Source organism: Loxodonta africana, chromosome 8 (genome assembly GCF_030014295.1).
Source record: "Loxodonta africana isolate mLoxAfr1 chromosome 8, mLoxAfr1.hap2, whole genome shotgun sequence".
Classification (NCBI taxonomy): Eukaryota; Metazoa; Chordata; class Mammalia; order Proboscidea; family Elephantidae; genus Loxodonta; species Loxodonta africana.
The window spans coordinates 117,637,074-117,709,162 of NC_087349.1; positions in this window are offsets into that span (position 1 = coordinate 117,637,074).

A 72,089-nucleotide genomic window follows, 5' to 3' on the forward strand; every position below is an offset into this window, starting at 1 on the left:
CAACTGCTTCCACCCCAGGCTGCTTGGATTCACCCCACCCACACTGGCCGGGTCCCTGAGCTGGTATTGCTTCTTTCCCTCTCTTTTGATTTCTTCCGTGCCTCACAACACCTCCCTTCCCTTTCTCTGGAACACCTGGCTCCGTGTGATATGTTTGCTTCTTCTTGAAAGGCTGTGAAGCCCCACTTGACTGAGGAACCACTCCCACACCCCATGACACCAACCCGGTGGGATCCCTGAGTTTTTTTCTTTTTGTTTGTTTTGTTTTGCTTTGTTCTGTTTGTTTTCTTTCTCTATTCACACTTGAGAGCCCTTTCTAGTGGGGTTGCACAACTTAGGAGCAACTCCCCCAATCTGCACAGCTACATAGGCAGGATCCCTGGAGGCATTTCTTTCTTTTTTCTTCTCGCTTTTTCCCTTTTTGTCTTTCATTTCTCAGTTCTCATCTGTCTATATTTACCCTCTTTTCCTGTCTCCTGAATACTTGGTGCTGTGTGACATCTCTACCCCCTCTAGCCAGGCTATACTGCACAGCCTCGGAGACTTCTCCAATCTTCACAGTGGCACCAGTGAGACCATGGGGGCTTTTTTTTTTTTCTTTTCCAAATTTTTATCTAGTTATTTTTTTTCCCTTTTCATTTTCTTCATTTCTCAGTTTCTCATTTCTCCACTCCAATGGCAAGCTCCTTTTTTTTTTTTTCTTTGTTTGCTTATTTGTTTTTGGGTCCTGTTTTTCTCTCCTCTTTCACATAACCATATTAACTCTATGCATCACAACCTCCCCCCTCTTTCCTGCCTACCTGCACCTTGAGCTGAATATCACACTTCCGAGCAGCACAGACATGGCCTACCAGAGCCTGCCTGGCACAGATTCCTGGCCAGCCCTGTCAGCCCTAGTACATGCCACAAACAACCCACCCCAGCCCCTCCAATTCAGCTGGACCTACCCTACAGCACCATAGCTGAGTGATTGGCCTCACCCATTGTACAAGGAGGTGAAAAGTATTGTGCCTACAGATGAGCAAACAACAAAGAACACACAGCCCGCATTCTCATGTATAACCAAATAAAACAAAAAAAACAGGATGAGACAAACAAATCTACAACCAAGAAATGAAGAAAATAACTACCGAATGTCCCAAAGACAGCAGACAATATCAAAACATATGAAAAACAGGACAGGATGGTTCCAGTAAGCTTCCAAAACAACACACCAGGTGACATTCCAGTAGAAGAAAAGGCACTAGAACTACCTGACAGGGAATTCAAATCTCTAATATTCAGAGCTATCCAAGAGCTGAAGCAAAAACAGACAAAAATGAAGAAAAAGTAGGCAAATTTATGGAATAGGCAGACAAATTCGTGGAAAATACAGACAAAAAAAAAAGAAAGTATTCAGGAAAATAATACAGGAACAAAATGCCAAAATAAATTCACAACTAGAAATCATACAGAAACAACAATTAGAAATCCAAAAGATAAACAATAAAGTTTCAGAAATGGAAAGTGTCACAGAAGGGCTGAGGAGCAGGTTTGAAATGATGGAAGACAGAATCAGTGAAATTGAAGACAAACACTTGGATACAACTCTGAGGAAAAATCAGAAAAACGAATGAAGAAAAATGAGAAAACCCTGAGAACTATGTGGGATACAATTAAAAGCAAAAATTCATATGAGATCAGAGTTCCAGATCAGGGAGAGAAAACGGGACACACAGAGAGGATCATTGAAGAATTGCTGACAGAAAACTTCCCTAATATCATGAATGATGAAAAGCTGACTACCCAAGAAGCTCCGTGAACCCCATATGGGATAGATCCCAAAGAAAAACACCAAGGCATATCATAATCACACTTGCTAAAACCAAAGACAAAAAATCCTGAAAGCTGCTTGAGTAAAACAAAAAGTCACATACAGAGGAAAAGCAATAAGACTAAGCTCTGATTATTTGGCAGAAACTGTGCAGGCAAGAAGGCAAAGGGATGGCATATATTAAACCTTGAAGAAAAAAATTGCCAACCAAGAATAATATATTCTCCAAAAGGTTCATTTAAACATGAAAGTAAAATTAGGACATTTCCAGACAAACAGAAATTAAGTGAATATGTAAAAACCACACCAAACCTACAAGAATTTTTAAAGGGAGCCCTTCAGTGTGAGAACAAACAACATCAGACTGCATCCTGAATCTAGGATGCAAGATTGTACCACCCAGATGCCAACGTAGGAAAGGAACTCTCAAGGACTATCCAAAACCGAAAGAATTGCAACAGGGATCCAGAGGGGTTAATCTGTAAATGACAACAACGTCAGAACAGTAAAAGAGAGAATAAACAGTGTAGGTGTAGAACTTTCTAAAGGAGAGGAAGGCAAGGTGATAAAAAGTAATAATAAACTGATTCAAACCTAGGAAGATAAGAGTAAATTTCAAGGCAACCACAAAGAAAGTTAACAAACCTACTCATCAAAATAAAGAAAAAAACAAAATCTCAATAAAAACAAAATCTGCAAAAGCAAAAGAAATGAAAAAGAAATCCACAAACAAAAGAAACTCAGCACAAGAGAATAAGAGGAACAAAGAAAATGTTAGCACCAGTTTGTCTGGCTAAGGTATAAAGCATACTTTCCTCTCCCCCCTCCTCTCCCTGGTAACCACCAATGAACATTGGTCTCTCTATGTTTATCTATTCTTGTCTTCTTATATATGCAGGATCATACAATATTTATCTTTATATATGCTTGACTTATTTCACTTAGCATTATGCTTTCCAGGTCCCTCCACGTTATGTTTTGTGGACTCATCATTGTTTTTCATGATTGCATCGTACTCCATTGTATGTATGTACCACAATTTGTTTATCCATTCGTCTGTTGATGGGCACTTTGGCTGTTTCCATTTATTTGCCATGAACATAGATGTGGAAAAAAAAATTGCTTCTACATGAGACCACTGCTTTAAGAACTCAAGAAAAGTTTTTAACACATAAAACATTCTTTGATGGTTATGAAGGTGGGGAGGGAAAGAAGAGGGGAATTCACTAATTAGATAGAATTAGATAGTAGACAAAAATTATCCTAGGTAAAGGAAGGACAACACACAATACAAGGGAAGCCAGAACAACTGGACTAAACCAAAAGCTAAGAAGTTTCCTGAACACAACCAAACACTTCGAGAGACAGAGTAGCAGGGATTGGGGTTTGAGGGCCATGGTTTTAGGGACATCTAGGTCAAATGGCATAGCAAAGTTTATCAAAAAAAAGTTCTGCATCCCACTTTGGTGAGTGCACTTGGGTCTTAAATGCTTGTGAGCAGCCATCTAAGAGGCATCAATTTGTCCTAACCCACCTGGAGCAAAGAAGAATGAAGAACATCAAAAAAAAAAAAAACCCAAACCCAGTGCTGTCGAGTCAATTCTGACTCATAGCAACCCTATAGGACAGAGTAGAACTGCCCCCCAGAGTTTCCAAGGAGCTTCTGGTGGGTATGAATTGCCGACCCTTTGGATAGCAGCCATAGCACTTAACCACTATGCCACCAGGGTTTCTGAAGAACATCAAAGACGCAAGGAAAATATTAGTCCAAAAGACAAAAGGGCCACATAAACCAAAGACTACATCGGCCTGAGACCATAAGAACTAGATGGTGCCTGGCTACCACCAGTGACCGCCCTGACAGGGGACAAAACAGAGGGTCCCTGACAGAGCAGGAGAACAATGTGGTGCAGAGCTCAAATTCATTAAAAAGACCAAACTTAATGGTCTGAGACTGGAGGGACCCTGAAGCCATGGCCCCCGGATGCTCTGTTAACCTAGAACTAAAATCATTCCCAAAGCCAACTCTTCAAAGATTAGACTAGACTATAAAATGTAAAATAATACTCTTGGAGAGTGTGTTTCTTGTTCAAGCAGATACATGAGACAAAATGGGCAGCTCCTGCTGCAGGCAGGATGAGAAGGCAGAAAGGGACAGGAGCCAGTTGGATGTACATAAGGCGGCAAGCAGGATTGTGCTGTCGTATTATAGGGATTGCAACTAGTGTCACATAACAATACATGCATAAATTTTTGTATGAGAAATTAATGTGAGCTGTAAACACTCACCTAAGGCACAATAAGAAAAAGTTAAAGAAAAAAAATTGTTTCTCTGTAATAATACCTTTCCTAAACATCCCCACGATCCTTTAGAAAATGCTGTTTTCTTTCAGAGTACTGGTGCCTTTCATAATTACCTTTTCGAAACTAACTCCACTAAATTGTGTGTTTTTCAAGAAAAGCGTTATTTCTCATTCCCCTGCCTATGTCAACCCCTCCGCTCCAATCGTCACACAAACCACAGCATACACTACCATTTGTGGAATAACTGAAGGGGGATGATTAACTTAGATTACCGTTGACATTACCTTCAACTCTTAGGACCAAATATTCTATGAAGGAGGTACAAAAGTCTATAATGATTAAGATATGGAAATTGACAAAAAGAAAATAGAAAAATGCAAAAATCATGGTCATCTATAATCTGATCACCCTGAAAGGGGAAAAATGTAGTTATCCATTACAATATATATAGGTAAACCCTAACCAAATGCATTGCTGCCAAGTTGTTGCAACTCATAGTAACTCTATAGGTTTTCCAAGGCTGTAAATCTTTATGGAACCAGACTGCCACATCTTTCTCCTGCAGAGCTGCTTGTGGTTTCAAACTGCTGACCTTTCAATTTGAAGTCAGGTCTTCTAACCACTGCACCAGCAGGGCTCCTATTTATATAGGTTGTTGTTGTTGTTAGGTGCCGTCCAATTGGTTCTGACTCATAGTGGCCGTATGAACAACAGAATGAAACACTGCCCAGTTCTTGTATAGGTAGATAGATAATATTTTGAAATAGTAATTAAGGTTGCCACTCTTCCCTGTGTTTCCTTCTGTTTAGCATCTTTTCTCTATGGTTCAGGCAGCAGGAAAAGATGTTATATACTATCAAAGAAGGCTAAAAGCATCTGTGTGCAATGAGTCAAATTATTGACTTGGATTTCCAAAATAGATTCTTATATCATAGCTTTGAAAGCCACAACTTTTAAGTGCAAACAGGTGAGATTTTTTAAGAGTTTTTTTTTTTTTTTCCACCCTTTGTCATCTCAAAGTTCACAGCTTAATGAGATGTGTCTGTATAAAACTGGTATATCAGGAATGAGAGAAAGAACATAGTAAGATGCAACTGAAGATTTTTTTTCCTTTTACCTGTTCTACTGTCATATTTGCAATGTTCAGAACCTGCATATGAATGAGATATATGCAAGGTAAAGAGTTTAATAATATAATGAACACTAATAAACACTCTTTCAACCCAAGACATAGAACATCAGATATTTTGCCTGTACAAAGATGCACACCTCACCTTGATCCTCTGCTTCCCTTCATAGTTAGCCACTCTCCACTTCCATTCTCTTACTTAAGAAAAAAACGTTATCAAAAGTATGTATCCCTAAGCAATTTAATGTTTAGTTTTGCCTGTTTTTTGAACTTTCAAAAATATCAAAATACCTATAGTTTTCTAGGTTTGGCTTTCTTTTCTTTTTTTACTCAATATTATTATTATTATTTTATTTGCAGGATTCATCCACTTTATTTCTTAAAGTACTTTTGCATAGAATTCCATCATGTGAATATCATAATTTACTTAATCATTCTATCAAAGACATTTGAGTTACTTTTGAGATTACAAAAAGTGCCACCATGATCATTCGTGTAATATCTACTAGTGCTTCCATTGAGCAGGTTCCCACTCAGTCCTCTCCCCCGAGACTTCCTGGCAGGTGAATCATAGAACCACTAGCTTCTGCCAGAGAGGAAAGAAGAAAGATCAGCCCACCAACACCACCCAGAGGTATAATTGGAGTGCCCTACCTACTTCCATGGAGTAGAGTAGTGGGGAGTGGAAGATTAACTACCTACTTTGCCCTACTACAACTGAGCATTAAGTGAAAGAAGGAAGTCTGTGATTTTCTTATTGGTATTTGGCTGAGTAGGACAGATATTGTCAAAAAAGTTTTCTTTTGGTTAAGCTACCTTTTAGTAATGCTTTGGCTAAGAAAAAAACAGAATTTTTGTAACCTTTTTTGCCTGTGCCTCTTGACAGTTCTGAGTTACCGACTTTCCAGTTTTCTGTCTGGGATGTATGGGAGGCAATAAAGATACCGTCAACCGAGCCCGCTCAAAGCCAGTTTCTATCACGTACTTTGTTGCTGTGTATGAATCATATTTAATTGATTCTTTATGTCTCATACTCTTTGTTGTTGATGATGTTAAATTTGGGACATTGTGGAAAATATATTAATTTTCCCTCCCTCATCCAGGGCTTGTTGTTGTTTCTGCACATTTGCTTGTTTTTTGGCTTGACTGAACCAGCTCAGTGTAATCCACTTCCTCTGCATTGTGAAGCCTGTAATGTTGCCTTTGGAGGGCAAAGTTTTTTTTCATGGACATAGTCTCCCTGACTACCAGGAATGACTGTGGTTTTAGTTGGACTCTTTGACTGTCTGTTTCCATGACTCACCATTAAGGTTCTAGTTGGTACCCCTCTACTGGGAACTCAGCCAGCTGTTGTTGTTGTTGTCGTTAGGTGTCATCAAGTCTGTTCCAACTCATAGTGACCCTATGCACAACGGAGCGAAACACTGCCTGGTCCTGTGCCATCCTCACAATTGTTGCTATGCTTGAACACATTTTTGCAGCCATTGTGTCAATCCTTCTCATTGAGGGTCTTCTTCTTTTTCACTGACCATCTACCTAGCATGGCATTCTTCTCCAGGGACTGATCCCTCCTGATAACTTGCCCAAAATATGTGAAATGTAGTCTCATCATCCTCGCTTCCAAGAAGCATTCTGGTTGTACTTCTTCCAAGAGAGATTAAATGTTCTTCCCAAGACCACAATTCAAAGGCATCAATTCTTCTTCGGTCTTCCTTTTTTATTGTCCAGCTTTTGCATGCATATGAGGTAATTGAAAACACCATGTCAGGTGCACCTTAGTCCTCAGGGTGACATGTTTGCTTCTCAACACTTTAAAGAGATCTTTTACAGCTGATCTGCCCAATGCAGTGCATTTTTTTGTTTCTTGACTGCCGCTTCCATGGGTATTGATTGTGGATCCAAGTAAAATGAAATCTCCTACAACCTCAGTCTCCTCTCTGTTTATCATGATGCTGCTTATTGGCCCAGTTGTAAGATTTTTTTTTTTTTTTCATGTTGAGGTGTAATCCATGCTGAAGGCTGTGGTCCTTGATGTTCATCAGTAAGTGCTTCAAGTCCTCTTCACTTTCAACAAGCAAGGTTGTGCCATCTGCGTAACGCAGGTTGTTTATGAGTATTCCTCCAGAGCTGATGCCCTGTCGTTTTTCATATAGTCCAGCTTCTTGGATTATTTGCTCAGCATACAGATTGAATAGGTATGGTGAAAGGATACAACCCTGATGCATACCTTTCCTGACTTTAAACCATGCAGTATCCCCTCATACTTTTCAAACAACTGCCTCTCGATCCATATACAGATTCCTTATGAGCACAATTAAGTGTTTTGGAATTCCCATTCTTGACAATGTTATCCATAATTTGTTATGACCCACACAGTTGAATGCCTTAGCATAGTCAATAAAACACAAGTAAACATCTTTCTGATATTCTCTTCTTTCAGCCAGGATCCGTCTGATATCAGCAATGATATCCCTGGTTCCATGTCCTCTTCTAAATCTGGCTTGAATTCTGGCAGTTCCCTATCCATATACTGCTGCAGCCATATATGGTATACCCAGCTGTTGGCCTCCACTAATTGCTAGCTGATTATTGTATTCAACAACCTCCTGGGGTATATATTTTTCCCCATTCTGATCCAAGTAAAGTGGGGCTTATTTGCAGGGGCAAGGTATTGAGAGTCTTAGAAGCTTGTTTTTATCCTTGGGTATCTCTTTCCCTTATTCTCTTTGTTAAACTAGCTCATGTACCATTTCACTTATTGCTACTAGTATCATGAAGCTACTGGCCCCCTCTTAATTGCTCACCTCCAAGATTTATGAACTTCCCCACATTTTATTTTAAGTAAAATCATTTCCCTTAGGGTATTCTGAAGAGCTTTCTCTTTTTACAGCCTGTTTTTTTTTCTCTCAATGGCTCAAACCTCTGCACCAGTGTACCAGAGCTGGGGCCAGAAAGAGTGGCCTACTTCTCCAGGATTAATATCCCTGTGCTACGAGTGGTGTGTTCAGCAGAGATGGTAGTCTCTGATCTGCTTTGCTTGCCCATCCTGGTGTGGAAATTTTGTCTTCAAGAAAGCTGAGCTGATGATTATATACACAGAAAACCCTAAGGAATCCTCCAGAAAACTACTGAAACTAATAGAAGAGTTTGGCAGAGTCTCAGGTTATAAAATAAACATACAAAAATCACTTGGATTCCTCTACATCAACAAAAAGGACACCGAAGAGGAAATAACCAAATCAATACCATTCACAGTAGCCCCCAAGAAGATAAGATACTTAGGAATAAATCTTACCAAGGATGTAAAAGACCTATACAAAGAAAACTACAAAGCTCTACTACAAGAAATTCAAAAGGACATACTTAAGTGGAAAAACATACCTTGCTCATGGATAGGAAGACTTAACATAGTAAAAATGTCTATTCTACCAAAAGCCATCTATACATTTAACGCACTTCCGATCCAAATTCCAATGTCATATTTTAAGGGGATAGAGAAACAAATCACCAATTTCATATGGAAGGGAAAGAAGCCCCGGATAAGCAAAGCACTACTGAAAAAGAAGAAGAAAGTGGGAGGCCTCACCTTACCTGACTTCAGAACCTATTATACAGCCACAGTAGTCAAAACAGCCTGGTATTGGTACAACAACAGACACATAGACCAATGGAACAGAATTGAGAACCCAGACATAGATCCATCCACGTATGAGCAGCTGATATTTGACAAAGGACCAGTGTCAATTAACTGGGGAAAAGACAGCCTTTTTAACAAATGGTGCTGGCATAACTGGATATCCATTTGCAAAAAAATGAAACAGGACCCATACCTCACACCATGCACAAAAACTAACTCCAAGTGGATCAAAGACCTAAACATAAAGACTAAAACGATAAAGATCATGGAAGAAAAAATTGGGACAACCCTAGGAGCCCTAATACAAGGTATAAACAGAATACAAAACATTACCAAAAATGACGAAGAGAAACCCGATAACTGGGAGCTCCTAAAAATCAAACACCTATGCTCATCTAAAGACTTCACCAAAAGAGTAAAAAGACCACCTACAGATTGGGAAAGAATTTTCAGCTATGACATCTCCGACCAGCGCCTGATCTCTAAAATCTACATGATTCTGTCAAAACTCAACCACAAAAAGACAAACAACCCAATCAAGAAGTGGGCAAAGGATATGAACACACATTTCTCTAAAGAAGATATTCAGGCAGCCAACAGATACATGAGAAAATGCTCTCGATCATTAGCCATTAGAGAAATGCAAATTAAAACTACGATGAGATTCCATCTCACACCAGCAAGGCTGGCATTAATCCAAAAAACACAAAATAATAAATGTTGGAGAGGCTGTGGAGAGATTGGAACTCTCATACACTGCTGGTGGGAATGTAAAATGGTACAACCACTTTGGAAATCTATCTGGCATTTTCTTAAAAAGTTAGAAATAGAACTACCATACAACCCAGAAATCCCACTCCTCGGAATATACCCTAGAGATACAAGAGCCTTCATACAAACAGATATATGCACACCCATGTTTATTGCAGCTCTGTTTACAATAGCAAAAAGTTGGAAGCAACCAAGGTGTCCATCAACGGATGAATGGTTAAATAAATTGTGGTATATTCACACAATGGAATACTACGCATCGTTAAAGAACAGTGACGAATCTCTGAAACATTTCATAACATGGAGGAACCTGGAAGGCATTATGCTGAGCGAAATTAGTCAGAGGCAAAAGGACAAATATTGTATAAGACCACTATTATAAGATCTTGAGAAACAGTAAACCTGAGAAGAACACATACTTTTGTGGTTACGAGGGGGGGAGGGAGGGAGGGTGGGAGAGGGTTTTTTATTGATTAATCAGTAGATAAGAACTGCTTTAGGTGAAGGGAAAGACAACACTCAATACATGGAAGGTCAGCTCAATTGGACTGGACCAAAAGCAAAGAAGTTTCCGGGATAAAATGAATGCTTCAAAGGTCAGCGGAGCAAGCGCGGGGGTCTGGGGAGCATGGTTTGAGGGGACTTCTAAGTCAATTGGCAAAATAATTCTATTATGAAATCATTCTGCATCCCACTTTGAAATGTGGCGTCTGGGGTCTTAAATGCTAACAAGCAGCCATCTAAGATGCAGCAATTGGTCTCAACCCACCTGGAGCAAAGGAAAATGAAGAACACCAAGCCCACATGACAACTAAGAGCCCAAGAGACAGAAAGGGCCACATGAACCAGAGACCTACATCATCCTGAGACCAGAAGAACTAGTTGGTGCCCAGCCACAATTGATGACTGCCCTGACAGGGAGCTCAGCAGAGGACCCCTGAGGGAGCAGGAGATCAGTGGGATGCAGACCCCAAATTCTCATAAGAAGACCAAACTTAATGGTCTGACTGAGACTGGAGGAATCCCGGCGGCCATGCTCCCCAGACCTTCAGTTGACACAGGACAGGAACCATCCCCGAAGACAACTCATCAGAAATGAAAGGGACTGGTCAGCGGGTGGGAGAGAGATGCTGATGAAGAGTGAGCTAATTATATCAGGTGGACACTTGAGAGTGTGTTGGCAACTCTTGTCTGGAGGGGGGATGGGAGGATAGAGAGAGAGGGAAGCCGGCAAATTGTCAAGAAAGGAGAGACTGAAAGGGCTGACTCAAGACGGGGAGAGTAAGTGGGAGTAGGGAGTGAGATGTATCTGAACTTATATGTGACAGACTGATTGGATTTGTAAACGTTCACTTGAAGCTTAATAAAAGTTATTATAAAAAAAAAAAAAAGAAAGCTGAGCTGAAGAAGATTGAGGCTTAGTATTTTCAGCCTGTTGCACCTGGGATATAGCTGAAAATATATGTTTGGAGACTGCATGAAGAAAGGGAGTTCTGGTCCTCTGCCATATCTGCCTAGACTAGAGCTTCTGTAACAAAGATCCTCGGGGAGAATGAAAGATACCAGCAGCCTCCTCCTCCCAAGGTGAAACAATATCCCTAGACATACAGAGGGAGCCCTGTATTCTTGGTTGTACTCCACCTAGGGTAGAACTTCCATCACATGAGCTTCAAAGTATGGAAGTAAGTGGATAGTGGCTCAAACTCTTTGCTACAGACTCTTGGTGTTCTTACTAAGATTTAGTAGCTTGGTAATACTTCTCCATTTGTTACATGTTTTGAGGACATGTTCTGAAGAGTTTAAATGGTTTGAATTTTTTTTTTTAAGTAATTTACACCAATGAAATAGATGTTTGACTGGAGAAAATATCTGAAGAGCTCCTTACACAACAATTCTAGACGTCTCATCTTTTTATAATGCTTTTGATAATTTGCTGGATTTATCTTACAAATATTTTGTTAACTATATATTTGCTTTTTTAATCAATGCTTAAAACCCTATTGGCCTGGAGTTTTCTTACTAATCTTTGCCAGGTGTGGTACAAAGAATTTTCTTTGACTTGGTAGGCCCCCTTTAAGTCCCTTGTCTGTGATATAAAATGAGGTATGAATAGAAGAGTTGTCCCTCTGCCCTGACAGCCTTTTCGAGTCATAGGGGGACTGACTCAAAAATGGATTAACATTTGGTCTGGTGTGCTATCTGCTTCTTTTTGTAAGTAATAAAATTTAATTTCTGTGTGCAAATGCTCTAGGAGCATCTTCTGTGTTCAGGCTCCGATTAGAAGGACATGATATTCATGGAAGAATCACTATTCATGATTGGTGCCCTTTTTCCAATTACCTCATGGCTATTTAGAAACTTGTGAGTGCATCACATATGGTGTGTTATTTTGCCGTATACATAATAAATTACCATTGATTTAATGGACTGAAATAACGGAAAGTATTTCTCTCACAACTCTAGGGGCCTAAGGTATATCACTGTCATAGGCTCAGTTCTTTAGAGAAGAGAAACCAGTGAAGTGTATATATATATAGAGAGAGAGAGAGAGAGAGATACAAAGAGTGAGACAGAAAGACAGAAGTTTATATCAAGGAAATGGCTCGTGCATTTGTAGAGGCTAGAAAATCCCAAGTCTGTGGGTCACAATTCAGGCTGGAGGCTTCTCCAGACTCATATAGCTGCAGGGGCTGAAAAGCCTGAGATCAGTAGGTCAGACAGGCTGCCCACACACGGGCTGTGGAGGCTGATAAATCAAAGATTGGTAGGCAAGAGTTCAGGCTGCTGGCTCAAGTCCCAGGAACCAAAGTTCAGATGATGACTAGATAAATGCAAGATACAGAGCAGAACAAAAGCCAGTGAGCTTTGCCAGAAAGCCCATATATATTGGATGTAGGCCATATCCCCAAGAAAACTCCCTTCTGACTGATTAACTACTCATATCAGATCACATCATGGAGGTGATTACATTATTACATAATTGTCAAAGCACATCACAACTGCCAAACCACTGAGAATCATGGCTCAGTCAAGTTGACACACATCCTAAACCATCAGAGTCCAACATTTGTCAACTTAGCACGTGTACACGTCTCCTTAAACCATATATAATCTCTAAATAAAGACAATTATAAAATGATACTTGTGCCTAACATGATACAACTGAAAACACTCTAACCCTGTTTACATCTCATATTTTATAAGTGAATAAAATGAAAATATTTGGTGCACACATTCAAGAAAGGAATACTCATAACAATTGCAGTCCTTGTTTCTGCAACTGGTCCCTTGGTCATAGCTTATGTTTAGAATTACCATTTTACACCACCCATTCCATGTTCCATTTACCTTCAGCAAACACCTCAGCTTGTCGTGGTCTTTTGCCTGGTGGGGTGACCCAAACCTTCATTCCCGAAGGGCCTGGGCTATTAGTAGTCATGTCGGAATTGGACTGCTGCAGGTTTCCATTGACTTTAATCACAAGGTGATAGTACTAAGAGATGCCCTAAGGGATCTCCTGCATTCCAGGCATACTCTTCTTTGCCTCCATTATGTAATATCAATCCTATTTCTTTTTGGTAATCAGGATCAATCACACCAGCTAATATGGTAACTCTTTTTTTTGCCTGTTGATCCGGAGGTATAAGAAGCTAAAAGGGGCTGGGCAGCATTCTTAGTTTACAGTTCAATGGAATCAGTGATGTGTCTCCAGGTGGCCGCATTCCTCCTGATGGAACTAAGACGTCTAGGCCTGCAGAGCTTTAGGTCGCAGGTACAGGAAGCAAAAATCTTACAAGTTGGTCACTGGAAGTAATAGTGAGTGGTGTCATTCCAATTTCTACCCCTTGATTCCTTAATTCATGAATCCTGGCTATGGAAGAAAGATATCCATATATTAGATACTGTTTTAGAGCATACACAGCCTCCTGGAGAACATCGCCCCACCCTGCAAGGTATTGCCATCAAAACTAAGAAAACCAAACCCGTTGCTGTCAAGTCAATTCTGACCCATACTGACCCTAGAGAACAAATTAAAACAGCCCTATAGGGTTTCCAAGGAGCAGCTGGTGGATTTGGACTGCCGACCTTTTGGTTACCAGCCAAATCACCAAACCATGGTGTTTTTAGAAGGCCATTTTTGCTGTGATGTGAGTTCCTTGAATTGTGGCAATAATGTGTAAGCTACCATGAAGTGGATGAGACATGGAGTAAGTCCACAGATGGTATTTTTGGCAGAAACATTGTGTGCTGTACAAGGAAGGAAAATCTATACCCAGAGTAAGTGTCTATTCCAGTAAGAGCAAAATGTTGCCCTTTCCATGATGGAAATGGTCCAATGCAATCAACCTGCCACCAGGTCACTGGCTGATCACCTTGAGCATTGGTATCATGTCAGGAACTCAGTGTTGAACTCTGCTGCTGGTAGATTAGGCATAGAGCAGTGGCTGTAGCCAAGTTAGTCTTGGTGAGTGGAAGTCCATGTTGCGGGGCCCATGCATAATCTGCATCCCTACCACTATGACCATCATGTTAATGATCCCATTGGGTAATGATAGCAGTGGCTGGGGAAAGAAGATGACAGAACATATCAAATTTATTGTTAAAATCTACCTCTGCCAAGGTCACCTTTTTTTGAACATTCACATGAGACACAAATATCTTCACGTCTTTGGCCCATTTAGATAAGTCTATCCACATACCTCTTCCCCATACCTTCTCGTCTCCAATTTTCCTATCATGTTCCTTCCAAGTTCCTGAACCTCCAGCCAAATCATTGACCACAGTCCATGAATCAGTATACAGTTGCACATCTGGCCATTTCTCCTTCCAAGCAAAGTGAACAACCAGGTGCACTGCTCGAAGTTTTACCCGTAGGGACGATTATCCTTCATTATTGTCCTTCAGGAAGGTCCAAGAAAGGGGCTATAGTGCTGCTACTGGCCACTTTCTAGTGATGCCTGCATACTGCACAGAACCATCTATAAACCAGGCTGAGTTTTCTCTTCCTCAGTCAACTGATCATAAAACATTCCCCATGAGGCCATAGATGAAGACTGGGGTATGGAAGGTAATGTGACAGGAATGTAGACTGTAGGCATTTGGGCCACTTCCTTATGCAACTTACTTATGCCTTTAGATTCTGGTAGGGCCCTAGCTTGTATGTACCATTTCTATTTAATGATGGAGTGTTGTGGTACACATCTGAATTTATGGCTCTGTGGATCAGACAATACCCAGTTCATGATGGGCAACTTAGGTGGCATGGTGCCTTGGTGACCCATGTTTAAGCATTTAGTCTCTACCCAGGCCCAGTAAGAAGGCAAAACCTGTTTCTCAAAAGGAGAGTAGTATTCTGCAGAGGAATTGCAGGGCTTTGCTCAAAAATCCTGAGTCTGTGCTGTGATTCACCAATAAGATCCCACCACTCTAAACAGCCCATCTCTCTCTGTCACTGACACTTCAAGAACCATTGAATCAGCTGGATCATAGGGCCCAAGTGGCAAAGTGGCTTGCATGGCAGACTGAACCTGCCGCAGAACCTTCTATTGTTCTGGGCCCCACTCAAAACTAGCAGCTTTTTGAGTCACTTAATAAATAGGCCAGAGTAGCACACCCAAATGAGGGATATGTTGCCTATAAAATCCAAATAGACATAACAGGCATTGGGCCTCCATTCTAATTGTGGCAGGTGACAGATACAATAACTTATTCTACACTTTAGAGGAAATACCTTGACATACCCCATGCCGCCAGATCCTGAGAAATTTCACTGAGGTGGTAGGCAGCTGAATTTTTGTGGGATAAATATCCTACCATCTAGCACACAAATATTTTACCAATAAGTAAATTTCTTCTTTACTAGGTCCAATCAGCATAATGTCTTCAGCATAATGGACCAGTGTGATATCTTATGGAAGGGGAAGGAAATCAAGTTCCCTGCAGACTAGATTATGATATAGGGCTGAAGAGTTGATATATCTCTGAGGTAAACAGTGAAGGTGTATGACTGGCCTTGCCAGCTAAAGGCAAAATACTTCTGATGGTCCTTCTAAACAGGTATGGAAAAAAAGACATTGCTGTTGTTGTTAGGTGCTGTCGAGTCAGTGCTGACTCATAGCAACTCTATAGGATAGAACAGAACTGCCCCATAGGGTTTCCAAGGAGTGGCTGGTAGATTTAAACTGCTCACCTTTTGTTTAGTAGCCAAGCTCTTAACCAGTATGCAACTAGTGCTCTGAAAAAGGCCTTAGCCAGATTAATAGCTGCATACCAGGTACCAGGAGATATATTAATTTGTTCAAGCAATAAAAGCTGCAACTGGAACAGCAGAGGCAATTGAAGCCACCACCTGGTTAAGTTTTCAATAACACACAGTTATTGTCCAAGATCCATGTGTTTTTTGCACAGGCCAAATAGACAAGTCGAATGGGAATGTGCTGGAAATCACCACCCCTGCATCCCTCAAGTCCTTGATGGTGGCAGTAATCTCTGCAATCCCTGCAAGCATACAGTATTGCTTTTGTTTTACTATTTCCCTAGGTAGGGGCATTTTTTAATGGCTTCCAGTTGGCCTTTCCTACCATAATAGCCTTTACTCCACCTGGCAGGGATCCAATATGTGGGTTTTGCCAGTTGTTGGGTATATCTATTCCAGTTACGCATTCTGAAACTGGGGAAATCACTACAGGATGGGTTTAAGGACCCACCAGACCCACTGCAAGATGAACATAAGCTAACACTTCATTAATAACCTGACCTCCATATGACCCGACTCTGATTGTTGGGTCACAGTGATGTTTCGGGTCTCCTGCAATTAGTGTCAATTCAGAGCCAATATTCAGTAATCTCCAAAAAGTTTCATTATTTCCCTTTCAGCAATTAACAGTCACTCTCGTAAAGGGCTATAGATCCCTTTGGGGAAGGCTGTGAGAAAGATTAACAGTATAAGTTTTTGGCACAGTAGTGGGATCCTTCCTCAAGGGGACCCTGCCTCCCCTTCATTCATGGGGTGTTGGGTCTGTAAATTTACTCAAGGCTGGAAATTGATTGAGGGGCTGTGACTCTCTATGCTGGCTATTCAAGTTAGACTGCTATTCACTTGACCTAGAATTCCTCTGCTTTTACAGATTACGTAAATACTTAGTAGACTTTCTATCTATATCATTCCTAGGGACACCATGACTAAGTGTTGCTGTTGTTAGGTGCCGTCAAGTCAGTTCAGACTCATAGTGACCCTATGCACAACAGAATGAAACACTGCCCGGTCCTGAGCCATCCTTACAATCATTGTTATGCTTGAGCTCATTTTTTCAGCCACTGTGTCAATCCACCTCATAGAGGGTCTTCCTCTTTTCCGCCGATCCTGTACTTTGCCAAGCATGATGTCCTTCTCCAGAAGCTGATCCTTCCTGACAACGTGTCCAAAGTATGTAAGACGCAGTCTCACCATCCTTGCTTCTAAGGAGCATTCTGATTGTACTTCTTCCAAGACAGATTTATTCGTTCTCTTGGCAGTCCATGATATATTCTTCGCCAACACCACAATTCAAAGGCATCAACTCTTCTTCGGTCTTCCTTATTCATTGTCCAGCCTTCACATGCATATGATGCGAATGAAAATATCATGGCCTGGGTCAGGCACACCTTAGTCTTCAAGGTGACATCTTTGTTCTTCAACACTTTAAAGGGGTCCTTTGCAGCAGATTTGCCCAATGCAATGCGTCTTTTGATTTCTTGACTGTTGCTTCCATGGCTGTTGATTGTGGATCCAAGTAAAATGAAATCCTTGACAACTTCAGTCTTTTTCTCTGTGTATCATGATGTTGCTCATTGGTCCAGTTGTGAGGACTTTCGTTTTCTTTATGTTGAGGTTCAATCCGTATTGAAGGCTGTGGTCTTTGATCTTCATTAGTAAGTGCTTCAAGTCCTCTTCACTTTCAGCAAGCAAGGTTGTGTCATCTGCATAACGCAGGTTGTTAATGAGTCTTCCTCCAATCCTGATGCCCCATTCTTCTTCATATAGTGCAGCTTTTCGGATTATTTGCTCAGCATACAGATTGAATAGGTATGGTGAAAGAATACAACCGTGACGCACACCTTTCCTGACTTTAAACCAGTTAGTATCCCCTTATTCTGTCCCAACAACTACCTCTTGATCTATGAAAAGATTCCTCATGGGCTCACTTCAGTGTTCTGGAATTCTCATTCTTCGCAGTGTTATCCATAGTTTGTTATGATCCATACAGTCAAATGCCTTTGCATAGTCAATAAAACACAGGTAAACATCCTTCTGGTATTCTCTGCTTTCAGCCAGGATCCATCTGACATCAGCAATGATATCCCTGGTTCCACATCCTCTTCTCAAACTGGCCTGAATTTATGGCAGTTCCCTGTCGATACATAGTGCTGCAGCCGTTTTTGAATGATCTTCAGCAATATTTTGCTTGCCTGTGATATTAATGATATTGTTCTACAATTTCCACATTCGATTGGATCACCTTTCTTGGGAATAGGCATATATATGGGTCTCTTCCAGTCAGTTGGCCAGGAAGCTGTCTTCCATATTTCTTGGCATAGATGAGTGAGCATCTCCAGTGCTGCATGTGTTTGTTGAAACATCTAAATTGATATCCCATCAATTCCTGGAGCCTTGTTTTTCCCCAATCTCTTCATTTTTTTTTTTTTCTTCAGAGCAGCTTGGACTTCTTCCTTCAGTACCATCAGTTCCTGATCATATGCTACCTCTTGAAATGGTTGAACATTGACTAATTCTTTTTGGTATAATGACTCTATGTATTCCTTCCATCTTCCTTTTTTTTTTTTTAAATAATTTTTGTTGTGCTTTAAGTGAAAGTTTACAAATCAAGTCAGTCTCTCATATAAAAACGTATATACACCTTGCTTCATACTCCCAGTTACTCTCCCCCAATGAGGCAGCCCAGTCTCTCTCTCTATTCTCTCTTTTCGTGTCCATTTTGTCAGTTTCTAACCCCCCGTACCCTCTCATCTCCCTTCCCGGCAGGAGATTCCAATATAGTCTCAAGTGTCCACCTGATCCAAGAAGCTCACTCTTTACCAGCATCCCTCTCCAACCCATTGTCCAGTCCAACACATGTCTGAAGAGTTGGCTTTGGGAATGTTTCCTGTTCCAGGCCAACAGAAGGTCTCGGGGCCATGACCACTGGGGTCCTTCCAGTCTCAGTCAGACCATTAAGTCTGGTCTTTTTATGAGAATTTGGGGCCTGTATCCCACTGCTCTCCTGCTCCCTCAGGGGTTCTCTGTTGTGTTTCCAGTCAGGGCAGTCATTCCTTCCGTCTTCTTTTGATGCTTCCTGCGTCATTTAATATTTTCCCCCATAGAATCCTTCACTATTGCAACTAGAGGCTTGAATTTTTTCATCAGTTGTTTCAGCTTGAGAAACAGTGACCATGTTCTTCCCTTTTGGTTTTCCATTTCCAGCTTTTTGCACATGTCATTAGAATACATTACTTTGTCTTCTAGAGCTGCTCTTTGAAATCTTCTGTTCAGTTCTTTTACTTCATCAATTCTTCCTTTTGCTTTAGCTGCTCGACGTTCGAGATCACGTTTCAGAGTCTCCTCTGACATCCATCGTGGTCTTTTCTTTCTTTCCTGTCTTTTCAATGACCTCTTGCTTTCTTCATGGATGATGTCCTTGATGTAATTCCACAACTTGTCCAGTCTTCGGTCACCAGCGTTCAATGCATCAAATCTATTCTTCAGATGGTCTCTAAATTCAGGCGGGATATACTCAAGGTCATATTTTGGCCCTTGTGGACTTGCTCTGATTTTCTTCAGTTTCAGCTTGGACTTGCACATGAGCAATTGATGGTCTATTCCACAGTTGGCCCCTGGCCTTGTTCTGACTGAAGATATTGAGCTTTTGCATTGTCTCTTTCCACAGATGTAGTCAATTTGATTTCTGTGTGTTCCATCTGGCTAGGTCCAGTGTGTAGCCACCGTTTATGTTGGTGAAAGAAGGTATTTGCAATGAAGAAGTCGTTGGTCTTGCAAAATTCTATCATTTGATCTGTGGCATTGTTTCTATCACCAAGGCCATATTTTCCAACTACTGATCCTTCTTCTTTGTTCCCAACTTTCGCGTTCCAATTACCAGTAATTATCAATGCATCTTGATTGCATGTTCGATCAATTTCAGACTACAGCAGCTGATAAAAATCTTCTATTTCTTCATCTTTGGCCTTAGTGGTTGGTGTGTATATTTGAATAATAGTCATATTAACTGGTCTTCCTTGTAGGCGTATGGATATTATCCTATCACTGACAGCGTTGTACTTCAGGATAGATCTTGAAATGTTCTTTTTGACAATGAACACAAAACCATTCCTCTTTAAGTTGTCATTCCCAGCGTAGTAGACTATATGATTGTCCGATTCGAACTGGTCAATACCAGTCCATTTCAACTCACTAATGTCCAGGATATCGGAGTTTATGTGCTCCATTTCATTTTTGACAATTTCCAATTTTCCAAGATTCATACTTTGTACATTCCAGGTTCTGATTATTAATGGATGTTTGCAGCTGTTTCTTTTCATTTTGAGTCATGCCATATCAGCAAATGAAGGTCCTGAAAGCTTTACTTCATCCATGTCATTTAGGTCATCTCTACTTTGAGGAGGCAGCTCTTCCCCAGTCATCTTTTGAGTGCCTTCCAACCTGGGGGGTTCATCTTCCAGCACTATATCAGACACTGTTCCACTGTTATTCATAAGGTTTTCACTGGCTAATACTTTTCAGAAATAGACTGCTGGCTCCTTCTTCCTAGTTTGTTTTAGTCTGGAAGCTCAGCTGAAACCTGTCCTCCATGGGTGACCCTGCTGGTGTGTGAATACCAGTGGCATAGCTTCCAGCATCACAGCAACACACAAGTCCCCACAGTAAGACAAACTGACAGGCATGTGGAGGCCATGACTAAGTAGCTAATGTTATAAGTTCATATGAGTCAGGCTATTCTGATTACTGCTTGACTCCACTGTCCGTTAAGATAACCATGCCCACCATGTCTTTGTCAATTGAGTGTTGCCATTTGGACCGTACTACCACATGGTCCAATCAGCCCCATTGTAGTTAGGTGTCTTAATTCAGTTACAGCAGCTCTCATTGTCAAAGCTGATTTACATAAAATAGCAATCACAGTAAGCTTCAAAGGTGCAGGGGCTCCATTCACAAATTTGTGCCTCAACACTGTCATCTGGTATATCCATGTGCCGGTCTGTGGGTCTAACCTGATAAATCCACACTAACATGCCAATTTCCCTAAGCCTTTGCATATGTTCTTCCACAGTGTATACCCAGGCAGATCTGGCACTTCAAGTTGATTTAGTGTAGGTCACTGTATAATTCACACATCCGTGAACCAACCAAATAAACTATTAGATGCTTTCTTAACCTCTCATGCTGAAACATTGAAGAATCTATGCTTAGTGGGCTCATATCAATAAACTCAGACTGATCTAACTTTATGTTCCTTGCGCCATTATCCCACATATTTTCCAGGTTTCTATTTGTACATATTGGAAAAGTCAAACAGTTCTTCTGGAGTGTAGCATAACTCCTCCTGGTTCACAGCTTGTACTTCAAATTTTAGGGCTTCCTTGGACTGAAGTATAGTTCTAGAGAGATAGAGAATGAGAAAGAAAGAGAGATTTATATCAAGTAGCTCAAGCATTTGTAGAGGCTGGAAAGTCCCATGGATCAGGAATCAGGATGGAGGCTTCTACTGACACAAGATGTTGCAGGGGCTGAGGAAACCAAGATTGGCAGGTCAGACAGCAGGCTGCTGGCTCAGGGGCTGCAGAGGCTGATGAATCCAAGGTCATCAGGTAAGATGGCAGGTTGCTGGCTCAACTTCCAAGAACTGGTGTTCAGATGATGATGAGCTGAATGCAGGATACAGAACAGTGCAAAAGCCATCAAATTTTGCAAGAAAGTCCATATATATTGGATTCAGGCCATACCTCCAAGGAGACTCCCTTTCAGCTGATTGGCTGTTCATATCAAATCTCATCATGGAGGAGATTACATTATATCAGATCTCATGGTGGAGGAGATTATATCATTATATAACTTCCAAATTACATCATAATACCAAACCACTGAGAATCATGGCTCAGCCAAGTTGACACACAGCCTAAACCATCACAATCACTTCCATTGGATTGAAATCAAGGTGTCAAGATGGCTGCATACTTTCTGAAGGCTCTAGAGGGTAATCTTTTTTTTTTTTTTTTTTGCCTCTTCCAGCTTTTGGTGGCTTTTATCATTCCTTTGCTCATGGCCACATCATTCCAATCTCTTCTTCAATGGCCACATTGCCTCATCCTCTTCTGTGTGTGTAATCTCCCTCTGCCTCTCTAAGGATATGAGTTGTTGGAGTTATGGCACACCTACATAATCCAGGATAGTTTCCCCATGTCAAGATCCTTTACTTAATCATATATGCAAAAATCCTTTCTTCTTGTGGGCTAATATTTAGGGATTCCAGGAATTAGGGTCTTTGGTGAGCCATTATTCAGCCTACTACATGTGGCATATTTCTTTCCATCCTTATGCTTTCAACTTGTTTTGTATCCTTCAAATGAAAGCCTATCTCTTGTACATGGCATACACTAGTTTTTTTATTTTTTTAACATGAATCTGAAAATCTGTTTTTTTTCTTTCAATTCTCTAGATTATTCTAATTAAATTTTAGTATTTATATGGTTGTATTTATATTTGCCATTTTACTATTTTTTCAGTAAGTCTTTCTTTCCCTCTGTTTCTTCTTTTACCTTATTTTGTGTAAAATAATTTTTAGTGTAATACTTTTATTTCTCTGTATTTTTATTGCTTTTAATATTTTCACTTGTATATTTCAGTGAGACCAATTACATCAGTCATGTTGTGCAACTATCACCAATATCCATGGTCCAATTTTCATCATTATAAACAGAAACTCACCACTTCCTGAACAAAGATTTTCCCCTCTCCCCCCATCTGCACTCCACTTCTGCCCCACTGGTAACCACTATTAAACTCTGATCTATACACATTTTCATATTCCAGATACTTCATATTAGTGAGATCTTACAATATATGTCCTTTTTGTGATTGATTTATTTCAATCAGTATAATGTTTTTGAGGCTCATTCATGTTATGACATGTACCAGGACTTCATTTGTTTTTAATGCTGGGTAATTTTCCATTGTATGTATATGCCACATTTTGTTTATCCATTCGTTTGTTGGTGGGCATTTGAGTTGTTTCCATCTTTTGGAGATTATGCATAGTGGTGCAATGAACACTGGTATACTTATGTCTGTTTGTGTCACTGCTTTTTAGTCTCTTGGGTATATACCAAAAAGTAGAATCAGTGGGTCATATGGAAGCTCTTTGTTCAAATTTTTGAGAAATTTGAGAATTCCCCCCAGCAGATGATGAGGGTTCCAATTTCTCCACATTCTCATCAACATTTGTTAGTTTCCTTTTTTTTTTTTTTAACTAATGTTTTTATCTTAGCCATCCTAGTGGAGGTGAAGTGATATCTCATTGTGGTTTTTATTTGAATCCCTAATGCTAATGTGAGTCTCTAGGTAGTGTAAATGATTAAATGCTTGACTACTAGTCTAGAAGTTGGCAGTTCAATTCACCCTGAGGTTCCTGGGAAGACAGGCCAGGTGATCAGCTTCTGAAAGCTTATAACCTTTAAAACCCTATGGAGCACAGTTTTAGTCTGACAGACTTGGAGTCACCCAAAAAACCCAGTGCCGTCGAGTCGATTCCGACTCATAGCCACCCTATAGAACAGAGTAGAACTGCCCTGTAGCATAAGCCCGAATTTACTCAACAACAACCAACAACTATAACCATGCCTAAGGACAATGAGAATCTTTTCGTTCATATGCTTGCTGACCATTTGTATATCTTCTTTGTTGAAATGCCTTTGCCGGTCTTGGTCCATTTTTTTTTTTTTGGATTGTTTGTCTTTTTGTTGTTAAGTTATAGTTCTTTATACATTCTAGACGTCAGGCCCGTATCTGATATGTGGTTCCAGAACATTTTCTCACAGACTGTTGGCTGTCTCTTCACTTGGTTGATTAAGTCCTCTGATGAACATAAAGTTTAATTTTGATGAGATACCATTTATTTATTTTATCTTTTGTTGCTTGCGGTTTTGTTGTCATATCTAAGAATCTGTTTTTGAACACTGGATCCTGTAGCATTACGCCTATGTTTCCTTCCAGGAGTTCTATAGGTTTTCTGTCATACTTGCAGGTCTCTGCTCCATTTTGCTAGTTGTTACAGATGGTGTAAGCTATGGGTTTGACTTCATTCTTTTGCGTGTATAAATCCAGTTGCCCCACTATCATTTACTAAAGAGACTATTCTCTCCCAACTTGATAGATTTAGCACACTTGATTAGATAATCCTTAAATTTGATTGATAGCACACTTGGTTGAGATTACTTAGGAATCTTAGGAAGAAGTAAATTTATGTTAATGGTGGAGGAATAATTCAGAAAAGGAGGGTGAGAATGGTTGCACAACTCAAAGAAGGTAATTGACATCTCTAAATTGTACATATAGAAAATTTTGAATTGGTGTATTTTTTGTTCTGTATATTCTCAACAACAACAAAAAATAAATTTTTTTAAAGCGATAGTTTTACTTCTTCCTTCCCAATTTGGAAGCCATTTATCTATATCACCTATTATCTATCTATCTATCATCTATCTATCTATCTATCATCTATCTATCTATCTATCATCTATCTATCTTTCATGTATCTATCTATCATCTATCTATCTATTATCTATCATCTATCTATCATCATCTCTCTCTCTCTATCATCTATCTATCTATCATCTATCTGTCTGTCTATCTATGTCTCTGTCTGTCTCTGTCTGTCTATCTATCTAATCTACCTATCTCTATGACTTTAAACCATATGGTATCTCCTTGTTTCTGTTTGAAAGACTGCCTCTTGATCTATGTACAGATTCCTCATGAGTATGACTAAGTGTTCCAGAATTCCCAGTCTCCTCAATGTTATCCATAATTTGGCATGAGCCACACAGTAGAGTGCTTTAGCATAGTCAATAAAAGACAGGGAAATATCTTTCTGGTATTCTCTGCTTTCAGGCATGATCCATCTGACATCAGCAGTGACATCCCTGGTTCCATATGCTCTTATAAATCCAGTTTGAATTTTGGCAGTTCCCAGTCAACATACTGCTACTGCTGCTTTTGAATGATCTTCAGCAAAATTTTCTTGCATGTGATATTAATGATACTGTTTGATAATTTCCACATAGGTTGTATCACCTTTCTTGGGAATAGGCATATATATCGATCTCTTCCAGTCGGTTGGCCAGGTAGCTGTCTTCCAAATTTCTTGGAATAGATGAGTGAGCACTTCCAGTGCTGCATCCATCTGTTGAAACATCTCAATTGGTATTCTGTCAATTCCTGGAGCCTTGTTTTTCACTAATGCCTTCAGTGCTACTTGGACTTCTTCCTTCAGTACCATCGGTTCCCAGTTATATGTTACCTCCTGAAATGATTGAACATCAGCCAATTCTTTTCAGTACAGTGACTCTGTATTACTTCCATCTTCTTTTGATGCTTCTTGTGTCATTTAATATTTTCCCCATGTAATTCAGTATTGCAACTCGAGGCTTGAATTTTTTCTTCAGTCCTTCCAGCTTGAGAAATGCTGAGCATGTTCTTTCCTTTTGGTTTTCTATCCCCAGGTCTTTGCACATGTCATCATAATAATTTACTTTGTCTTCTCGAGGTGCCTTTGAAATCTGTTCATCTCTTTTGCTTCATCATTTTTTCCTTTTTCTTTATCTATTTGATGTTCAAGAGCAAGTTTCAAAGTCTCTTCTGATGTCCATTTAGGTCTTTTCTTTCTCTCCTGTCTTTTTAATGACCTCTTGATTTCTTCTTGTATGATGTCCTTGATGTCATTCCACAACTCAACTCCTCTGGTCTTCAGTCATTGCTGTTCAATGTGTCAAATCTATTCTTGAGATGGTGTCTAAATTCAGTGGGATATAGTCAAGGTTGTACTTTGGCTCTCATGGACTTGTTCTAAATTTCAATTTCAACTTGAACTTGCATGGTTTAAATTCAGGAAAGGTGTGCATCAGTGTTGTATCCTTTCACCATATCTATTCAGTCTGTATGTTGAGCAAATAATCTGAGAAGCTAGACTACATTAAGAAGAATAGGGCATCAGGATTGGAGGAAGACTCATTAACAACCTGCATTAAGCAGGTCCTCTTTACTTGCTGAAAGTAAAGAGGACTTGAAGCACTTACTGATTAAGATCAAAGATTACAGCTTTTGGTATGTATTACACCTCAACATAAAGAAAACAAAAATCCTCACAACTGGACCAGTAAGCAATGTCATGATAAATGGAGAAAAGATTGAAGTTGTCAAGGATTTCATTTTACTTGGATCCACATCAACACCCACGGAAGTGGCAGTCAAGAAACTAAAAGATGCCTTGCATTTGGCAAATTGGCTGCAAAAGACATCTTTAAAGTGTTGAAAAGCAAAGATGTCACCTTGAGGACTAGTGTGTGCTTGACCCAAGCCATGGTGCATGCAAAACCTGGACAATGAATAAGGAAGAAGAATTGATGTCTTGTTGGAGAGGAATATTGAATACACAATGGACTGCCAAAAGAATGAACAAGTCTGTCTTGGAAGAAGTACAACCAGAATGCTCCTTAGAGCAAGGATGGTGAGACTACACCTCACATACTTTGGACATGTTATCAGGAGGGATCAGTTCCTGGAGAAGGACATCATGCTTGGTAAAATAGAGGGTCAGCAAAAAAGAAGAAGACCCTTAACGAGATGGACTGACATGACATAGTGGCTGCAACAATGGGCTCAAGCATAGGAACAATTGTGAGGATGATGCAGGACCCGGCAGTGTTTTGTTCTATTGTGCAGAGGGTCACTATAAGTTGGAACAGAATGGACAGCACCTAACAGCAACAACAGCAACACATCTATCATCTGTCTATCTGTCTCTGTCTATCTATCTATTATCTATTTGTGTATCTATTATCTATCTATCTATCTATCTATCTATCATCATCTATCTAATCTAATCTATTTATACATCATCTATCTGTCTACTATCTATCATGTATCTATCTATGCCTAATTGCTAGGTGGTTATAGAATTCTTGGTTTACATTTTCCCCAGTACATTGAATATGTTATTCCACTGTCTTCTCACCTTCGCTGTTTCTGATAAAACATCTGCCAAAAGTCATATTGATGTTGCCTTTTATGTGATGAATTGTTTTACTCTTGGGGATTTCAAATTTTTCTTTTTCAATACTTTGTTATTTGTCTAGTTGTCATTCTCTTTGTATTTACTTATTTAGGTTTCAATAAAATGCTTATATGCCTAGATATTTCATCAGATTTTGTAGGTAATTTGCCATTACTTCTCCAAGAATTTTTACGGCTTTTCTCTCTCTCCTTCATTCTGTAACTCTTAACTTCATGTTGTCTCACAACATCACTGAGTCTCTGTTAATCTTCAGTTTTTTTCACTCTTCTTTAGACTGAATAATTTCTCTTGACCTGTCTATAACTTCTATGACTCTAGCCTCTGCCATTTTGAATCTGCTCTTAAGCCCCTCCAGTGAGTTTTTACATTTCATTTATCGTGGACTTCAAACCCAAATTCTAATTTTTTTAAAATAATTTCAATATACTTTTAAGTTTATTTGTGGACTTATTACTGTCGTGTTTCTTGTTAAGTGTTTAAAGATAGTTTCCTTTGGTTCTTTGAAAATTTTACAACATCTACTTTGCAGTCTTTGTCTGCTTAATCCAATATCTGGGGAAACTCAGAGGTAGTTTCTATTGACTGTTTTTTTCTTTGTGTATGATCATAATTTGCTGTGTCTAATACTTTGTTTCTTTTCATGTCTCATATTTTGTTGCTGATGTGGAAAATTCAAGGCTTTAGATAATATTTTGTCACAAATATGGATACTGATATTTTTCCTTGGAAGCTATTATTATTGTTTGTTTATTAATTTGCATGATGTAAGTCTGATATCTGTCCCCCCTAAGCTGCGAGGTCACTGATGTCTCTGTGTGTGTGTGTGTGTGCATGTTTGTGCATTCCTGTTTTCATGTTTAAGCCTTGCTTTCTGGGTATTTCCCGTATCTGTTAATTTAATGGTCAATGATTGGACAGCAGATATACTTGAAGCTTTTGAATCATTAGGGCCTCTGTCATCTACCAATGAATCTGTGTGTGGGTTTTTTTTTGTTGTTGTTAGGTGCCATTGAGTCAGTTTCAACTCATACTGACCCTATGAACAATAGAATGCAACACTACCAGGTCCTGTGCCATCCTCACAATCACTTCTATGTTTGAGTTCATTATTGCAGCCACTGAATTAATCCATCTCATCAAAGGTCTTCTTTTTTGTTGACCTTCTACCTTACCAAACATGATATCCTTCTCCAAGGACTGGTCCCTCCTGATAACATGTTCAAAGCATGTGAAACTAAGTCTCACCATCCTTGCTTCCAAGGAGCACTTTGTCTGTATTTCTTCCAAGGCAAACTTGTTTATTCTTCTGGTAGTCCATGGTATATTCAATATTCTTCTCCAATACCATAAGTCAAAGACATCAATTCTTCTTCGGTCTTCCTTAGTCATTGTCCAGCTATCACATCCATACGAGGCGACTGAAAATATCATAGCTTGGGTGAGGTGCACCTTAATCCTTGAAGTGACATCTTTTTTTTCCCAGCATTTTAAACAGTTCTTTTGAAGCAAATTTGCCCAATGCAATATGTCATTTGATTTCTTCACTGTTGCTTCCATGGGCGTTGGTTGTGGATCCAAATAAAATGAAATCTTTGACAACTTCAATCTTTTCTCCATTTATCACTATGTTGCTTATTGATCCAGTTGTGAGGATTTTTGTTTTCTTTATGTTGAGGTGTAATTCATACTGAAGGTTGTAGCCTTTGATCTTCATCAGTAAGTGCTTTAAGTCCTCTTGACTTTCACCAAGCAAAGTTGTGTCATCTGCATATCCCAGGTTGTGAATGAATAATCCACCAATCCTGATACTGCATTCTTCTTCATATAATTCAAATTCTTGGATAATTTACTCAACATACAGATTGAATAAGTGTGGTAATAGGATACAACTCTGGCGCAGACCTTTCTTGATTTGAAACCATGCAGTATCCCCCTGTACTGTTTGAATGACATGTAAGTACTTCTAGTATTGCATTCATTTGTTGAAACATCTCAATTGGTATTATGTCCATTCCCAGAACCTTGTTTTTCTCCAATGCTTTCAGTGCATTTTGGACTTCTCCTTCCATACCACCAGTTCTTCATCATATGCTACTTCCTGAAATGTTTGAATGTCTACCAATGCTTTTTGGGAAAGTGGCTCTGGTTATTCCTTCCATCTGCTTTTGATGGTTCATCCAACATTATCCTTCAATATTGAAATTCAAGGTTTGACTTTTTCCTTCAATTATTTCAGTTTGAGAAATACTGAATATGTTCTTCCCTTTTGGTTTTCTAACTCCAGGTCTTAGCACATTTCATTATAAAACTTTATCTTCTCAAGTCGTCCTTCAAAATCTTCTGTTCAGCTCTTTTACTTCATCATTTCCTCCATTTGCTTTATCTACTCAACTTTGACGAGAAGGTTTCAGAGTCTCTTTTGACATTTATTTTGGTCTTTTCTTTCTCTCCTGACTTTTTAATGACCTTTTGCTTTTTCACGTATGACATCCTTGGTGTCATCCCGCAACTCTTCTGGTCTTGAGTCATTTATGTTCAATGCCTTAAATCTGTTCTTGAGATGGTCTCTAAATTCAGGTGGAATATACTCAAGATTGTACTTTGGCTTTCATGGACTTGTTTTAATTTTCTCCAGTTTCAATTTGAACTTGCATATGAACAGTTGATGATCTATTTCACCTTCAGCCCCTGGCCTTGTTCTGACTGATGATATTGAGCGTCTCCATTGTGCCTTTCCACATAATGTAGTCTGTTTGATTTCTGAGGTCCATGTGAATAGTCACTGTGTATGTTGTTAAAAAATGATATTTCCAATGAATAGGTCCTTGGTCTTGCAAAATTCTGTCATGCAATCTCCAGCATTGTTTCTATCACCAAGACCATATTTTTCAGCTCTGATCCTTCTTCTTTGTTCCTCATTTTCACACTCCAATAACCAATGATTATCAATGCATTTTAATTGAGTGATCAATTTCAGACTGCAGAAGTAGGTAAAAACTTCAATTTCTTCATCTTTGGGATTAGTGGTCAGTGTGTAAATCTGAATAATAGTCACATTAACTAGTTTTCCTTGTGGGCATATACATATTAACCTATCACTAACAGTGGTGTACTTCTGGATAAATATTAAAATGTTCTTTTTGACAGTAAATATGACTCTGTTCCTCTTCACTGTGTAATTCCCGGCATAGTAAAATTTATTATTATTTGATTCAAAGTGGCCAGTGCTAGTCCATTTCTGCTCACTAATGCCTAGGATAACAACCTTCAAGCATTTCTATTCATTTTTGACAATTTCTTATTTTCCTAGATTCATACTTCATACATTTCACATTCCAGTTACCAATGAATGTTTGGAGCTGTTTCTTCTCATTTTGAGTCATGCCATATCAGCAAATGAAGGCCCTGAAAGCTTGCCTTCATCCACGTCATTAAGATCAACTCTACTTTGAGGAGGCAGCTCTTCCCCATTCATATTTTGAGTGCCTTCCAACCTGAGGAGAACATCTTCTGGCACTATATCAGACAATGTTTCACTGCTATTTGTAATGTTTTCCCTGACTATTTTTTTAGAAGTAGATTACCAGGTCTCTTTACCTAGTCTGTCTTAGTCTGAAAGCTCTGGTGAAAACTGTCCACCACTTGGTGACCCTGCGGGTATTTGAAATACTGCCGGCATAGCTTCCAGCATCACAGCAACACACAAGCTACCACAGTATGACAAAATGACTGACTGATGGTGGTGGTCATTATTAACGGCAATTATTTGTTGTTTTATGCAAACACCTACTTTCTATTCTTTTGGTTACATCAACCAGGTTTTGCTTTGGAAGAACCACCATTTAACTCCTCATTCTAAATTTTATAGCCTGATTAAGACTAACATTATTCCCAGCTCCATGGTGAGATTAATTGGCTTGGATCAGTTTATCCCATGCTTCTGGCCATTATAAAAGTTCTGGGATGGGCACAAAACCTGGTCACCATCAGTGAGGTGAAATGAGATGTTTATTGGCAGTTCCAGGTAGGAGGAACTTTCTGTATCAACCCCGATATGCCTGTCTAAGATTGCAGCATGAAGAAAGGGTGTAGAGAAATTGAGTGCTGGTTCAATGCTCAGTCGAATGAATCCTAGGTTGTTTTATCCTCTGAGTTAATGATTCCTCTGGTTTGTTTAAGCAGCTTTGAGTTCAGATTTCCGTCCTTTGTAGTTGGAATATCCTAAGACCCCTGATAAGGTATCCCACTGGAGCAATTGCTAAAAAAAAATTGCTAATGCAAAGGCTGGTGGTTCGAACCCAGCAGTCACTCTGTTCTGCAGAAGAAAAAAACCTGTTGATCTGCTTCCTTAAAGATTATAGCCTAGGAAATCCTATAGGGCAATTCTACTCTGCCCTATAGGATCACTACAACACTATGAGTCAGAATTGACTTGACAGCACACAGAAAACCCGTGGTAAGTGGAAATATAGTATTTGCCTTGCTTTTCTTTAGTTGTTGGAAACAAATGTAATATCACTCCTTTAGAGAACGATTATCTTTCTTACAATAAATTAATACTTTAAAATACAAATTTATTTAAAGGCTTTTTTTTTTAGAGACAATCTATAGCACATAATCACTTAAACTTAATCTATAATCTGCAATCACTTAAACTTAGATGTGTTATTTCTCCCATTTCTAAAATATAAGAGTGATATTAACCCACTCATAGGGTTTCAAGGGGAATAAAAAGGATATATGGATATATTGGAGACCCTCAGTGGTGTAAACAGTTAATGGGCTTAGCTGCTAACTGAAAGTTTGGAGGTTCGATTCTACCCAGCAGTGCCTCAGAATAAAGGCCTGGTGATCTACTTCTGAAAAATCAACCATTAAAAAGTCTATGGAGGCGGGGCCAAGATGGCGGACTAGGTGGACGCTACCTCGGATCCGTCTTGCAACAAAGACTCGGAAAAACAAGTGAATCGATCACATACATAACAATCTACGAACTCTGAACAACAAGCACAGACTTAGAGACGGAAAACAAACAAATACGGGCAGACAGCGACCATTTTCAGAACTAGGAGCCAGCGTACCAGGCAGGTGACCTTCGGAGCCCGATCTGGGGCAGAGCTCAGGGGGGCAGACGGCACAGACAAGGGGCCCAGCCCTACCCCCCCCGAACCCATCCTGGGAGGGAGTCTAGCTGGTTGGCATGGGCAGCGTAGCGGCGCAGCCGGAGGGAGAAGCACCCGGGAGGCAGTGACTGATCTTGGAGCGGGGAGAGCAGCATCCCAGCCGGGGAGCCGTCCCGCCGGGAGTTTGGCGGGAAGGGGGCGGGGCGCGAGCGGGGGGGGGTCAGCTATATTTCCTTAAAGCGACCCCGGGGGGAGGCCCAGACGTTCGTGAGGGGGGACGCCCACCCAGTTTGCGCGTGTGGCTCGACGCACCGGAGGGAGAAGTCCCTGGGAGGAAGTGACTGGTCTTGGAGTGGGGAGAGCAGAGTCCCAGCTGGGGAGCCGTCCCACTGGGATTTTGGCAAAAGCGGGCGGGGCGTGAGCACGGGGTCCAATTATATTCTCCTGAATAGACCCTGGGGGCGGGCCCACCCATTCATGTGGGAGACGCCCACCCAGTTCGCGCGAGCAGTGCCGCGCACCGGAGGGAGAAGTCCCCGGGAGGAAGTGACTGGTCTCAGAGCGGGGAGAGTAGCGTCCCAACCGGGGAGCCGTCCCGCCCAGATTTTGGTGGACGGGGGCGGAGCGTGAACGTGGCGTTCAGCTCTATATTCTGTGGTGCTGCACTCTTAGCTCTCTGATCCCTCCCCCACCCTCCCCAGGCGGCTCCATTAACATCCGAATACCCGGAGCCAGAGGGAGAATTCAGATAGGGATCTGACTGCATTTTTTTATAGCTGATTACCGGGAAAATCTAGTTTCCCAGTGATGGCTCGGAGACAGCAGTCCATATCAAACCACATAAAGAAACAGACCATGACAGCTTCTCCAACCCCCCAAACAAAAGAATCAAAATCTTTCCCAAATGAAGATACAATCCTGGAATTATCGGATACAGAATATAAAAAACTAATTTACAGAATGCTTAAAGATATCACAAATGAAATTAGGATAAATGCAGAAAAAGCCAAGGAACACACTGATAAAACTGTTGAAGAACTCAAAAAGATTATTCAAGAACATAGTGGAAAAATTAATAAGTTGCAAGAATCCATAGAGAGACAGCATGTAGAAATCCAAAAGATTAACAATAAAATTACAGAATTAGACAACGCAATAGAAAGTCAGAGGAGCAGACTCGAGCAATTAGAATGTAGACTGGGACTTCTGGAGGACCAGGGAATCAACGCCAACATAGCTGAAAAAAAATCAGATAAAAGAATTAAAAAAAATGAAGAAACCCTAAGAATCATGTGGGACTCTATCAAGAAGGATAACTTGAGTGTGATTGGAGTCCCAGAACAGGGAGGGGGGACAGAAAACACAGAGAAAATAGTTGAAGAAATCCTGACACAAAACTTCCCTGACATCATGAAAGACGAAAGGATATCTATCCAAGATGCTCATCGAACCCCATTTAAGATTGATCCAAAAAGAAAAACACCAAGACATTTTATCATCAAACTTGCCAAAACCAAAGACAAACAGAAAATTTTAAAAGCAGCCAGGGAGAAAAGAAAGGTTTCCTTCAAGGGAGAATCAATAAGAATAAGTTCAGACTACTCAGCAGAAACCATGTAGGCAAGAAGGGAATGGGACGACATATACAGAGCACTGAACGAGAAAAACTGCCAACCAAGGATCATATATCCAGCAAAACTCTCTCTGAAATATGAAGGAGAAATTAAGATATTTATAGATAAACACAAGTTTAGAGAATTTGCAAAAACTAAACCAAGACTGCAAGAAATGCTAAAGGAGATTGTTTGGCCTGATGACCAATAATATCAGGTACCAGCACAATACAAGGTCACAAAACAGAACGTCCTGATATCAACACAACTCAAATAGGGAAAGCACAAAAACAAACAAATTAAGATTAATTCTAAAAAATAAATAAATAAACAAAATAATACACATAACAGGAAATCATGGAAATCAATAAACGATCACAATAATCAAAAAGAGGGACTAAATATAGGAGGCATTGAACTGCCAGATGGAGAGTGATACAAGGCGATATAGAAGGATACAAGTTAGGTTTTTACTTAGAAAAATAGGGGTAAATAATAAGGTAACCACAAAAAGGAATATCAATTCCATAACTCAAGAAAAAAGCCAAGAAAAACGTAACGACTCAATAAACACAAAGTTAAACATTTTGAAAATGAGGATCTCACAAGCTACTAAGAAAAAAGTCTCAGCACAAAAAAGCATGTAGAAAAAGGAAATGGCCAACAACACAGGCATCAAAATGACAGCACTAAAAACTTATTTATCTATAATTACACTGAATGTAAATGGACTAAATGCACCAATAAAGAGACAGAGAGTCACGGACTGGGTAAAGAAACACGATCCACCTATATGCTGCCTACAAGGGACACACCTTAGACTTAGAGACACAAACAAACTAAAACTCAAAGGATGGAAAAAAATATATCAAGCAAACAATAAGCAAAAAAGAAGAGGAGTAGCAATATTAATTTCTGACAAAATAGACTTTAGACTTAAATCCACCACAAAGGATAAAGAAGGACACTATATAATGATAAAAGGGACAATTGATCAGGAAGACATAACCATATTAAATATTTACGCACCCAATGACAGGGCTGAAAGACACATAAATCAAATTTTAACAGAATTGAAAAGTGAGATAGACACCTCCACAATTATAGTAGGAGACTTCAACACACCACTTTCGGAGAAGGACAGGACATCCAATAAGAAGCTCAATAGAGACACGGAAGACCTACTTACAACAATCAACCAACTTGACCTCATTGACTTATACAGAACTCTCCACCCAACTGCTGCAAAATATACTTTTTTTTCTAGTGCACGTGGAACATTCTCTAGACTAGACCACATATTAGGTCATAAAACAAACCTTTGCAGAATCCAAAACATCGAAATATTACAAAGCATCTTCTCAGACCACAAGGCAATGAAGCTAGAAATCAATAACAGAAAAACTAGGGAAAAGAAATCAAATACTTGGAAACTGAACAATATCCTCCTGAAAAAAGACTGGGTTATAGAAGACATCAAGGAGGGAATAAGGAAATTCTTAGAAAGCAACGAGAATGAAAATACTTCCTATCAAAACCTCTGGGACACAGCAAAAGCAGTGCTCAGAGGCCAATTTATATCGATAAATGCACATATACAAAAAGAAGAAAGAGCCAAAAGCAGAGAACTGTCCCGACAACTTGAACAAATAGAAAGTGAGCAACAAAAGAACCCATCAGGCACCAGAAGAAAACAAATAATAAAAATTAGAGCTGAACTAAATGAATTAAAAAAGAGAACAGAAAAACAATTGAAAGAATTAACAAAGCCAAAAGCTGGTTCTTTGAAAAAATTAACAAAATTGATAAACCACTGGCTAGACTGACTAAAGAAAAACAGGAAAAGAAACAAATAACCCGAATAAGAAACGAGAAGGACCACATCACAACAGAGCCAAACGAAATTAAAAGAATCATTTCAGATTACTACGTAAAATTGTACTCTAACAAATTTGAAAACCTAGAAGAAATGGATAAATTCTTGGAACAATACTACCTACCTAAACTAACACATTCAGAAGTAGAACAACTAAACAGACCCATAACAAAAAAAGAGATTGAAACGGTAATCAAAAAACTTCCAACAAAAAAAGTCCTGGCCCAGACGGCTTCACTGCAGAGTTCTACCAAACCTTCAGAGAAGATTTAACACCATTACTATTGAAGGTATTTCAAAGTATAGAAAAAGACGGAATACTACCCAACTCATTCTATGAAGCTAGCATCTCCCTGATACCAAAACCAGGTAAAGACATTACAAAAAAAGAAAATTTAAGACCTATATCCCTCATGAACATAGATGCAAAAATCCTCAACAAAATTCTAGCCAATAGAATCCAACAACACATCAAAAAAATAATTCACCCTGATCAAGTGGGATTTATACCAGGTATGCAAGGCTGGTTTAATATCAGAAAAACCATTGATGTAATCCATCACATAAATAAATCAAAAGATAAAAACCACATGATCTTATCAATAGATGCAGAAAAGGCATTTGACAAAGTTCAACACCCATTTATGATAAAAACTCTTACCAAAATAGGAACTGAAGGAAAATTCCTCAACATAATAAAGGGCAACTATGCAAAGCCAACAGCCAATATCACTCTAAATGGAGAGAACCTGAAAGCATTTCCCTTGAGAACGGGAACCAGACAAGGATACCCTTTATCACCGCTCTTATTCAACATTGTGCTAGAAGTCCTAGCCAGGGCAATTAGGCTAGACAAAGAAATAAAGGGTATCCAGATTGGTAAGGAGGAAGTAAAGCTATCAGTATTTGCAGATGAGATGATCGTATACATGGAAAACCCTAAGGAATCCTCCAGAAAACTACTGAAACTAATAGAAGAGTTTGGAAGAGTCTCAGGATATAAAATAAACATACAAAAATCACTTGGATTCCTCTACATCAACAAAAAGAACACCGAAGAGGAAATAACCAAATCAATACCATTCACAGTAGCCCCCAAGAAGATAAAATACTTAGGAATAAATCTTACCAAGGATGTAAAAGACCTATACAAAGAAAACTATAAAACTCTGCTACAAGAAATTCAAAAGGACATACTTAAGTGGAAAAACATACCCTGCTCATGGATAGGAAGACTTAACATAGTAAAAATGTCTATTCTACCAAAAGCCATCTATACATATAACGCACTTCCAATCCAAATACCAATGTCATATTTTACAGCGATAGAGAAACAAATCACTAATTTCATATGGAAGGGAAAGAACCCCCGGATAAGCAAAGCATTACTGAAAAAGAAGAAGAAAGTGGGAGGCCTCACTCTACCTGATTTCAGAACCTATTATACAGTTACAGTAGTCAAAACAGCCTGGTACTGGTACAACAACAGGCACATAGACCAATGGAACAGAATTGAGAACCCAGGTATAAACCCATCCACGTATGAGCAGCTGATATTTGACAGAGGACCAGTGTCAGTCAATTGGGGAAATGATAGTCTTTTTAACAAATGGTGCTGGCATAACTGGATATCCATTTGCAAAAGAATGAAACAGGACCCATACCTCACACCATGCACAAAACTAACTCCAAGTGGATCAAAGACCTAAACATAAAGACTAAAACGATAAAGATCATAGAAGAAAAAATAGGATCAACCCTAGGAGCCCTAATACAGGGCATAAACAGAATACAAAACATTACCAAAAATGATGAAGAGAAACCAGATAACTGGGAGCTCCTAAAAATCAAACACCTATGCTCATCTAAAGACTTCTCCAAAAGAGTAAAAAGACCACCTACAGACTGGGAAAGAATATTCAGCTATGACATCTCAGACCAGCGCCTTATCTCTAAAATCTACATGATTCTGTCAAAACTCAACCACAAAAAGACAAACAACCCAATCAAGAAGTGGGCAAAGGATATAAACACACATTTCACTAAAGAAGATATTCAGGCAGCCAACAGATACATGAGAAAATGCTCCCGATCATTAGCCATTAGAGAAATGCAAATTAAAACTACGATGAGATTCCATCTGACACCAACTAGACTGGCATTAATTCAAAAAACACAAAATAATAAATGTTGGAGAGGCTGTGGAGAGATTGGAACTCTCATACACTGCTGGTGGGATTGTAAAATGGTACAACCACTTTGGAAATCTATCTGGCATTTTCTTAAAAAGTTAGAAATAGAACTACCATACAACCCAGAAATCCCACTCCTCAGAATATACCCTAGAGATACAAGAGCCTTCACACAAACAGATATATGCACACCCATGTTTATGGCAGCTCTGTTTACAATAGCAAAAAGCTGGAAGCAACCAAGATGTCCGTCAACGGATGAATGGGTAAATAAATTGTGGTATATTCACACAATGGAATACTACGCATCGATAAAGAACAGTGACGAATCTCTGAAACATTTCATAACATGGAGGAATCTGGAAGGCATTATGCTAAGCGAAATGAGTCAGTTGCAAAAGGACAAATATTGTATAAGACCACTATTATAAGATCTTGAGAAATAGAAGAAACGGAGAAGAACACATACTTTTGTGGTTACAAAGGGGGAAGGGAGGGAGGGAGGGAGAGGGCTTTTTATTGATCAATCAGTAGATAAGAACTGCTTTGGGTGAAGGGAAAGACAACACTCAATACAAGGAAGGTCAGCCTAATTGGACTGGATTAAAAGCAAAGAGGTTTCCGGGATAAAATGAAAGCTTCAAAGGCCAGCGGAGCAGGGCCTGGGGTCTGGGGAACTTGGTTTGAGGGGACTTCTAAGTCAATGGGCAAAATAATTCTATTATGAAAACATTCTGCATCCCACTTTGAATTGTGGCGCCTGGGGTCCTAAATGCCAACAAGCGGCCATCTAAGATACATCAATTGGTCTCAACCCACCTGGAGCAAAGGCAAAGGAAGAACACCAAGGTCACACGACAACTAAGAACCCAAGAGACAGAAAGGGCCACATGAACCAGAGACCTACATTATCCTGAGACCAGAAGAACTAGTTGGTGCCCAGCCACAATCGATGTCTGCCCTGTCAGGGAGCACAACAGACAACTCCTGAGGGAGCAGGAGACCAATGGGATACAGACCCCAAATTCTCATTAAAAGACCACACCTAATGGTATGACTGCGACTAGAGGAATCCCAGAGACAATGCTCCCCAGAACTTCTGATGGCACAGGACAGGAACCATCCCCGAAGACAAATCATCAGGCATGAAAAGGACTGGTCAGTGAGGGGGAGAGAGATGCTGATGAAGAGTGAGCTAATTAAATCAGGTGGACACTGGAGAGTGTGTTGGCAACTCTTGACTGGAGGGGGGATGGGAAGATAGAGAGAGAGGGAAGACGGCAAAATTGGCACGAAACGAGAGACTGAAAGGGCTGACTCAATAGGGGGAGAGCAAGTGGGAGAAGGGAGTAAGATGTATGTAAACCTACATGTGACAGACTGATTGGAATGGTAAATGTTCACTTGAAGCTTAATAAAAAATTAATTAAAAAAAAAAAAAAGTCTATGGACCACAGTTTTACTCTAACACACATGGGGTTGCCATGAGTCGAAACTGACTGAAAGGCAACTGGTTATTTATGAATATATTAAGGCACACTCTATGTTTTAAAATAATATGGCAATGAAGATACTCATTCATTTGACAAGTTGTTATTTTCTACTCTGTGCAAGGCACTGTGCTGGGTGCTTCAGTTATAGGGTTGAATAAAGCAGATAAACTTGCAACAGTGCCTGGCGTGTCCCATTAAAAAGGCACATTAAGGATTAGAATGACAGGTGGGACAACAGCATTAACAGAAAATGGATTTTTACAAATCAGAGTTTGGAGTAGAAGTTCAGGCTTTTCAGGAACCCCGACTTCACAAACTTGGGCAAGAGGCAGGACCTTTGCACTACAGAGGCACCACCCTGGGAGCAGATATGGTGCTATGCTAGACCAAGTAGAGGTGATCATGATCTGAGTTTAGTGCAATGACATTTATGACATTACCACTTGGGATTAATTGCATGGTAAATCTGACCTATCTGTACACCCACAATGGGCCCTGCTTACTGCCGTTATAGATGAGGTACAGGAAAAGGGGTGTTAACCAACAAGTGTCCCATATCAACCTAAGGGTTAGAACATTTTCAATCTTGCTTTAACTTAACCATGTTTTTCTTTCTTTAATGTGGCCTGGGAAATTATAACAAGCAGTGCATTCCCTAAACATGTGGAACTGTGGATGGCTTCCATAAAAAAGAAAAGAAACAATTTAGTTTTGATTAAAAAAAAAAAACTACAGCACAAAGTCTGTTATGAATTTTTTGTTGTTGTTTCCTATAATAAGCTGAAAAAATCAACCACAACAAAATTATTTGATCATGTCCCAGCTTGGCACACAGTCTCTACAAATGTCTGTATCCCTTGTCTTCTAACCCACCCTGCCAAATATTTTTTAAAAGAAAGAAAGGAAATAAGATTGCTCCATTATGTTTTAATGTTTAAACCGTATCCACAAAAACAATCTTCAGCAACTGCATGATCTCCCTTCCTGCAAACGTTGAGAACACAGGATAATAAAGCTTTGGGGTGTTCTACCCAAACCCCAAATCAACAAACAGAAAAGAGATTTTCAGACAGGGACTTTACCAAAAAAAAATCTTGAAATTATCAAGCATGTTGAAGTGATTGACAAGAACAATTTTAGTGTTTGGGAATTTTGTATTCCCTAAGGATAATTCTCTGAACTCTGAATATGCGGTTACTGGGATAGCTGAGTTCACTTTGAGGTTGAACAGTTCAATGACTATATCAAGAAAGTGGATGTGTCTATAACACTTGATACAAATTGTATGTTTCTGATGTTATAGCCATAGTGACTCTTTTATTTCCTCAAATCAAAACCAGAACATACACTGTTTTGAAAAATTATCTTTATGATGATCCTGGATGCAAGAGGCAAACTGTAATTAAGATGCTACTAGAGTGGAAATTGTGAGATGATTTAGTAATGTTTGTACAGGGTCAGCAGAAAAGAGGAAGACCCTCAATGAAATGAACTGACACAGTGGCTGCAACAATGGGCTCAAGCATAACAACAATTGTAAGGATGACGCAGGGCCAGGCAGTGTTTCATTCTGTGATACATAGGGTCGCTATGAGTCGGAACTGACTCAATGGAACCTAACGACAACAACAACTTAGTAATGTTTAGGTATAGAGAAAAGAAGTGTTGAAACTATTAGAACAAAATCCTTGAAAAGTCAGACATTTCTGTTAGGAGATGATTCTCCGTGGATTGCTCATGTTTCTGGACATGTAACAAGCCGAATCCTGACAAATTTTGTTTTGAACTGTCTTTGCAAAGGTGTAGTATAGGGCACAGCCTTGGAAGGCCTAGATTGTGCCTCCCTCTGGAACAAAGGGAACTCTTGCTTACTGTCCAGTATAAACAATATAATGCCTCTATCCAGGAGACAGGTTTGTGTTCAGCCCATTATAAAAGATGTGGAGTCCAAGAGTCTGGAGTCTTCAGCTATGATGCAAAACCAGAGTATGTGAGCATCCTCCGGGCCTGCTCAGCATGAACACAATGGGACTTGTAAGTCAAGGGGAAAATTTCACCTCACATCACAGGGCCAATATTTTCAATCTGCTCTTATCAACCCGGAGATAGCAGGTGTTAAGGTGCTTGTTCCAGGGACATCAAAGGAGAACCAGTATCTGTGGCCAGAAAAAATAAAATGGATGTGGCAGTGTCTCCTAGCTTTTGTGGGGGAGATGTTTTGTGTACAGAGTTCTCCAGGACCCAGAAAAACCTATCAAAAACTCTTGCTGATGAACCAGAATCCTCACCCTCTTCACAGTGAGATAGGCCTCTACACACTTACCAAACCACATCTAGGTGGAAAGGCCGGGGTAATAGGATGCCCTAGGGTAGCTTGGTGCCTTAAAAAGAAAAATGGGAAACCCATGGCCATCTGCCATTAAACATTTGATAAGCCCTTAGCTACTGATCTTAGTGGATCTATTAACCTGCCTGGGTCTTGGCCATCACCTGAGAGTATCAGTGAGAGCAGTGGTCTTCCGAACTACCTTTAGTTTCAGAATATTCATTTATGCAAAGTGGTTTGTGGATATGTGATCACATATTGCTGATGAATAGAGCTGCTTTAGCACAGGGATCCTGGCTCCTCCCATCCTGCCCTGATTAGTCCTGACCTCTCCTCATGATGTAGGTCCAGGATCAAGTATCAGGGTCTTGCCGTGCATTGAGGTCATGAACTGACATTCCTTGGAAGTGCAGAACATTTTCAAAGGGCCCATTTTACTCCAATAAACTCTGATTTCCAGGTGCGTGGATCACAACAGGCAATGTCAGCGCTACGCTTGGTCTGGATGGTCTCATGGTCCTATTGTACATTTCCCACCTCAAGTGTGCCCACGGAGAGTATAAGCTAAGAGAGAAAGCCAATTTCCATTAAGATGGAAGGAGCTAACTAAAACTACTAGTCACATATAGAGATTACATTCCAATTTTGGTTCAGATTACCAATGTATCCCATGGTTCCAAGTTATACTGCTGAAAGTCTTCTTCTGCCTTTCCTAGTTGCACTGAATTTCTTTACAGGCACTAGAGACCCCTTCCCCTAACTAGACAAGAGGCAGGATTTCCTGAGTGGGGAACACTGTTATGACAGATTGAGCAAACACATATAGTGAATTTTGGGTGTTTATACTGAAGCATGTAAGATTTTGAAAGATGTGACAGTTTATTTTTTTCACTCTGTCAAATAAATAAAAATTTCCCAAGCCAAAAGAGGAAGAATATCTCAGGTCTGGGTAGGAACTGCCCTTTGTGGCTGCGAGCACTGTGTCCTGTCTCTGTCTGATGGAAATTTTCCCATCTGCCCCTGAAGGCTGTACTCTATGCCAGAATTACCCACCTTCCAAGAACATTCCACATTCCATGGTCCCTCAAGTGGGGTGTTCTTTTCATGGGCACCCAGAAGGGCAGTGATGCAGCAAAAAGGGGAGCTGCAGACCATGGCCAGCTGTGGGCTGGACAGAATCAGCTTGAGCACCCACATGACTGGGACAGCAATGGAAGTGCCCCACACTTGCCCTCTCTTTCACACTCACTGTATCATGGCAATTTTTAAAGATTTGAGGCTCACCATTCACTAAGATACCTGCCAATTTACATTCTCCGTGCCAGCCCTCTCTCAGACGTCTGTGTTCCTATGGCCCTTCTGCAATGTTGTTGTTTTTGTTATTGTTAGTTGGTTCCAACTCATAGGGATCCTATGAACAGCAGAACGAAACATTGCCCGGTCCTGCATCATTCTCACAATTATTGTTATGTTTGAACCCATTGTTCCAGTTACTGTGTCAGTCCATTTTATTGAGGGTCTTCCTCTTTTTTGCTGACCCTCTACTTTGTCAAGCATGATGTCCTTCTCCAGGGACTAATCACTCCTGATAACATGTCCAAAGAATGTGAGACATAATCTTGCCATCCTTCCTTCTAAGGAGCATCTGGTTGTACTTCTTCCGAGACACATTTGTTCATTCTTCTGGCAGTCCATGGTATATTCAATATTCTTCACCAACACCATAATTCAAAGGCATAGATTCTTAGGTCTTCCTTATTCATTGTCTATCTTTCACATGCATATGAGGTGATTGAAAACACCGTGGCTTGGGTCAAGTGCACCTTAGTCTTCAAGGTGACTTCCTTGCTTTTCAACACTTTAAAGAGGTCTTTTCCAGCAGATTTGCCCAATGCAATGCGCCATTCCATTTCTTGACTGCTGATTCCATGGGTGTTGATGTGGATTCAAGAAAAATGAAATCCTTGACAATGTCAATATTTTTTCCATTTACCGTAATATTGCTTATTGGTCCAGTTGTGAGGATTTATTTTTTTTTCCTGTGTTGAGGTGTAACCTATACTGAAGGCTGTGGTCTTTGATCTTCATCAGTAAGTGCTTCAAGTCCTCTTCAGTTTCAGCAAGCAAGGTTGTATCATCTGCATAACACAGACACTACAATAGCAAAGTATTATTGTGGAGGTAACAACTACTTTCTTAGAAGTGATAGAGCCAAGCAGATGCTTTAAGGAAACCCCAGGATATTAAGCTGTTCCCAGCACACTATTTCTGGGCAGGTTCCCATGCCTTTGTCCTTGCTTCTCCATGCATGATGTTCCTTGCTGCAAAATTACACTCACCAGGAAGCCTCAATCTTGTCTCTTTGAAGAAAAATTTTGTAATGGTTAATTTCATGTCAACTTTGGTAAGCTATTGTTCCCAGTTCTTTGAAGAAATACTAGACTAGTTGTCATAGAGTAGTTACATGTGATTACCTCAGTTATTCATGGGTACAGTAGATTACTTTTCATAATGTAATGTAATACAATGTAATTACATATAATGTAATGTGATGTAACATAATATAATCACTTGTCATACTGCAATATAATATAATGCAATCAATCAGCTAGTTGAGGTCATACCAATGTAGGGGAGATTCTTAACCTAAACACTTATGAGTTATAAAAAGATAGAATAGACACACACACTTACACAGAGGAAGACAGACAACACGTAAGGATCATTCACAAGCAAAGGAATACCAAGGATTGATGACAGAAACCAGAAACTAGGAGACAGTCTCACAGAAGGAATTTTCACAGCCAAGACTTTGTTTTGGACTTGTAGCTTCCAGAATTGTAAGAAAACAAATTTCTGTTCTTTAAAGCCACCCACTTGTGCTATTTGTGTTGTGGCTGCACTAGGTGACTAAGACAACTTGTATCCTCTAGAAAGAATCTCCTATAATTTATTCAGAAAACATTTACTGGACTTCCCCTCTGAGCCAGGCTTTGGACTGGTGTTTGGAGATAGAGGGAAGTGACGGGGCCTGATGGAGAAAAAGCTCCCAAATGAAAAAAACAGATGGTCGGTGACAGGCTACTACTCCAAGGTCACATCTCAACATTTTCATCATAAAACTAATATCTTTTTTTTTGTTGTTTGTGTTTAAATTTGGCATATAAAAGGCTGGAGGAGTTCAATGTTCCTGGTTCCTTGCTAGATGGAATACAAAAAAATCAAATCTACGACATCTCCGTCAAGAGCACAATATCATCAGTCAAGACAAGGCCAGGTGCATACAAGTTCAGCTTGAAGCTTCAGAGTTCGTGAGAGCCAAAGTATGACCTTGAGTATATCCCACCTGAGTTTAGAGACCATCTCACGTTGAACACCAATGACCAAAGACCAGATGAGTGTGGAATGACATCAGGGACATTATATATGAAGAAAGCAAGAGATCACTAAAAAGACAGGAAAAAAAGAAAAGACCAAAACGGATGTCAGAAGACATGCTGAAACTTGCTTTTGAATGTCAAGAAGCTAAATCGAATGGAAGAAATGATGATGCCAAAGAGCTGAACAGAAGATTTCAAATGGCTGCTCAAGAACACAAAGTAATATAATGACTTCTGAAAAGACCAGGAGGAAGAACACACTCAGCATTTCTAAGGCTGAAAGAACTGAAGAAAAAATTCAAGATGAGTTGCAATATTGAAAGATTCTGAGGAGAAAATATTAAATGGTACAGAAAGCATCAAAAGAAGATGAAAGGAATACACAGAGTCACTATACCAAAAATAATTGGTCGATGCTCAACCATTTCAGGAGTTAGCATATGAGCAGGAACCAATGGTACTGAAGGAAGAGGTCCAAGCTGCATTGAAGGCACTGGCAAAAAACAAGGCTGCAGGAATTGATGGAATACCAGTTGAGGTGTTTCAACAAACAGATACAATACTAGAAGCACTTGCTTGTCTATGTCAAGAAATTTGGAAGACAACTACTTGGCCAACTGACTATAAGAGATGTGTATTTATGCCTAGTCCAAAGAAAAGTGATCCTACAGAATGTGTAAGTTATTGAACAATATCATTAATATCACACCCAAGGAAAATTTTGCTGAAGATCATTCAAAATTGGCTGCAGCAGCACATTGACAGGAAACTGCCAAAAATTCAAGCTGGACTCAAGATGACATGGAATGAGTGATATCATTGCTGATGTCAGATAGATCCTGGCTGAAAGCAGAGAATACCAGAAAGATGTTTACCTGTGTTTTATTGACTATGCAATGGCATTCAACTATGTGTATCATGACAAATTATGGATAACATTTTGAAAAATGGAAATTCCAAAACACATAAGTGCTCATAAGGAACCTGTACTTAGATCAAGAGGCAGTCTTTTGGAAAAAAAAAAATTAGGGGATATTGCGTGGTTTAAAGTCAGGAAAGGCGTGCATCAGGGTTGTATCCTTTCATCATTTTTATTCAATCTGTACGCTGAGCAAATAATCTGAGAAGGTGTACTATAAGAAGAAGAACATGACATCAGGACTAGAGGAACTCATTCACAACCTGCATTATGCAGATGATACAGCCATGTGAAGAGGACTTGAAGCACTTACTGATGAAGATCAAAGACCACAGTATAGATTACACCTCAAAATAAAGAAAACAAAAATCCTGACAACTGGACCAGTAAGCAACATCATGATAAATGGAGAAAAGTTTGAAGTTGTCAAGGATTTCACTTTATTTGGATACACTATCCACACCAATGGAAGCAGCAGTCAAGAAATCAGATGATGCATTGCATTGGGTTGGAAAAGACTTCTTTAAAGTATTAAAAAGCAAAGGTATCATCTTGAAGACTAAGGTGTGCCTGACTCAAGCCGTGATGTTTTCAATTGCCTCATATGCATTCGAAAGCTGGGCAATGAATAAGGAAGACCAAAGAAGAACTGATGCCTTTGTATTGTGGTGTTGGCAAAGAATATTGAATATACCATGGACTGCCAAAGAATGAACAAATCTGTCCAGGAAGAAGTACAACCAGAATGCTCCTTAGAATCAAGGATGGCATGACTTCATCTTACATACTTTGGACATGTGGTCAGGAGGAATTAGTCTCTGAAGAAGGGCCTCATGCTTGGTAAAGTAGATGGTCAGCATAAAAGATGAAGACCCTCAATGAGATGGATTGACACAGTAGCTCCAATGATGTGCTCAAGCATAAAAAGGATTTTGAGGTTGGTGCGGGACTGGGCAGTGTTTTGTTCCGCTGTGCATCAGATTGCTATGAGCTGGAATGAACTCGATGGCACCTAATCACAATCTAAGAACAACAGCTCCTTAATATTAGGCCACTGGGTCATGAGGGATGGAAAGAGCTATGCTCCCCCAGTTTTATATTTTCTTTATGCACGCAGTCACTTTGGTTCCATTTTTAACATGCTGTCTCTGAATGGTAGCTCTAAAGTGGTTCCTCAGTTGGGTGACATTAAATTCGGTACACCCTCAGGACTCTGCTTCAGAAGAAAGACAAGGGACTTTCCCAATGCTCATCCTTGGGACACTGTAGTTCAATGAAGTTCAGCTAGTGCTGTGCACATTGGTCTAGGTCAACCAATTTAACAGAAAGTAATTGTTTTAAATGCTCAGTTATCTGAATTCACAGTTTTATGCTGAGGAACATACTAAGCTAAGGCTCTTTGAGGTGAGGGAGGAGGGAAAAGAAATAAATATCTCTCAAATATGAGCTAGACTTGAGATAAATTTTGCACCATGAAGTAAATCAAAGACAGAGAAAAAAAAAAACCCACATGATTCTTGGAAAAACAAACTCCGTTTGCCTCACGCCTGTAGGATTGTTTCAGTATTTCCCAGGCAAGAGCTGACCATTTGTGAGTTGGCTTAACTTTGAAGTTTAAGGATGAATGGAATCACAATCCAAGGTGGAATGTCTCTGAAGTGAGAAAAATGGATATATTAAGAAGGGGAAGTCTTTCAAAGGCAGTTTCTCCTCTTTGCTCTTTCTTCTGTTGTGGGTTTCTGTAATCATTCTGTACTATAGAACAGCATGAGCTGAGGCCAATCAGTGCTGCAAGAAACTTGCACAGGATCCCACACAACACATGCAAGTACAGCAAAGAAACACATGGGAAAAAACCCTGGAAAAATAGAGTTGTGCTTGGAAGTCTGTTAGAAAAGGTGATAGAAGTTGTCTGAGGAAGATATTGAGGAAGATTCAACTCACTCAAGCCCATTTAACACTCAAGGGGTTCACTCAAGCCCCTAATGAAAATGCACTGGCTAGTCCCTGAATTGCCTGTGTAAGGCTCAAGGAAATGGTATATGGTTCAGTCCTATCCATTTTTCTGAATGTCTCAATGATGACACTTTTTTTTTATTGTGATGAGTATATGTGTAACAAAACATTTGCCATTTCAACATTTTTACATGCACACTTCAGTGGCTTTAATTATCTTCATCATGTTGTGCAACCATCACCATTATTTATTTCCAGTTTATTTATTTATTTTTTTATCATACTTAACAGAAGCTCAGCACTTTCTAAGCAGAGATTCGCTCTTTTTCCTTCTCTTACCCACCTGGTAACCACTAACAAATTTTTATCTCTGTACATTTGCCTATTCTAGATATTTCATTTTAAGTGGCATCATACAATATTTGTCCTTTTGTGACTGAATTATTTCACTTATCATAAAGTTTTCAAGTTTCATCAATGTTGTAGCCTGTATGAGGACTTCATTTCCTTTTGTGGGTAAGTAGTGGTACATACATACAATGGAAAATTTTAGTATTCCATTGTATGTATGTACCATATTTTGTTAACCCCTTCATGTGTTCTTGAACACATCAGTTGTTTCCACGTTTTGGCTATTGTGAATAGTGTTGCAATGAACATTAACGTAAATGTATTTGGTAGTGTTACTGAAATGCCAATGAGAAGTAGAAATCTTGTCTGCCTATCCATTTATGAACTAGGATAGAATTCATGTCCTTACTGCATGGTTTGGTTCAGGGAATAAATGCAAGGGGATAGGTCAAACTAGTGAGAGCTCTTCTAGAATGAGTTTGCCTGAAATTTTTTGCCATGCTTTAAGGCTATTTAAAGGCTTGTGTCTTCCGGGGGGTCTTCCCTATTTGCACACTGTGTCAAAAAGTTTCCAGAAGGCACTTACTAACTGTATTTTTTAATAAAGTATGTTGAAATTGACATCTGAGAGAATAACTTGGGTTTGAAGGTCTAACTTGGAAGCATTGGGTAATGCTGGAGCAATTTCAGGAAGACTTACAACTTATTCAGCTTTAGACCTTTCCTAAGCTTAACAGAAGAAACCAAATTGAACGGAGCCACTGCTTCGTGAAGACCATTAGCAGAGCAGAGACAAAAGATTCAGTTACAGAAGTAAATAAATATTTTACTTCTTTTCTCAACTTTTCAGAAATGTCTTGATCTGAGAAATCAGTTGGATTTGCCCGGATTTGCCCATCTAATGGATTTTCTGGCAAGCATTTTAGAATATCTTGTTTTAAGTCTGGTCATATAAAGAGATGGTTTGTTTTCTTTTTCTGCAATTATTACTACAGTGGACATTGTTTCTGGACCAAACATCAGACCACATTGTCTTAAAAGAACATGTTTGCTTATAGTGAGAATGGAACCCAATAACTGAGTGGAATGGAGAAAGGGCATGGGGCTGCGTAAAAGCACACTGACCAGACAGCCAAACTCTTTAGAGTCTAGTTACATCCCTGGTCCTAAGCAGCATGGGCTGTGCAGTCTTGACCATGTTCCTCCCAGTGCTAAGCCCAAGCTTCATTCTTTGTCAAATAAGGGTGCAATATCGGGTAATTTTTAAAATTATGCAGTTCTGATGGAAAGATTATTATTATTATTATTTTTGTCCCAACACTATTTGCCTTGAAACAATCCAATTACTACATTACTATGAAGGAGGGCTTATAATTTGAGGAAGAAAATCTAACTTTGTTTGATTTCCACTTTGGTAAATTCAGAGCCAAGGCAATGTCATATGCTATCAAGAAGCACATTCATACTTTCTGGGGCTGGATGAAGCCCTGAAACTATTGCTCTTGAGATAATCTTTAAACCTTAAATGAAAAATGTCACGTGAATACTTCTTAGAACCAAACAATAGTTTAGCTAAACTAGTAAAAAATATCTGCCTTGAGCATTATGCTCAGTATGGGATTAAAGTGTCAACTACTTGAAAAATTAGGTATGAACCTTAGGGGCAGTGACTTTATGTAATGGAGTAGAAACAACTCAGAAAAGGAGGGTGAGAATGGTTACACAACTTGAAGAATGTAATCAGTGTCACTGAATTGTACATGTAGAAACTGTTGAATTGGTGTATGTTTTACTGTGTAAATTCTCAACAACGACAACAAATTAAAAAAAAAAAATCCCCCCCAGAAAGAAGTACATTAAGAATCAAGGTGATAAAATACGCAATTTAAATCAACACTGCAGTTAAACAAACATCTAATGAGCACTTACTAAGTAGTGATGGCCTCATAATATCCCAGAAAAAAATAAACAGCAATTAAAAACAGCTCTTTAAAAGCAAATGTTTTCATTCACATTCCATTTGCCATATATGCCTGCCCATTGCCCATTGTCACCGAGTCAATGAGTAAATTCTGACTCACTGCGACCCTATAGGACAGAGTAGAACTGCCCCATAGGTTTTCCAAGGAAAGCCTGGTGGATTCGAACTCCCAACCTTTTGGTTAGCAGTAATAGCTCTTAACCACTACTCCATGTGAGCTACAATATAATCAGCCAAGTATTTCTGGTTGTTTTACTTCGCTTCATTTCATCCAGAGAATTAAAAAAGGAACCTTCCGTGGGAAAAGTCCTTTCCGTTCAGTGATAGGTAGATTGAGGCAAGAGCCAACTAGTTATTGTGAGGTCTGAAGCTAATTTAATTTTAATTTGAGTGTCCTCAACTGGAAAAAGATTACAGTTATAAGTATAAAATTAAGTATGAAACTGAATATTTAATTATAATAAGGGAAAAACCAAAAATTAAAAAAAAATAAAAATCTGGATGAGAATGGTTACACAACTTGAAGAATGTAATCAATGTCGCTGAATTGTACATGGTGAAATTGTTGAAATTGTTCTGCTGTGTATACTGCCAACAACAAAAAATAAACTGAAAGCTGACAAATACCACAAACATAACAGTGTCCAGAAAATACCTTAATATACTTCCCGACATAACTCTAGAATACCTTTTTCCTACAGGAAAATTTTGGTTGCATAGTCTTAACTGCCTATCCATATAACACTTTACCATAGAGAGAACAGAAAGAAAATTCAGACTTGCACCTAACAAGTTTGGTAACAATTTTTTTTTCTATTATTAAATAGTTCAGAAGTGTTTCTTTCAGTTTCACAACTGCTTATTGTCAAATATGGGGAAATGTCTACCAAGTATTTTTACAAACATAAGCAGTAAGATTTTAAGAAAATTATTGATTTTCTTTTGAACTGATTGATTGTAAATGGTCTCTAACTGATTACTGTTATTAACCAGAGTTAAAAGTGCAGTAAAGAATTTTTGTGGGGTCGAATACCGTTGTCTAATTATTCTTATACTACATGCATTAAGTTTACAATGAAAACATGCAAAAATTTTATCACTGGGATACTTATTTCTTCAGACTCTTTGGCAGGGTTGGGACAATTTTGAATGCCCATTCTTCTCAAATTCCCAGCCATACTCAGGGGAGATGCTTACATCTGACATGTCAGATGTGTATAAAACATGAAACGTTCAAACACAGAGATCTATATCCTGTGCAGGTTTGTACCTCATAGACACAGTACTCTGCTAAATTCCATTTTGCGTGAGTTTCCTCCTCACACACACGCAAAAAGGTTCTTAGTGCATTTATAAACATACAGGCTTCATCACTGAGTCTTTCCTTGCTAGAAGAGAGTCTGGTAGAATTAGATGAGATCCAAACCCACTGCTCACCATTGTACACTTGATGACTGGAAAAATTTTCCTCAAACAAGCTCTGGCTCTGTACATTTCAAATATAGCTTCCTTTCCTCTACCCACCTGTTTCTGTACTAAGTGCCGTAGAACATATATTATCATGATAAAAATGTTGTCCTGCGCTTTTGCATTGCAGCACCAGGGGAATTGGCACTGTGGGTGGAAGGAGTATTTCTAGAAATTATTTCCACGCTGGAACAGCTAGCACTGATTTTAATGTGTCTATGTAAGCCTAGTTTTTATGAGCCACACAAATACATCCCACTAAACCCAAACTAAAGTAACCCATCTTTCTATTAACCAGGTAACAAAATATTTAAGCTACCCCCCCAATTTTTTTTTTTTTTTAATGCTCTACACGAGGACAAGTGTGATGCAGAAGTTAGAGAAGAAGAAGACAGTGACCTCTAATTGTGATGAGCCTCTCCCGGGGCCTCCCTTGGTAGGGGTCTGTGCAAGTGTCAGGACCTGAAGCTTCAGCTTCATTAGTTTCATGGGAATCTGTCCATGATTGAGAGAACTGTAGTGGAATGACGATTAAACTCTGAGATTTGAAAACATAATTGATCTTTAGATATGTTAACAATGATTTTTTTTTTTTTTTGGACCAATTGCATTTGAACATGGTCCACAAGCTCCAGGTCTTTAGGTGGGCTTACTTTCGATGGGGAAGAAAAGAGAAAGTAATACTTCTGAGTTAGCTAGTTTCTCATATTATCTCATTGCTTTTCTGATCAATTTTACAGGTAAAGATATTAAAACCAAGTGGTCCTAATAAAATGGCAGAAATGGGCCTTCAAGCCCAGAGCCCTTCCTATTCCCCACATTGGACTTCTCCCAACAGTAGAAAAGTGGTATGTTGCCCAAATTGCTCACAGATCCCCTGTGTGACTGTAAGGAAAATTCTTCCCCTTGGTTGATTGTCAATTTCAATTTCTGAGTTAGGTGAGTGGTGTTGGTGATTTTCCACTTCTAGGTGGGTAATTGTGTCATTTGGTGTAATAGATTTCAGCACCTTCACTTTTCCCATATTCATCTTCATCCTAATTTCTATCCCCCAGTTGGGGTCTACCTGCATAACGTTGAACCTTGCCTACATCACTGCTTACCCTACAACTAGTATTTCGTGATAGTGTGACCCTAGGTAAAGCTCCTTATGGAGCAGATTGTCTTCTTCCTTCCATCAAAATAGTCTATGTCTATTCCTCAAACTCTAGGTGACATAGAGGAAAAAGAAAAAAAAATGTGGGCCATATACATTCTATCTCTAGTGATATTGCAATTTTTTAGAAAGATCTACTCTAGATGCAAAAGTTTATTTTATGAGCAGCAAGTCTAAAATATTTCCACACCTGTATTGCAAAAAGCCAAGACTAATGTACACTGGAAACCCTGATGGCATAGTGGTTAAGTGCTATGGCTGCCCACCAAAAGGTTGGCAGTTCGAATCCACCAGGTGCTCCTTAGAAACTCTATTGGGCGGTTCTGCTCTGTCCTATAGGGTCACTGTGAGTCAGTGTCGACTCAATGGCAAAAGGTTTGTTTATTTTCTAATATGTACACTGTCTCTGGCAAGACAACGGAAGCATACAGAATTCAGAATGGGTCAAAACCTCAGACCCTTATTCCAGCAATGCAGTAAGAGTGGAGATAAGGGCTTTCTGTGTTAATGGATAGAGATACGTGTCTAATGAGCTGTTACATTTGGAGCTAAAGTGATTTGGTATGATGATTATAGAGAGTGATATAGAGATGGGGGGAAAGGAGGCATCTCTCTCCTAATTCCTTCCTGTGGATAAACTACTGCTGGACTGGAAGAGGAAATGCATGCACTGCAGCAAATGGAATGCCACGGAGAACTCTAGCAAAATGGTGTGACAACATCTTGTGACAGCAATAACCAACTGTAGCTTGGGGCAAAAGGCCCCCCTGCTACACTGAGTAGGTGATTCCAATTGTCTTGAGGCAATAACAACTATTTCTGACCCCTTGAAATGAGGAAATACTTCTGTGGTTCTTGAGATTATCATGGGAAAAATGTCGCACTCGATGGGAGGTCTTGATAGGTGAGCTAAGGGCTAGACATAATATAAATTTCATATTAAAAATGTAAGTGATTTAACTTTGTATCCCAGCTGGTAAAACAAAAGCTGTTGCTTTCAGTTATTAAATGTGGCGTTATTTGTAAAATATTGTATCACTAGAAATAAATCTGCTCAAACTCAACTAACAATTAGCAAGGGAATGCAGTGGTTAAGAGCTTGGCTGCTAACCAAAAGGTTGGGAGTTCAAATCTGCCAGCAGCTCCTTGGAAACCCTATGGAGGGGGGTTCTACTCTACCCTATAGGGTCACTGTGAGTCAGAATCGACTTGACAGTAACTCGTTTTACCATAGGCCCAGGGCTTTCATGAACATTATTTAATCTTTATTACAAACCTATGAAATGAGTGTCATCTCCATTTTATCAATTGTAAAAATAAGACAAAGAGAAGTAGCTTCTGAGACATGGTGCTTCTTTCTGACTCGAAATTTAATGCTCTTTCCACTATGAAGCTGAACAATATCTCCCATCTACATATGTGGAGCATGATACAATCTCCAAAATAATTTTTTGTGATGACCTAATTTGCACTTGGATAATTAATTGATAGGGGAAATGAATACAATTTTTAAGTAGTTATCTAGTCACAATCAGAACGCTTAACTGGGAAAATCTATTTCATCTGATGAAGAACAAGCAGTTCTTACAGGTGGTTCAATGCTTTCAGGAGTGAAGTACTAAAATATGAAAAGAGAACTTGCTGTTCAATCCACAGGCCATGCCTAATGTGTTTTGAAGGCTTGTTATGTGCCAATAATTCTGCTAATCCTGACACAGAATAGGCATATGAAACATTCAACAAGCGATTATTTCCATCTCACAGATAAGGAAATTGCTGCACAGAGACATTATCATCTGCCCAGGCTAACACAGGAAGTTGGTAATAAAGACTTGAATCAGCATGAGGTAGATTGATTCCAGAACCCCAGTCTTTTGCAGTCTAAGGTCTGAAATTAAGATTTAATATTATGTCCTGCCTTGACGTCTGGTAAAATTGGAAAGACCTCAAATGGCCTAACCCAAAATTCCCCTCCCCACTCTGCTCCTGTGGCTAAGGCTCCCTAGCCAAACAACCCTCCTTACTGAGGGGACCAGGCACAATTCCTGCTTACCCCTGAGTAGTGTTTTTCCAGTTTTCTGACAGCCCATGAAATTATGCAAAAAAGCCAATCACATCCTCCTGCAGATACCAGGGACATCCCACCTTCATGTTACTACAAAGCTTGCCTCCCACAGCTCCTGCTTGTTCACTCTGTTCCCAAGTGCAGCCCCTGTGTGGCCCTGGATAGCATGTAGCGTCCTCCTCTCCTGGGCTGTAATTGCATGTGGCTAATAAACTGCTGCTGACCCCACCTGTCCATCATGAGGTGCTGTGTGTTCAGCCATCCCTATAACCCTAAGATGGGAATCCCTCCTTCACCAACTGGGTGAAGTGGAGATAATCAAAACATCCTTAGAAGACGTAGAGCTGGGGAGAAGGGTTAGATATATCCAATTTATCTTTCCAGCTAATTTATATGAGCTCTCTGACTTGACAGGAACCCTGGTGGCCCAGTGATTAAGGGATACGGCTGCTAACCAAAAGGTCGGCAGTTCAAATCTACCAGCTGCTCCTTGGAAAGCCTATGGGGCCGTTCTACTCTGTCCTCTAGGGTTGCTATGGGTTGGGAGCAACTCAATGGCAACCAGTTTGGAGATTTGGTTTGACTTTACAGAAGAACTATAAAGAATGGATTTCTTCTTCATTAAAGTGGTCACAGTAATAGTTGCATAACCAAAACCAAACCAAACCTGTTGCCGTTGAGTTGATTCTGACTCATAGGAACCCTAAATGACAGGGTAGAACTGCCCTATAGGGCTTCCAAGGAGCACCTGGTAGATTTGAACTGCCAATCTTTTGGTTAGCAGCTGTAGCTCTTAACTGCTATGACACCAGGGTTTCCAATAGTTGCATATGCCCTGCTAATTTGAAAAGATCGAAACATGATTGTGAAAATAGATAATCATCCAGGGACGTGTAGAACAAAATCTGAGGCACAGAGTTGCTATCCACCACTTATCTGTTAGTTTTACCATGTTGTGTTGACTTGCGTGTTGCTATGATGCTGGAAGCTAAGCCACTGATAGTTTAAACACTAGCAGGGTCAACCATGATAGCCAAGTTTCAGCAGAACCTCCACACTAAGATAGACTAGGAAGAAAGTCTTGGCCATCTGCTTCCAAAAATCAGCTAATGAAAACTTCATGGATTACACAGAATGTAGTCCAATATAGTTGCTGGGAGATGAGCCCTCTAGGTTGGAAGGAACTCAAAATACACAGTGACTACAACAATGAACTCAAACGTACAACAATTGTGAAGATGATGCAGAACCAGGCAATGTTTTGTTGTGTTATACATAAAGCCTCCATCACTTGAAGCTGACTCAACAGCAACTAACAACAGCAGAGTCCCTATCCACAAAGACTACTCTTCATGTGGTTGAGCCTATCATCCTCCAGGGATCTTCCGGTACTCTTCATTTTCTGGAATTATTGCAAAACCTTGAACTTTTTAAAGGTACTTTGACCTTCTTAGATGTAAACACTGAAGAAAGCAAAGAAATCTGGCAGCAAGTATGCTGCTGTTATCTCCAACCTGCTTCATAACATTGACTTCTGAAACACAGCATTTTCTCTGACCATAAATTTTACTTGGTTTTGTATGTATCCCGGTATCACTGCAATCATACTCTTGTTTTCTCTACACAGTACATTCACAGGAAGGCTTCCCAAGGTTTTTGTAAATAAATCCACAGAATCATAACGGCTGATTGTACTGTTTTGCTGACATTTGTGGTAAGTCTAAGTTTTATATCAGTAATGGCACTTCCTGCCAAGGTATGTTTCTGCCCTAGTTATAAGTTTGTTACAACAAAAGCTTTAGTGAGTGAAGCCTTCAGTTTTGTGTTTGCTCCTGATGTCTACAAGTTTCCAGTAAGTTAGAGAGGAACCTGGGGAGACTGGCTAACTTAGGTTTGGCAAATTTCTTCTTTAAAGGGCCAGATGGTAAACATCTTAGGTTTGTGGGCAATTTGGTCATGATCACAATTACTCACTCTACTGTTCTTGTACAAAACGGCCATAGACAATATGTAGAGACATGGTGATAGCTGCTGTGTTCCAATGAAACTTTATTCACAAAAATAAGCAGTGTGGATTTGGGCCAGAGATGTAGTTTGCTGACCCTTGATGTAAGCATTAAACACGTTAGAAACAATATTCATCTTATAATATGGCTCTCATCCATCTTCATCCATTGCACCACTAACATTATGGACAGCTCCTATGTGCGGGCACTGCAATCCACTCTGTTTATGCCATATTCTCCCTGACATCTCCACCTGAGGGCTTGTGATTAGAGTTTGATGTCTTGTAGGAATAGGACTTCAATCAGCCTCTCCCTTTGCCTCCAACTCCCAAGCCCAGAATTCCAAAGTAGTGCTCTAAATTCTTAGTGCTTTAAGTTGGAACCAATTGAAACCAGTTGCCATTGAGTTGACCCCATTTATGTCAGAGTAGAACTGTGCTCCACAGGGTTTTCAATGGCTGATTTTTCAGAAATAGATTGCCAGGCCTTCCTTCCCAGGCATCTTTGGGTAGACTTGAGCCTCCGAACTTTCTGTTAGCTGCCGAGCATGTTAACTGTTTGTAATACCCAGCGACTCCAAATTGGAACCAGGAGGTCATAAATTTCCAAGGAGCTGAAACTGCTTCTCTGCCCAGTCTCTGTGTTCCTCTGTCTGTAACTTTGACTATATCACCCATAGTAAGAGGTTTAAGGGATTGTTCATGGGGATAAAACACAGTTAACTTCAAGGGCTGAAGGAGCCCTTTGGGATTAATCCCGAATAAATGTATTTAGCCTAATGTTTTATATAGTTATTACACTGATAGATTTTAGTGTAACAACTATATAAAATCTCTATGAGACATTTAGTTGTTACACTAAAATCTCATAGATTTTATATAGTTGTCACACTAAAAGCTATCAGATTTTAGTGTAAAAACTATTAAATATGTCAGGCTAAATACATTTATTTGGGAATAATCCTAAAGGGCTCCTTCAGCCCTTGAAGTTAACTGTCTTATCTCCACAAACAAGTCACTATGAATCGAAATCAACTCAATGGGTTTGTTTGTTTTTGGTACTCTAAAATAAATTGTACTCTTATACTCACATTTCAGTTTCTCAAAACTGCATCTGTTTATATCATTGAATCCTTTTTTCTAAATGTTCTATTCCTCTGAAATATTTAGTAAAATTCTGAATTTCATGTCCATAATGAAAGTTCCTATGAGGTAAATTACTGTGCTAGTATTAATATCACAAAGTCAGGAAGGTGCACATCAGGGTTGCACCTTTTCACCATACTTATTCAATCTATATGATGAGGAAATAATCTGAGAAACTGGACTATATGAAGAAGCACAGGACATAAAGATTGGAGGAAGACTCGTTAACAACCTGCATTAAGCGGATGACACAATCCTGCTTGCTGAAAGTGAAGAAGACTTGAAGCACTTACTGATGAAGATCAAAGACCACAACCTTCAGTATGATTTACATCTCAACAGGAAGAAAACAAAAATCTCACAACCGCACCAATAAGCAACATCATGATAAGCAGAGAAAAGATTGAAGTTGTCAAGGATTTCATTTTACTTGAATCCACAATCAACACCCATGGAAGCAGCAGTCAAGAAATCAAATGGCCCATTGCATTGGGCAAATCTGCTGCAAAAGACTTCTTTAAAGTGTTAAAAAGCAACGATGTCACTCTGAAGACTAAGGTGCACCTGACTGACCTGAGCCAAGTTGTTTTCAACTGTTTCATTTGCATGTGAAAGCTGGGCAATGAATAAGGAAGACTGAAGAAGAATTGTTGACTTTGAGTTATGTATTGATAAAGAATATTGACTATACCATGAACTGCCAAAAGAATGAAAAAATCTGTTTTGGAAGAAGTGCAGTGAGAATCCTATTATCAGGAGGGATCAATCCCTGGAGAAGGTAAAGTGGAGGGTCAGCGAAAAAGAGGAAGACCATCAACAAGATGGATTGACACAATGGCTGCAACAAAGGGCTCAAGCATAACAATGATTGTGAGGATGGCACAGGACTGGGCTGTGATTCATTCTGTTGTACAAAGGGTTGCCTTTGACAACAACAAAAACAACATTAAAATTAAAGTAAAGGACAATTCAAGTGCAAATGGCTGTAGGTAGAACAACTAGAAAGAAAATCAACGAAGATATAGAAGACCTGAATAACACTATCCACCAGCTGGTCATAACAGACTTATATAGAACACACCATCTAACAACAGCACAATACAGATTCTTCTCCAATGCACATGGATCATTCTCCAGAATAGGCCATCTTTTAGGCCACAAAACAAACCTAAATAAATTTAAAAAGATTGAAATCATACATTTTGTATTACTAAAATGGTATGAAGCTAGAAATAAAAAACAGGAAAAATAAGAAAAAAATACATGGAAACTAAATAACACACTACTAAAATACTTTGGGTAATAAAAGAAATCAAAAGTGAAATTAAAAATATACGTGGAATCAAATGAAAATGAAAACACAACACACCAAAATCTTTGGATGCAGCAAAAGTAGTGCTCAGAGGGAAAATCATAACAATAAATGCCTACATTAGAAAAAGAAAAAAAGATCCAAAATCAATAATGTAACCCAACAACTTGAACAAATAGAAAATGCAGAACAAAGGAGACCAAAGCTACCAGAAAAAAGCAAATAATAAAGATCAGAGCAGAAATAAATGAAATAGAAACCAGAAAAACAATAGAAAAACTCAACAAGTTGCTTCTTTGAAAGGGCCAATAAAATAGATAAACCAATGTCTAGATAGGAAATAGAAAAAAAAAATGAGAAGATGCAAGTATCCAAAATAAGAAATGAAATTCAAAGTATTATAACAGATCCAATTAGATTAAGAAGCCGTTGAAGAATACTACGAAAAATTGTACTCCAACAAATTTAAAAACATACAAGAAATAGACAAATTTCTAGAAACATGTTACATACCTAACTAATAGAGGTAGAAAATTTATATAAGAGATTGAAGATATATATATATATATATATATATAAAACACATACATACATACACATATAAAAACTCTAGTAAAAAAAAAATAATAATTTAATTAAATAAATAAATAAAACTCCCTGGACCAGATGGCTTCACTGGGAAGTTTTACCAAACACTCAGAGAAGGGATGAAACCAACTCTGCTCAAACTCTTTCAAAACACAGAAGAAGAAGGAATAATCCCTAACTCATTCTATGAAGCCAGTATCACCATGATACCAAAGCCAGCTAAAGACACCACTCATAAAAAGAAAACTACAGTCTAATATCCATCATGAATATAAAAAAATTTTTTTTTTTTGTCACGAATATAGATACAAAAATTCCTAACAAAATTCTACCAAATGTAATTCAATAATATATTAGGAAAATCATACATTGTGACCAAGTGAGAATCATAAAAGAAATGCAAGGGTGGTTCAACATTATAAAATCAATCATTGTAACTCACCACATAAATAAAACAAAGGAAAGAAGCACATGCTCATCTCAATGGATGCAGAGAAATCGTTCATTAAAATGCAACATCCATTCCTGCTAAACATTCTCAACAAAATAGAAATAAAAGGGAAATTCCTCAAAATAATTAGGGATGTGTATGCAAAACCAACAGCCAACATTATCCTCAGTGCAGAAAAACTGAGAGCCTTCACCTCAAAAACGTCAAAGAGGCGAGGATGTGCACAATGACTATTCTTATTAAATATTGTACTAGAAATCCTAGCCAGAGAAATAAGGCAAGAAAGGGGGAAAAAAAGTATCCAAATTGTAAAGGAAGAAGTAAAACTATCCCTATTCACAGATGACATGCTCCTACAAATAGAAAACACCAAAGATTCCACAAGAAATTTTCTGGATCTGATAGAAGAATTCAGCAATGTTGCAGGATACGAGCTCAACATGCAACAGTCAGTTGAGTTCCTTTATACTAACAGGGAGAAATTTGAAAAGGAAATCAAGAAAATAGCATCATTTACAGTACCCCCAAAATGATAAAATACCTAGGAATAAACCTAACCAGGGATTTAAAAGACTTATACAATAAAAACTGTAAAACACTACTGCAAAAGACTAAAAGAGGCTTACATAAATGGAAAGACATTCCCTGATCATGGACTAGAAAACTTAATATTGTGAAAATGTCAATACTACCCAAAGTGATCTATATATACAATGCAATCCCTATCCAAACTCCTACAATATTTTTTACTGAAATGAATAATTGCCAACTTCATATCAAAAAGAAAGAGGACCCAAACAGGCAAAGAAATATTGAAGAACAAGGTAGGAGGACTCACACTTCCTTACATCAAAATATACTATACAGCTACAATTATCAAAACAACCAGGTATTGGTTCAATGACAGACACATAGACCAGTGAAATAAATTGAGAACCCAGAAATAAATGCATCAATTTATGGACAACTTATTTATTTATTTTTTTAATAACTTTTATTAAGCTTCAAGTGAACGTTTACAAATCCAATCAGTCTGTCACATATAAGTTTACATACATCTCACTCCCTACTCCCACTTACTCTCCCCCTCTTGAGTCAGCCCTTTCAGTCTCTCCTTTCTTGACAATTTTGCCTGCTTCCCTCTCTCTCTATCCTCCCATCCCCCCTCCAGACAAGAGTTGCCAACACAATCTCAAGTGTCCACCTGATATAATTAGCTCACTCTTCATCAGCGTCTCTCTCCCACCTGCTGACCAGTCCCTTTCATTTCTGATGAGTTGTCTTCGAGGATGGTTCCTGTCCTGTGTCAACAGAAGGTCTGGGGAGCATGGCCGCCGGGATTCCTCCAGTCTCAGTCAGACCATTAAGTTTGGCCTTTTTATGAGAATTTGGGGTCTGCATCCCACTGATCTCCTGCTCCCTCAGGGGTCCTCTGCTGTGCTCCCTGTCAGGGCAGTCATCGATTGTGGCTGGGCACCAACTAGTTCTTCTGGTCTCAGGATGATGTAGGTCTCTGGTTCATGTGGCCCTTTCTGTCTCTTGGGCTCTTAGTTGTCGCGTGGCCTTGGTGTTCTTCATTTTCCTTTGCTCCAGGTGGGTTGAGACCAATTGATGCATCTTAGATGGCCACTTGTTAGCATTTAAGACCACAGACGCCACATTTCAAAGTGGGATGCAGAATGATTTCATAATAGAATTATTTTCCCAATTGACTTAGAAGTCCCCGCAAACCATGTTCCCCAGACCCCCGCGCTTGCTCCGCTGACCTCTGAAGCATTCATTTTATCCCGGAAACTTCTCTGCTTTCGGTCCAGTCCAATTGAGCTGACCTTCCATATATTGAGTGTTGTCTTTCCCTTCACCTAAAGCAGTTCTTATCTACTGATTAATCAATAAAAAACCCTCTCCCACCCTCCTTCCCTCCCCCCCTCGTAACCACAAAAGTATGTGTTCTTCTCAGGTTTACTATTTCTCAAGATCTTATAATAGTGGTCTTATACAATATTTGTCCTTTTGCCTCTGACTAATTTCGCTCAGCATAATGCCTTCCAGGTTCCTCCACGTTATGAAATGTTTCAGAGATTCGTCACTGTTCTTTATCGATGCGTAGTATTCCATTGTGTGAATATACCACCCATTCATCCGTTGATGGACACCTTGGTTGCTTCCAACTTTTTGCTATTGTAAACAGAGCTGCCATAAACATGGGTGTGCATATATCTGTTTGTATGAAGGCTCTTGTATCTCTAGGGTATATTCCCAGGAGTGGGATTTCTGGGTTGTATGGTAGTTCTATTTCTAACTGTTTAAGATAACGCCAGATAGATTTCCAAAGTGGTTGTACCATTTTACATTCCCACCAGCAGTGTATGAGAGTTCCAATCTCTCCGCAGCCTCTCCAACATTTATTATTTTGTGTTTTTTGGATTAATGCCAGCCTTGCTGGTGTGAGATGGAATCTCATCGTAGTTTTAATTTGCATTTCTCTAATGGCTAATGATCGAGAGCATTTTCTCATGTATCTGTTGGCTGCCTGAATATCTTCTTTAGTGAAATGTGTGTTCACATCCTTTGCCCACTTCTTGATTGGGTTGTTTGTCTTTTTGTGGTTGAGTTTTGACAGAATCATGTAGATTTTAGAGATCAGGCGCTGGTCGGAGATGTCATAGCTGAAAATTCTTTCCCAATCTGTAGGTGGTCTTTTTACTCTTTTGGTGAAGTCTTTAGATGAGCATAGGTGTTTGATTTTTAGGAGCTCCCAGTTATCGGGTTTCTCTTCATCATTTTTGGTAATGTTTTGTATTCTGTTTATACCTTGTATTAGGGCTCCTAGGGTTGTCCCAATTTTTTCTTCCATGATCTGTATCGTTTTAGTCTTTATGTTTAGGTCTTTGATCCACTTGGAGTTAGTTTTTGTGCATGGTGTGAGGTATGGGTCCTGTTTCATTTTTTTGCAAATGAATATCCAGTTATGCCAGCACCATTTGTTAAAAAGGCTATCTTTTCCCCAGTTAATTGACACTGGTCCTTTGTCAAATATCAGCTGCTCATACGTGGATGGATCTATGTCTGGGTTCTCAATTCTGTTCCATTGGTCTATGTGTCTGTTGTTGTACCAATACCAGGCTGTTTTGACTACTGTGGCTGTATAATAGGTTCTGAAGTCAGGTAAGGTGAGGCCTCCCACTTTCTTCTTCTTTTTCAGTAGTGCTTTGCTTATCCGGGGCTTCTTTCCCTTCCATATGAAATTGGTGATTTGTTTCTCTATCCCCTTAAAATATGACATTGGAATTTGGATCGGAAGTGCGTTAAATGTATAGATGGCTTTTGGTAGAATAGACATTTTTACTATGTTAAGTCTTCCTATCCATGAGCAGGGTATGTTTTTCCACTTAAGCATGTCCTTTTGAATTTCTTGTAGTAGAGCTTTGTAGTTTTCTTTGTATAGGTCTTTTACATCCTTGGTAAGGTTTATTCCTAAGTATCTTATCTTCTTGGGGGTTACTGTGAATGGTATTGATTTGGTTATTTCCTCTTCGGTGTTCTTTTTGTTGATGTAGAGGAATCCAAGTGATTTTTGTATGTTTATTTTATAACCTGAGACTCTGCCAAACTCTTCTATTAGTTTCAGTAGTTTTCTGGAGGATTCCTTAGGGTTTTCTGTGTATATAATCATGTCATCTGCAAATAGTGATAACTTTACTTCTTCCTTGCCAATCCGGATACCTTTTATTTCTTGACAACTTATTTTTGACATGGGCTCAAACTCCATTCAATGGGAGGAAACAATCTCATCAACAAATAGTGCTAGCAAAATTGGATAACTACATGAAGAAAAATGAAACAGGGCCCATACCTCACACCATACACAAAACTAACTCAAAATGGATCAAGGACCTAAATGTTAAAGCTAAAACCATAAAGCTCTTGGAAGAAAACCTGTGGACAAAAACAAAACTATGGGACCTAGGTTTTAATGATGTGTTATCAAACATAACTACAAATGCCAGAGCAGCAGAAGATATAACAGATAACTTGGACCTAATAAAAATTAAATATTTATGCTCATCAAAAGACTTTATCTAAAGAGTAAAAAAGACAACTTACAGACTGTGAAAAAAAAAATCTTTGGAAACAACATATCCAGTAAGTGACTAATCTCTAAAATATGTAGAAAATTTCAATAACTCAACACGAATAAGATAAACAATCCAATTAAAAAAATAGGCAAAGAATATGAACAGACACTTAACCAAGAGGACATTCAAGTGGCTACAAACATTTGAAAAGATGTTTGTGATCTTTAGCCACTAGAGAGATGAAAACCAAAAACTACAATGAGATATCATTCCACCCTTGCTAAAATGGTCCCGATTAAAAAAAAAAAAACAGAAAACAGCAAATGCTGACAAGAATGTGGTGAGATTGGAACCCTTAGCCACTGCTAGTAGAATTGTAAAATGGTGCAATTATGGAAAACAGTATGGCACTTCCTCAAAAAACTAGAAATATGATCCTGCAATCCCACATCTAGGTATATGCCCTAAAGATTTAATAATAAAAATATGAACAGATATATGCACACCTATTTTCATTGCATCACTATTCACAATAGCAAAAACTTGGAAACAACCTAAGTGCCCATGAATGGGTGAATGAATAAACAAAATGTGGTATGTACATACCTACAATGGAATACTACAAAACCATAAAGAATAATGAGTTCTTGAAACATAACACGGATGAATCTGGAGGACATTATACTGAGTGAAATATCTTGATCAAAAAAGGACAAATACTGTATGATATGATCTCACTTTTGTAAAAAGACAAGAATATGTATACAAACAGTCCAAACCAAAACCAAACCCAGTGCCATCAAGTCGATTCTGACTCATAGTGAGCCTATAGGACAGAGTAGAACTGCCCCATAGAGTTTTCAAGGAGCACCTGGTGGATTCGGACTGCCGACCCTTTGGTTAGCAGCCGTAGCACTTAACCACTACGCCACCAGTGTTTCCATACAAACAGTAACCAACGTTAATTCGTAGTTACCAAGGATGAGTCGGGGGGAGGGCAAGTGAGAAGAGGGGAAATCACTCTCTAGACAGTAGACACATGTCATACACACACACACTGGAGCCCTGGTGGCACAATGGTTAATAGCTGCTGACCAAAAGGTCAGAAGTTCAAATACACAAGCCACTCCTTGGAGATCCTATGGAACAGTTTTACTCTGTCCTATTCCTACTCTGTCCTATAGGTTGCTACGAGTCAGAATCAACTCAATGGCAACGGGTTTTCAGGTATATATATATACATATACCAAAAAAAAGTCACTGTTGAGTCCATATACATATATAAAAAAACCATACACACGTATATCTATCTTTATCTCTCTCTCTCTATATGTAGATATTGTGGTAGGAAAAGTAGCATAGAATGGTGTAAAAAATGCACAGCTTTGCAGAGGTAAATCGTGTTACTAAGAAGTACACTAGAGAAAATGACATTTGTGGTAAAGGATATGGCATGTGATGTTGGTACAACACTAACAACAAACAAAAAAATGTGTGTGGTTACATATGTATGTATATGTGCATACGTGTATGGATACGTAGAGGTGTGTGCATTATGTGTACAAACATAGGTGTATCTATAGGTATATGTGGCTCTCTGGCTGCCAAGTGAATAAGAGCTTGGCTGATAACCAAAAGGTTGGCAGTTCAAATCTACCAGCCACTCCTTGGAAGCCCTGTGGGGCAGTTCTGCTCCATCCTATAGGGTCGTTACAAGTTGAAATCGACTTGAGAGCAATGAGCTTGATTTTTGGTTTATACGTATGTGTGTGCATACATGGGCACCCATATATAGAATAAACTACACGGGGAGCACGATTACAGATACTTCTTTTTTAATTTTTTTTTTTAACTTTAGATGCAGGTTTACGGAACAAACTAATTTCTCATCAAACAGTTAGTACACAAACTGTTGTATGACATTGCTTATCAACCACACGACGTGTCAACACTCTCCCTTCTCACCCCTGGATTCCCTATTACCAGCTTTCCTGTTCCCTCCTACCTTTTAGTCCCTGCCCCAGGGCTGGTGGGCACCTTTAGTCCTGTTTTGTTCCATGGGCCTGTTCAATCTTTGGCTGAAAGTTAAACCTCAGCAATGGCCTCATTACTGAGCTAAAAGGGTGTCCAGGGGCAATAGTCTCAGGGTTTCTCCATTCTCCATCAGGCCAGCAAGTCTGGTCTTTCTTTTTGAGTTAGAATTTTGCTCTACATTTTTGTCCAGCTCTGTCCGGAACCCTCCAATGTGATCCCTGTCAGAGCAGTCGGTGGTGGTAGCCAGGCATCATCTAGTTGTACTGGAATCAGTCTGGTGGAGGCTGTGGCAGATATGGTCCATTAGTCCTTTGGACTAATCTTTCACTTATGTCTTTAGATTTCTTCATTCCTCCTTGCTCCCGAAAGGGTGAGATGGTAGAGTATCCTAGATGGCCCCTCACAGGCTTTTAAGACCCTAGGTGCTACTCACAGAAGTAGAATGTAGAACATATTCTTTATAAACTCTGTTATGCCAATTGAGCTAGATGTTCTCTGAGACCATGGTCCCCACAGCCCTCGGCCCAGCAATTCAGTGTCTTGGGGAATTTGGATGTGTCTATTGAGCTACCATGGTCTTGCCTTGTACAGGTTGTACCGGCTTCCCCAGTATTGTGTACTGTCTTACCTTTCACCAAAGTTACCGCTTATCTATTGTCTACTAAGTGTTTTTCCATCCCCACCCCTCCCATCCCTCATAACCATCAAATATTGTTTCTTTTTGTATGTAAACCTTTTCATGAGTTTTTACAGTAGTGGCCTCAGACAATATTTGTCCTTCTGTGATTGACTTATTTCACTCAGCATAAGGTACTCCAAATACATCCATGTTATGAGATGCTTCACAGATTCATCATTGTTCTTTAGCACTGGGTAATACTTCATTGTGTGTATGTACCACAGTTTGCTTATCTATTCATCTGTTGATGGGCATCCAGGTTGTTTTCATCTTTTCCTGTTGTGAACAATTCTTCAACAAACATAGGTGTACATATAGCTGTTTGTGTGATGACTCTTATTTATCTTGGATGTATTCCTAGGAGTTGGATTGCTGGATCATATGGTATTTCTGTTTCTAGCTTTCTAAGGAAGCACCATATCATTTTTCAAAAAGGTTGTAACATTTTTCATTCCCACCAGCAGTGTATGAGAGTGCCAATCTCCCCACAGCCTCTCCAACATTTGTTATTTTCTGTTTTATTGATTCGTGCCAGTAATGGCGGAGTAAGATGTACCTCATTGTGATTTTGTTCTGCATTTCTCTGATGGCTAGAGATCGTGAACATTTCCTCATGTGTCTGTTGGCCTCTTGAATGTCTTCTTTGTTGAAGTGTCTGTTCATTTCCTTTGCCCATTTTTTAATTGGATTATATGCCTTTTTGTTGTAAAGGTATTGGATTTTCTTGTAGATTTTAGAGATTAGACCTTTGTTTGATTTGTAATAGTCAATTTTTTTTTTCCCAGTCGTAGGTCACTCTGTGTCTCTTTATGGGTGCATTTAGGCCAATTACATTCAGTGCAATTATTGATAGGTGTGAGTTTACTGCCGTCATTTTGCAGTGCCTTTTTTGTGGTGCTAACATGTTCTTTGTTCCTCTTACTCTCCTGTGCTGAGTTCCTTTTGTTTGTGGATTTCTTTTTCATTTCTTTTGTTTTTGCAGATTTTGTTATTGAGACTTTATACTTTTATTCTTTATTATGATGACCAGGTTGTTAACTTTCTTTGTGTTTACCTTGAAGTTTATTTTCCTAGGTTTAAACCAGTCTATTATTACTTGGTATTGCCTTGCCTTCCTTTCCATTAGAAAGTTCTATACCTATACCATTTATTCCTTCTTTTATTGTTGTGACATTGTTGTCATTTACAGATTAACCTCTCTTGTTCCCTGTTGCAATTGTTTTGGTTTTGGATAGGTCCTTGAGAGTTCATTTCCTAGGTTGGTATCTGGCTGGTACAATCTTGCATCCTAGATTCAGGCTGTGGTCTGATGTTTGTTCTCAGACCGAAGGACTCACTTTAGTAATTCTTGTAAGTTTGGTTTGTTTTTTACACATTTCCTTAATTTCTGTTTATCTGGAAATGTCCTAATTTCACCATCATATTTGAATGAAAGTTTTGCTGGATATATTATTCTTGGTTGGCAATTTTTTTTCTTTCATGGTTTTTTATATGTCATCCCATTGCCTACTTCCCTTCATGGTTTCTGCCAAATAATCAAAGTTTAGTCTTATTGTCTCTCTTCTACATGTAACTTTTTGTTTTTCTCAAGCTGCTCTCAGGACTTTGGCTTTGTCTTTGGTTTTAGCAAGTGTGATTATGATATGCCTTGGTGTTTCTCTTTTGGGGTCTATCTTATATGGGGTTCGTTGAGCTTCTTGGATAATCAGCTTTTCATCCTTCATGATATTAGGGAAATTTTCTGTCAACAATTCTTCAATGATCCTCTCTGTGTTTTCCATTTTCTGTCCTTGTTCTGGAACTCTGATCACTGGCAAATTTTTGCTTTTGATTGTATCCCACATAATTCTCAGGTTTTCTTCATTCTTTTTTCTGATTTTTCCTCAAACGGGCTTGTATTCAAGTGTTTGTATTCAATGTCACTGAGTCTGTCTTCCATCATTTCAAACCTGCTCCTCAGGCCTTCTGTGACACTGTCCATTTCTGAAATCTTGTTTATTTTTTTGGATTTCTAATTGTTTTTTTGAATGATTTCTAGTTGTAAATTTATTTTGGCATTTTGTTCCTTTATTATTCTCCTGAATTGTTCCATTTTTTTGTCTGTATTTTCCATGAATTTGTCTGCCTTTTCCAAAAATTTGTGTGTTTTTTCCTCATTTTTGTCCGTTTTTTGCTTTAACTCTTGGATTGCTCTGAATATTAGAGATTTGAATTCCCTGTCAGGTAGTTCTAGTGCCTTTTCTTTTACTAGAAAGTCATCTGGTGTTTTATTTTGGATGCCTACCGACTTGTTTTTTTGTATGTTTTAATATTGTCTGCTCTCTTCAGGAAAAAAACCAAACCCACTGCCGTCGAGTCGATTCCGACTCATAGCGACCCTACAGGACAGAGTAGAACTGCCCCATAGAGTTCTCTTCAGGACATTCAGTAGTTATTTTCTTTTTTTTTTCTTGATTTTAGATTTCCTTGTTTCATCCTGCTTTTTTGTTTTATTTGGTTATGTTTGAGCAGGCAGGCTATGCATTCTGTGTTGTTTGTCTGCAATCACGATATTTTTCACCTCCTTTTCCAATGGGCAGAGCCAGTCATTCAACTATGGTGCAGCAGGGCAGGTCCAGCTGAAGGGGAGGGGCTGGGATGGCTTGTTTGTGGCATGTACTAGGGCCAGAGGGCCGACAAGGAATCAGTGCTGGGCAGGTTCCAGTAGGCTGTGTCTGTGCTGCTCAGGAGTGCAATGCTCAGTGCACAGCACAGGTAGGCAGGAAATAAGGGGGAGGTTGTGATGTGTGGAGCTAATAGGGGTACGGTGAAGAGGAGAGAGAGGAGAGAGAAACAGGAGCCAAAAACAAACAAGCAAAGAAAGAAAAAAGAAAAGAGTGCTAAGGGAGCTTGCCATTTGAGTGGATAGATGAGAAACTGAGAAATGGAGAAAAGCAAAAAGGAAAATAAAAACAGAAAAGGGGAAAAGGAAAGAAAAAGATAACTAGGTAAATGTTTGGAAAAGAAACTAAAAGCCCTCAGGAATCCTGGAGTCCCACCGGTAGGGCTGCTAAGACTGGGGAAGTGGATCCCAGGCTGCATAGTATATCCTGGCTAGAGGTGGTATAGATGTCACACAGCACCAGGTATTTAGGAGACAGGAAAAGAAGATAAGTATAGAGAGATGAGAATTGTGAAGATGAAGAGTGACAGAAAGGGAAAAAGAGAGAAAAGAAGAAAGAAAGAAGAAAAGAAAAAAAAGAATGAAATGTCCCCATAGACCCCTCCTACTTGCTGTGCAGATTGGGAGAATGGCTCCTAAGCCATGCAGTGCAGCCCAGCTAGAAGGGCCTCCCAAGCTGCAAATAGGAAAAGAAAAGAAACAAAACAAGACAGAACAAAGCAAAACAAGGACAAAAAAAAACCCAGGGATCCCACCAGCATGGTGTCATGGGCCAGGGGGAGTGGTTCCCCAGTTGAGCATGGCTTCACAGCCTTTCAAGGAGAAGCAAAGATGACACACAGAGTCAGGTGTTCTAGAGAAAGGAGGGGGAGTTGGTAGGAGGCACAGAAGAAACCAAAAGAGACGGAAATAACCAACACCAGCTTAGGGGCCCAGCCTGTGTGGGTAGGAAGAATCCAAGCAGCCTGAGTCCAAGGCAGTTGCCTCTCAGCCAAGAGATTGCAGTTGGCAGGAAGCAGAGGAGGCCAAAGGTGGGGGGAGGGACAAGGGGTAGGGTTAGGATAGCATTTATTTATTTTTTTTTACCATGTGCTCTACCTTCTGCTGGGAACTTTGTGAAGCTGCTTTCAGGCACTCCCTGTGCACCAATCTCTGATGTGGATGGGGTGAATCCAAGCTGCACAGATGCTGCACTTCCTGGCTGGTGAAGCCGCCGCAGCCAGCCAGGAAGCTCAGAGGTAGAGCAATGGGGAGACAATAGGGAGTGGGAAAGCATGTATTGCTGGTTACTGGGTGTTCTGTCTCTTGCTGGGAGTTCCACGGAGCTGCTTTCCTGTGTTCCCTGTCTGCTCATTTCCAACAGGAGCCCAAGATGGTGTATCAGTGCTGCACTAGCTGATAGAGTCCTCCGCACATATCCCTCCTCACTCTCTGTCCTCTGTCAGTATCTTATTCCACTCAGTGCTTAGCTGAGTTCCTTATCTCTACATTTGACACTTCAGACTCCAGGAATGATGTTTGTCTCTGTTTTACTTAGCTTTTTGGGTCTTTGCTGAGGAGGGATGGCATGGTGCTTCTGTCTATGGAGCCATGTTGGCCAGAAGTCCTACAGATACTTCTTAGATATAACCAAACAACTCATGAGATTGGTTTTCTGGGTTTAAAAGTTTAGGACTATAGTCTTGTGGGACACCTCAGTCAACTGGCATAATATAATTCATAAAGTTTATGTTCTACATCCAAGTTTGTTGAGTTGTGTCTGGGGTCTTAAAAGCTTGAGAGAGGCCATCAAAGATACAACTATAGGTCTCTACTTGTCTGGAGAAAAAGAGAAAGAAGGAAACCAAAGACTCAGACAAGAAACTAGTCTATAGGACTAGGGGTCTACATGAACAATAGCCTCATCTACCCTGAGACCAGAAGAACTAGATAGTACCCAGCTACCACTAATGACGGTTCTGATCAGGGCCACAATAAATTGATCCTGACAGAATGGGAGAAAAATGTGGAACAGACCCGAATTCTTAGAAAGTCCAAACTTACTGGTCTGGTTGAGACTAGAGGAACCCCAAGACTATCCTCCTTGAGATACTCTTTAAACTTTGAACTAAAATTATGCCCTGAAGTCACCTTTTAGTGAAATAACAGATTGGCTCACAAAATAAAGAATATTACCCATGAGTACTGTGCACCTTTAAAAAATCATCTACATGAGACCAAAGGATCAACAATTACTCTA